Source organism: Ovis canadensis, chromosome 6 (genome assembly GCF_042477335.2).
Source record: "Ovis canadensis isolate MfBH-ARS-UI-01 breed Bighorn chromosome 6, ARS-UI_OviCan_v2, whole genome shotgun sequence".
NCBI lineage: Eukaryota > Metazoa > Chordata > Mammalia > Artiodactyla > Bovidae > Ovis > Ovis canadensis.
In genome coordinates, this window is record NC_091250.1 from 18105428 (window position 1) to 18177516 (window position 72089).

The 72089-nt window shown below is 39.0% G+C and overlaps 1 protein-coding gene across 1 annotated transcript; it reads left to right on the forward strand.

The window, feature by feature from the left end:
- The first annotated feature begins 13980 nt into the window (after positions 1-13980).
- On the forward strand, positions 13981-48317 carry NAF1 (nuclear assembly factor 1 ribonucleoprotein). Its single transcript, XM_069593351.1, has 8 exons — positions 13981-14375; positions 17174-17342; positions 25981-26074; positions 32215-32297; positions 36330-36490; positions 39277-39328; positions 40305-40407; positions 47468-48317. Exons 1-8 carry the CDS (start codon positions 14116-14118, stop codon positions 47920-47922), a joined length of 1377 nt encoding a protein of 458 aa, XP_069449452.1. The 5' UTR covers positions 13981-14115; the 3' UTR covers positions 47923-48317.
- The last annotated feature ends 23772 nt before the right edge of the window (positions 48318-72089 follow it).

Sequence of the window (72089 nt, forward strand, 5' to 3'; positions counted from 1 at the left end):
TGCAAGACCAGAAACTATAAAACTCCTAGAGGAAAACATAGGCAAAACACTGTCCGACATAAATCACAGCAGGATCCTCTATGACCCACCTCCCAGAGTAATGGAAATAAAAGCAAAAATAAACAAATGGGACCTAATTAAACCTAAAAGCTTTTTAGAACACAAAGTTTCAAGTAAAAGAAACAGATCAAATAAGGAGTCAGATTTGTTCTTCCCTACTTGTAAATCAGGAAGAGAAAAAGAAATCTATTAACACATGAACAGCATGTACAGATGAACCTATTTGCAGGAATAGAGATGCAGACATAGGAAATGGATGTGTGGACTGGGGGTATGGTAGAGGGGAGGATAAATTAGGAGATATGTGCACTGCCGTGTGTGAAATAGATAGCTACTGGGAATCTGCTGTATTACACAGGGAACCCAGCTTAGTCCTAGAGGGGTAGGATGGGGGTTGGGAGGGAGGCTCAAGAAGGAGGGGATATATGTATACATACAGTTGATTCACTTCATTTCAAAACATGGTAAAACAACTAGACTCCAATAAAATTTTTTGCATTAAAAAAAGAAAAACAGTGAGCTATAGAGTGACTGATAGTCTGAGGTCTCAGACTGGGTGGTCTGGAATGTCCTATCTAGGGTAGAAGGTTTGAGCAGAGATGTGAGAAAAATGAGGATATGAACACGAGGAGAGGACAACAAAGTGAAAACGCCATATGAAAAATGTGTTGGAGGGAGACCAAAGATACCAGTGAGATGGATGGCACAGGGAAGGAACAATGCAGGACGTGGACACTGGAGAGAAAAGTAGCAGTTGGATCACACAAAGCTTTAAGGAGCAAAGCAGGGTGTTTAGATTTTGTCCTAAGCATGATTGCAAATATTTAGGGTGTTAAGCAGTAGTTTACAGAATCTTATTTATTTTCTCTGTAAAAAACTAATAAACCATAATTAAGTAGAGTTGAGAGGCTAGAAAATGAAGCTCTCTGAGTCTTGTGTGGATGGAGGAGCCAGACAGTAAGGAAAGGTCTCCCCTTCTTTCCTGATAATGATTCAGCCAGTGAAAAGCCATGGACACTGTTTACAACAGTCCCCTACTTTACATCTGGAATTCTCCTATTCACGTGTGCTGGGGACTTGCAAGTGGCTTGCCAGAGTTGCAGATCCCAAATTGCAATTCTCTGCCAAACCCAAAGAAACCCATCTTTGTTGGAGAAATATCTGGAAACACATTTGTTTTTGGTCGACATTTTGGGGCTCACATGAAAATGAGAGAAGACGCCCAGTTGCTCTGAGTCTGGCTGGCTTACGGGTGTGGCCCATGCTGAGCCCATTGTGCTCCCTGATTTCTCAACAACTCAGGAGCTTGAAGGTATGTCCTCCTGCATTCAAGCTCATGACCGCTTGCTTTCTTTCTGTTTGGACCTCCCCGAGATTTACTCAGGACCTATTGAAAGGCAATATTTTTCTAGCGCTCATTTGGCACTTTGATCTGATCTGAGATCAGATTCTTTCATGGAAACTGGCTGAAATGGTCTTTGGCACATCCCCTTTGGAACAAGGGCTGTTTCTCTGAAACAGCTGTTTTTTCTCTCATCAAACTTTCTTTTCCCCCTTAAATTCTCCCATTCTCTTTCCTTCTGAACTTGCCAAACGCATCCCTTTAAAATGAAGCTTTCTGAGGATCCAGGGGCTAAAGTCTAAATTTCTTATGCTCCATGGACTAAAGCTGAACTGTGAGCCATACTCAAAGATTTTTTTTTTTCCGAATAACCCCCCATTCTCCCAGATTTTGTGAGGAATTTAATATAGTTATTCAAATGTATCAACATGGTTGATCTGACTTACATCAGCTAGTTTACATACTTTTTGGTGAAGGCCAGGTCCAGCATTCAATGAAACCACTAATTGGAAAAGTCCAGAGAGGACTCTATAATTACACCTGGTAGAAAAGTTGCTAGCTTATATGAGCAGGCTTAGGCAACTGCTAGGTGAGTTCATCACAACATTTTTCAAAGTTTGTTAATTTATGACTATTACAATCAACCTCAAATTATTTTTAAAGAAAATTCTGGTCTTCCTTCAGATGTTGGTTCCACCCAAGTGGGTTTTACCTCTATGTTTATTTGGGGGCTGAGCTGAGACCTTTCATTTCTTGTAAAAAGAATGAGAACACAATAGGAAATTATGTCCTCTCCAGATTTAGTTAATCCAGCAAACCAACTCTCTCATAAATTAGATGTGTTACCTCAGAGGAAGACCACCATAAGTGTTAATCTTCAAATCCAGCAGAGGAAAGCTCCTGAATGAAACCAAAACTCTAATTTTTGCTATTTCTGCCAAGAGGTAGGACATGGGAAAATCGACAGATACAACTGTAAGATGCCTTCAGCCCCTAGAGTTTCCAGCATCCTCCCAATTCTGAGGCTGCTAAGGAATGAGGCTCTGCAGGGGCTCATCTCAATCCTTCCTCTTAACTGGTTTGGAGGAACATTTCTCCAGATTGGGGATGAATCTCTTTCAGTCCTAGCTGACGTGAGAGCCACACTACTGGTGCTCAACTCCATCACTGTAAAGCAGCCCCAGCCTCAGAGGACTAGAACAGTTCCAGTAGTGGGGATTTCTAATGAACCTAAAGAGGATCCTGTCTCTGAACCTATTCCCTTTTGTTTAGGCTCTTTAAGAGAAATATTCCCCTTACTCCTTAGTTACTCTGCCCCTATCTATTTATTAGGCTAATTGGAACACTATCATGCTGGAATTTCCTTCTCTCAAAAGGAGGAAGTATTCCAGAAATTGACAATAGTCATCAAAGCAACCAATCAAGTGAATTAAATGATCCTTTGACACCTTTTATCTGCTCCATCTCTGAGGTGACCCAGTGGTAAAGAATCTCCCTGACAATGCAGAAGATGCCACAGATGTGGGTTCAATCCCTGGTCCTGAAGATCCACTGGAAGAGGAAATGGCAACCCACTCCAGTATTCTTGCCTGGAAAATCCCATGAACAGAGTAGCATGGTGGACTATAGTTCATAGGGTCACAAAGACTCAGACATGACTGAGCAACTGAGCACACAATCATTGATCATTTGTCTTCATTGAGTCAGCTACCATGATCCTTATGGGCAAAATCTCCAACTGATATTAGCAAAATGTACAGCACACTCCCCATCGTAATTCAGTTTGTTGTTGTTTACTCACCAAGTCATGTCCAACTCCCTGTGTTTCCATGGACTGCAGCACACCAGGCCTCCCTGTTCCTCAGCATCATCTGGAGTTTGCCCAAGTTTACGTCCATTGAATCAGTGATGCCATCCAACTGTCTCACCCTCTATTGCTCTCTTCTTCTTCTGCCTTCCGTGTTTCTCAGCATGAGGGTCTTTTCCAATGAGTCGGCTCTTCCCATCAGATGGCCAAAGTATTAGAATTTCTTCCAGTGAATATTTAGGGTTGATTTCCTTAGATCCCTCAAAATCTCATCCCAGAATTAATTAATATCCTATAGGATAAAGAGCCCTTTAAGGCATAAACTATCCTTTAAGGCAAAAACTAGTTGCTGAACAACAACTGACAGGAGGATGTTGGAACCCACCAAATAAAGATACCTCATGTCCAAGGACAAAGGAGAAGCTACAACAAGATGGTAGGACAGGTGAAATCAATTTTAAAGCTAAGCCTAATACCTGCCAGAGACTCTTGGAGGGCACAAACAAAGCCATGTGCACACCAGGACCCAGGGAATGCAACAATGACCCCCACAAGAGACTGAGCCAGATCTTCCTGGGTGTTTGAGGGTCCCCTGCAGAGGTATGAGTCAGCAGTGGCCTGCTGTGAGGACAGGGCCACTGGCAGCAGCATTCCTGGGAGGCAGAGTATGTGGCATAAATCTCAGGAAGGTCTCCATATGTCCCACCATAGAGCCACCAAGCAGACAATCCACAAGCTGGAGAACAGTTAACCAAATAAGTTCTTGCTGTAGGCCCTACAACAAACTTCCCAACCTGGGACCTGGCAAAGGGACTAGGATTTCTCAGTGAATCTAACTTTAAAAGTCAGTGGGATTTGATGACAGAATTTCCACAGGACTGGGGAAACAGACTCTTGGAGGGCACAAGCAAAATCTTTTGTGCACCCAGGACCCAGGAGAAGGGAGCAGTAACACCACAAGAGACTGAGCCAGACTTGCCTGTAAGTGTTCAAAAGTCTCCAGTGGACAAGTGGGTTGATAGTGGCCTGCCACAGGGTAAGGGGCACTGCAGCAGCAGTCCTGGAAGGTGCAGGATGTTGGCACAAGTCCTCTTGGAAGAAGTCCCCATTAGGTCTAACAAGGACCATAGCCATTCCATAGAGACTACAAGACTCTAGGGGCCTCTCAGGCCAATTTACAGGGAAGGAGCACAGCCCCACCCAGAAGCAGATAACTGGATTAAAGATTTACTGAGCATGGCCCTTCACACCAGAGCAAGATCTAGTTTTCCTCACAGCCAGTCCCTTCCATCAGGAAGCTTGCACAAGCCTCTTACTACATCCATCAGAAGGCAGGCCAAATAAAAACCACAAGTACAGAAAACTAACCAAAATTATCACATGGATCACAGATTTGTATAACTCAATGAAACTATAAGCCATGCCATGTAGGACCACACAAGATGGATGGGTCTTGGTGGAGAGTTCTGACAAAATATAGTTCACTGGAGAGGGGAATGGCAAACCACTTCAGCATTCTTGCCTTGAGAACCCCATGAAAAAGACAAAAAAATAGAACACTGAAAGATGAAAGCCCCTAGGTTGGTAGGTGTCTAATATATCTAGAGAAGAGCAGAGAAATACCTCCAGAAAACATGAAGAGGCTGAACCAAAACAAGAAGGACACCCAGTTATGGATGTGTCCGATGGTGAAAGTAAAGTCAAATGCTGTAAAGAACAATATTGCACAGGAACTTGGAATGTTAGGTCCATGAATCAAGTTGACAAACAGATGGCAAGAGTGAACACCACCATTTTAGAAATCAGTGAACTAAAATGGACCAGAATGGGCATATTTAATTTTGATGACTACTATCTATTACTGTGGGAAAGATTCCCTTTGAAGAAATGAAGTAGCCCTCATAGTCAACAAGAGTCCAAAATGCAGTACTTGTGTGCAATCTCAAAAAAGACAGAATTATCTGGGTTTGTTTTGAAGGCAAACCATTCAACAACACAGTAATCCAAGTCTATGTCCAACCACTAATGCTGAAGATCAAGTTGAAGGGCTCCGTGAAGACTTATAAGACCTTCTAGAACTAACATCAAAAAAAGGTGTCCTTTTCATTATAAAAGGCTGGAATGCAAAAGATGGAGGTCAAAAGATACCTGGAGTAACAGGCAAAATGGTCTTAGAGTACAAAATTTTAAACAGGGAAAAGGCTAATAGAATTTTGCCAAGAAAATGCACTGGTCATAAGCAAACACCCTCTTCAAACAACACAAGAGACGAATTACACATGGACATCACCAGATGGTCAATACTGAAATGAGACTGATTACATTCTTAGAGGACAAAGATGAAGAAGCTCTATACAGTCAGCAAAAACAAAGCTGAGAGCTCCTTATTACAAAATTCAGACTTAAATTGAAGAAAGTAGGGAAAACCACTAGGTATGACCTAAATCAAATCCCTTATGATTATACAGTGGAAGTGACAAATAGATTCAAAGAATTAAATATGATAAAGTGCCTGAAGAACTATGGACAGAGATTTTAACACTATATACTAGGCAATGACCAAAACCATCCCAAAGAAAAAGAAATGCAACATGGCAAAATGGTTATCTGAGGAAACCTTACAAATAGCTGACAAAGAGAAGCAAAAAGCAAAGGAGAAAGAGAAAGATAAATCCCTTTTAAAGCAGAGTTCCAAAGAAGAGCAAGGAGAGATAAGAAAGCCTTCCTGAATGAACAATACAGAGAAATAGAGGAAAACAATAGAATGGGAAAGACTAGAGATCACTTCAAGAAAATTCAAGATACCAAGGGAATATTTCATGCAAAGTGAAAGTGAAAGTTGCTTAGTCCTGTCAGACTCTTTGCAACCTCATGGACTATAACGTCCATGGAATTCTCCAAGCCAGAATACTGAAGTGGGTAGCCTATCCCTTCTCCAGCAGATCTTCCCAACCCAGGAATCGAACTGGGGTCTCCTGCATTGCAGGCACATTCTTTACCAACTGAGCTATCAGAAAATTCCGATTTTATGAAAGTATGGGCACAATAAAGGACAGAAACAATGTGGACTTAACAGAAGCAGAAGATATTAAGAAGAGGTGGCAAGAATACACAGAAGAGTTATACAAAAAAAGGTCTTAATGACCTGGGCAACCACTATGCTATTCTCACTCACCTAGGGACATCCTGGAGTGTAAAGTCAAGTGGGCCTTTTTACTGAGAACAAAGCTAGTGGAGGTGGGGAAATTCTAGCTGAGCTACTTAAAATCCTAAAAGATGATGCTATTAAAGTATTGCATTCAAAATTCTAGCAAATTTAGGAAACTCAGCAGTGGCCACAGGACTGGAAAAGCTCAATTTTCATTCCAATCCCAAAGAAAGGCAATGCTAAAGAATGTCCAAACTACTGCACAATTGCACTCATTTCACGTGATAGCAAGGTAATGTTCAAAATCCTTCAAGCTAGGCTTCACAATACGTTGACTGAGAACTTTTAAGGGACAAACTAGATTTAGAAAAGGCAGAGGAATGAGAGATCAAATTGGCAATATTAATTGGACCACAGAAAAAGCAAATAAATTCCAGGAAAATATTTGCTTCATTGACTACATTAAAGCCTTTGACTGTGTGGATCACAACAAACTGTGGAAAATTCTTAAAAAGATGGAAATACCAGACCACATTACCTGCTTCCTGTGAAACCTATACGCAGGTCAAGAAGCAACAGTTAGAGCCAGACATGGAACAATGGCCTGGTTTAAAATTGGGAAAGGTGTACCTCAAGGCTGTATATTGTCACCCTGCTTATTTAACCTATATGCAGAGTATATCAGGCAAAATGCCAGGATAGATAAAGCACAAGCTGCAATCAAGATTGCTGGGAGAAATGTCAATAACCTCAGATATGCAGATGACACCATCCTTATGGCAGAAAATAAGGAGAAACTAAAAAGCCTCTTGATGAAAGTGAAAGCGGAGAGTGAAAAAGTTGGCTTAAAGCTCAACATTGAGAAAACGAAGGTCATGGCATCTGGTCCTATCACTTCATGGGAAATAGATGAGGAAACAGTGGAAACAGTGTCAGACTTTAATTTTTTGGGCTTCAAAATCACTGCAGATGGTAACTGCAGCCATGAAATTAAAAGACGCTTACTCCTTGAAAGAAAAGTTATGACCAACCTAGATAGCATATTGAAAAGCAGAAACATTACTTTGCCAACAAAGGTCCATCTAGTCAAGACTATGGTTTTTCCAGTGGTCATGTATGAATGTGAGAGTTGGACTGTGAAGAAAGCTGAGTGCCGAAGAATTGATGCTTTTGAACTATGGTGTTGGGGAAGACTCCTGAGAGTCCATTGTACTGCAAGGAGGTCCAACCAGTCCATTCTGAAGGAGATCAACCCTGGGTGTTCTTTGGAAGGAATGATGCTAAAGCTGAAACTCCAGTACTTTGGCCACCTCATGCAAAGAGTAGACTCAATGGAAAAGACTCTGATGCTGGGAGGGATTGGGGGCAGGAGGAGAAGGGGATGACAGAGGATGAGATGGCTGGATGGCATCACCAACTCGATGGACGTGAGTTTGAGTGAACTCCGGGAGATTGTGATGGACAGGGAGGCCTGGCGTGCTGCAATTCATGGGGTCGTAAAGACTCAGACACGACTAAGTGACTGAAGTGAACTGAACTGAACAGAGATGATACCACCTTAATGGCAGAAAGCAAAGAGAAACTAAAAGCCTCTTGAGGAAGGTGAAAGAGGAGAGTGAAAAAAGCTTAAAACTCAACATTCGAAAAGCTAAGATCATAGCATCCAGTTCTACCACTTCATAGCAAATAGATGGGGAAAAAATGGAAACAATGACAGATTTTATTTTCTTGAGCTCCAAAATCACTGTGAATGGTGACTGAAACTACGAAATTAAAAGACGCTTGTTCCTTAGAAGAAAAGCTGTGAGGAGCCTCTGCACCCTATTAAAAAGCAGAAGCATCACTTTGCCCACAAAGGTCCATATAGTCAAAACTATGGTTTTCTCAGTAGTCATGTACAGATGTGAGAGTTGGACCATAAAGAAGGCTGAGCACAGAACTGATGCTTTAGAATGATGGTGCTGGAGAAGACTCTTCAGAGTCCATTGGACAGCAAGGAGATCAAACCTGTCAATCCTGAATGAAATCAAGATTGAATACCATTGGAAGGACTGATGCTGAAGCTGAAACTCCAGGACTTTGGCCACCTGATGGGATGAGCAGACTCATTGGAAAAAACGCTGATGCTGGGAAAGTTTGAAGGAGGGAGGAGAAGGGGACAGCAGAGGATGAGATGGTTGGGTAGCATCACTGACTCAATGGACATGAGTTTGAGCCAACTCCAGGAGATGGTGAACTACAGGGAAATCTGGCGTGCTGCAGTCTGAGTCGCAAAGAGTCAGACATGGCTGAATGACCAAACAATAACAAAGGCATAAAATTAACAGTAGATTACAGGTCTCAAGGCCTCTTATCACTTGTACCAACTCTATAACTTTTCTATTTTACCAGTGAGAAAACTTTCACTTCAGTTCCGTTCAGTCACTCAGTCGTGTCCGACTCTTTGCGACCCCATGAATCGCAGCACACCAGGCCTCCCTGTCCATCACCAACTCCCGGAGTTCACTCAGACTCACCTCCATCGAGTTCGTGTTGCCATCCAGCCATCTCATCCTCTGTTGTCCCCTTCTCTTCCTGCCCCCAATCCTTTTGAGAAATGTCTCAAAATTGGTTTGAATTCTGGTTCAACTCATCCCCCTGGTTCACAATTCTCATATCCTCCTTGGTGGGGCCCCTGATTATCTTGTTACTGCTACTCACCCTCAGGCCATGCTTACTAAACTAACTAGTGGCCTTCATTAAAAATTGCATCAACACGGTGCAGCTCATGGTACTCAGATCCCAATATGCGGCCCTGCCAATGGTCCCCTTAGCAGGAGACAATATAGAGCTGACCTCAGACCCATGATTGGGTCTGTCCTGGATCCTAGAGAAGGGGGGAATGAAGAATCAAAGCTACTCCATTTTGTAAGTTTCTGGGAAAAGAGCCTTTGGAAATCCCCTGACCTCACCCCACCACCTGCGAACCAATCAGAACCCTTGGCCAGCCCGGGAAATTAGAGTCAAGCCTGGGAAAGGAGAACCAATCAGAACTCAACACCTAACCCTTCACCAGAAGGTAACCAATCAGACCCGGAGACTCCCGTTTTTTGAATTTTTCGCGCGATAATACCCTATATAAGCAATGTAACCCAGAGCTCAGGGCCCCTCCCTATAGCTGCTGCATCGGTATCAGTGGGAGCCCCAGCTCGAGCTTGGTAATAAAAACTCTCTTGCTTTTGCATCGGATATTGGCTCCCTGGTGGTCATTGAGAGATTTTGCGACTTGGGCATAACACTCACTTCCACTGTATAATCATAAGGGATTTGATTTAGGTCGTACCTGAATGGTCTAGCAGTTTTCCCTGCTTTCTTCAATTTAAGTCTGAATTTGGTAATAGGGAGTTCATGATCTGAGCCACAGTCAGCTCCTGGTCTTGTTTTTGTTGATTGTATAGAGCTTCTCCACCTTTTGCTGCAAAGAATATAATCATTCAGATTTCAGTGTTGACCATCTGATGATGCCCATGTGTAGAGTCTTCTCTTGTGTTGTTGGAAAAGGGTGTTTGCTATGACCAGTGCATTTTCTTGGCAAAACTCTATTAGTCTTTGTCCTGCTTCATTCCTCATTCCAAGGCCAAATTTGCCTGTTACTCCAGGTGCTTCTTCACTTCCTACATCACAAACTCATTATCTTGTTCCATGTCCTTCATGTTTATTAGTAATGCCAACTTCTTGCCAGTTTACTCAGTTAGACAGTTTAGAGTACTTGATTCTTCTGATGCTCGGGATTTCCTTTACTCTATTTCACTGACTGTGTCATTCATTAAGACTTTCAACACTCACTTCCTGGAAAAATTCAAGACTTTTTTGGCTAACTGGAGGATCCCTCTGACCCAAATTTGTTCTCTGCTTAAAATTATACTGCATAGATCTGCAAGATCATTGTCACTGAAGCATCATTTTATTCATATCCATGTATTCTATTTTCCATGGGATTTTGTGCACTAAACATGTATATGACACATGCTATTCTTTTGTATAAAACCTTAATTAAAAATATTCATATGAACTAAATGAGATACTTGAGTCTTGACTGTGTGGATTGAAAGGTTGTTGTTGAATCATGATGCCGGGATTCTTGGCCCCTGGAGGAGAAGAATTCAATCCGGGGCCAGAGACAAGGCTTGATCATTCAGAGCTTTTGTGTAATAAAGTTTTATTACAGTATAAAGGAGATAGAGAAAGCTTCTGACACAGGCATCAGAAGGGGGCAGAAAGAGTACCCCCCTGCTAGTCTTCAGCTGGATGTTATATAGTCACTAGCAGTCTGTCAATCAAAGAAAGGAATGTCTTAAAACTCAGAATGGCACCAGGCCCCTCACCCATAAGATGCATTTTGTGATAATCTTGGCACGAAATCGTTCATCTTGGGCCGTAAAATGATTAACTTGAATCTTGAAGAAGGACAGATCACCATACAAATAATTTCATTTACATAGATTAGAGGAAAAATGTCTGAGTATAACATACTGGTTTGTCAAGCAGGTTCTGAGCCAAAAGGCGAACAACTTGAAGACAGAGTTTGGGGTAAATGCATAGTACATTAGCATAGCTTAAGATAAACATTTCCATAAGAAAAAGGCATTGGTTAACTTCAGGTGAAACCAGGTGTCACTATGGCAACACAGAATTTTTAGAGAAACCTCTTTTTAAATTTGTATAGAGAAGGAAAAAAATATCGCTAGTTTGTTTCCTCCTGCAGCTTGAGAGAGAGAAAAATGTCTGACACTTGCAGGCTATTTCCTCAGTTTGCAGACCCCTGGCCTTCCTGCCTGTTACCTTCTCAGGATCACAATAAACTGTGTAAAATTCTTAGAGATGGGAGTACCAGACCACATTACTTGCCTCATGGGAAACCAGCATGCAGCTCAAGAAGCATCAGTTAGAACCAGACATGGAACAACAGCCTGGTTCAAAATTGGGAAAGGAGAACTTCAAGACTGTATTATTTAACTATTATTTAATTATTCACCCTGCTTATTTAACTGATATGCAGAGTACATCATGCAAAATGCCTGGCTGGATGAATCACAAGCTGGAATCAAGATTGCCAGGAGAAATATCAATAACCTCAGATATGCAGATGACACCACCCTAAATGGCAGAAAGCAAAGAGGAACTAAAGAGCCTCTTGATGAAGGTGAAAGAGGAGAATGAAAAAGCTGGCTTAAGAGTCAGCATTCAAAAATCTAAGATCTTGGCATCCAGTTCTATCACTTCATAGGAAATAAATGGGGAAAAGTTGGAAACAGCAACGGATTTTATTTTATTGGGCTCCAAAATCACTGCAGATGGTGACTGCAGCCATGAAATTAAAAGATGCTTGTTCCTTGGAAGACAAGCTATGAGGAAACTTGACAGCATATTAAAAAGCAGAGACATCAATCACTCTGCCCACAAAGGTCCATATAGTCAAAGCTATGGTTTTTCCAGTAGTCATGAATGGATGTGAGAGTTGGACAATAACAGAAGGCTGAGAGGGGAAGAATTGATTGTTTTTGAACTCTGGTGCTGGAGAAGACTCTTGAGACTCTCTAGGACTGCAAGGAGATCAAACCAATCAATCCTAAAGGAAATCAACCCAGAATTTTCATTGGAAGGACTGATGCTGAAGCTGAAGCTTCAATACTCTGGCCACCTGATATGAAGAGCTGACTCATTGGAAAAGACCCTGATGCTGGCAAAGACTGAGTGCAGAGGAGAAAGGGGAGATAGTGATGAGATGGTTGGATGGTATCACTGACTCAATGGACATGAGTTTGAGCAAACTCCAGGAGACAGTGAAGGGCAGGGAAGCCTGGCCTGCTGGAGTCTATGTGGTTGCAAAGAGCTTAGGCACGACTGAGCAACTGAACAACAAAATTGAGATAGTGTTTTTACCTCCATTTTAAGGAGGATAAGGAAAATGAAATTTAGTTATGTCAGGCTTTCTTTCCCAAATCAGTTACACCAGCATGGCAATGGTAGAGCTAAGATTCAAACACAGGTCAATTCAGCTGGACATATTGAGATTAATTTGTGCTTAATCACTGTATTAGCAAGTAGTACCTCGACTTTAAATTCCTGCTTCTACTTGGAAGACTTCTATGATGCATCATGTCAGTCTTTAACTTTCTATTACTGCTGAACTAGCAAATTCTATTCCACATTTCAAATATCTCTATCTCCTGTGCATGGACCTTTTTATTTCAATTAAATGGTAAACGCCTTAAAACTAGCGGCAATGTATTATTCTTGTCATAATTTCTATGAAGGTCTGGCACTGTGGAGGTCACATAATGAGGCTGTGTAAATACTGATAGTTTCTTAGGCATAGTCCTTGACACATATGCATGCTTATTAAATGGTCACAATGATTACTATTTATTATTATCTGAGGGGCTAATGCCTCAAATTGAAGTTCTAACAGGAAATCAAGAAAAATTTTACCTCTTCTTCAATCCTAAGAACTTCTTGCTTGCCTTCCTTAAGACCTAGAGTCATGGTTTCTCAAGCCATTAGTCATTTCAGTCCCATTCCACCCTTTCCACAAAAGTGTCAACTAAAACACTAACAGGCAGCAACATGTTTCCCTCATGATTCAGTTCAGTTCAGTTCAGTTGCTCAGTCGTGTCCGACTCTTTGGGACCCCATGAATTGCAGCACGAACTGAATTGCAGCACGCCAGGCCTCCCTATCCATCACCAACTCCCGGAGTTCACTCAGACTCACGTCTATTGAGTCAGTGATGACATCCAGCCATCTCATCCTCTGTTGTCCCCTTCTCCCCAATCCCTCCCAGCATCAGGGTCTTTTCCAATGAGTCAACTTTTCACAGGAGGTGGCCAAAGTACTGGAGCTTCAGCTTTAGCATCATTCCTTCCAAAGAAATCCAAGACCTGATCTCCTTCAGAATGGACTGGTTGGATCTCCTTGCAGTCCAGGGGACGCTGAAGAGTCTTCTCCAACACCACAGTTCAAACGCATCAATTCTTCGGTGCTCAGCCTTCTTCACAGTCCAGCTCTCATATCCATACATGACCACTGGAAAAACCATAGCCTTGACTAGATGGACCTTTGTTGGCAAAGTAATGTCTCTGCTTTTGAATATGTTATCTAGGTTGGTCATAACTTTTCTTCCAAGGAGTAAGCGTCTTTTAATTTCATGGCCCCCACGATTAGTGCTCTTTAAATTGGGAGCGTTTCGGAGAAAACAAACAAAAATATGAGTTGTAATTTTGAGGATGGATGGTCATTGTGTTTGTTGCCTATCCACTGCTGTAACTCCATTTAACTTTATAAAAGTTTCCTGTAAGTGTTGGTTCAAGGCTTCCTGACTCAAGTTTCCAATGTGCAGGGCCTCGCTCCATCAGGCGTCTTCCCAGTCTTGCCATCCCTCCTTCCCATCCCTCCTTCCCATCTCATCCTCCGTGTAACTGCCCCAGATCTAGCAGCAAGAAAGTCTCTCCATCTGGCCTCTCACAGTGAGCTTCCGAGGATGCAAGGAAAGCACCGGCTTTAGGACCGCTCGGCTCCGCGTGCAGACGCCTTCGGACCGCCCCGCCCCAGGGATCGCCGTTGCGTCCCGTTACGTCACACGCTGCCCGGAAGTGCCGCTGCGTCTGCTGCGGGGGCGTGTCTCCGGACGGCCCCGCGCGTGGTTATCCGAGCGGCGTGTGAAGCGGGCCCGTGCTTCGTTTCCGCGGCCGCTGTCGGCCAGCGTCCAAAGTTTGCGCCATGGAGGTGGTGGAGGCCGCCGCCGCTCAGCTGCAGACGCTGAAATTCGGGGGCGCCGGCGTCGGAATTAGCCAGGAGGTGGCCTCTCCGGCCCCGGCCCCCGCTCCGGTCGCAGCGCCGCCAGCGGACCAGGGGGCCCCGGAGTCTGCGGGCGAACCGTCGCCTCAGCACCTGCCGCCGTCGCTCCCGGGGCCGCCTGCGGGAGGGAGCGGCCTGGAGACGTCGGACTCGGACTCCGACTCAGATTCGGACTCGGACAGGTCGTGCCCCGGCGATCGGGCGCGCGGGGGAGGCTCTGGTAGCGGGAGGCCTGGGCCGAGGAGGCAGGAGGGCCCGGGAGCCGGGGCGCGTCCCTTGCCGCGTCTGCAGTGTCCCCGGGAGGGAGCGAGGCCGTCGGGGCCCCTCCTCTAACGCTGAGGGTCCGAGAGCCCTCTATGGACAGTTTGTCGTTTTCAGTTAGAACGTAGAAAACCTGAGACTGGGGGCTTATCCCGTGACCGCTCGACGTGGTATGGCCTTGGGGGTTATAATTTAGTTTGTGGCAAATCTTTTTCTCAAGTTTAGTGTGTACTCTTACTGGTTGAACCAGATAAATGGGGCATCAGATAAAGGATTTTGTCTCTTTTCAGATTGACTCCTGACAGTTTTGTTAGTTCGTAGAATTTCTCTGGTGATGAGTTTTTCATGAAATTAGAGGAAAGTGATTCAACTGTTACTGCATGCTTTGCGTAGCTTTTTTCAGGCTTCTCCAGCCGTACCTCCTGTCTTTTATATAGGAAAGTTCTGTGGTGGGAGGCGAGTTCATTGAACCATGCTGAACCTTGTCTGCAAGTGTTTGAGTGTGTTTTATGCCATGCTGTGTCGGTGAACAATATACACACGGTCCTTGCTTCACATTCTGGTGAGAGGGACGAAAAATGAAGTAAAAAAAAAAAGTGAGTTGTTGAAAATTACAAGGAAGGAACAAGCAAGGCACTTGTAGTAGAACCCAAACAGGTGGGACCCTCTGGCCACGTTAGTGTTCATTCTAACAGCTAGAGAAATTTGAAGAATTTTAAGCAGGTGATTTTCATGCTCAAGTTAGCATTTTAATGGTTTACTCTGTGGAGAAGGAACTGAACTGTGTTCAAGAGTGAAAGCAGAGTGGTTGCCTTAGTGTGGACGCAATGGGAAAGATGTATTAGTCCACCGTGTGACGGTGTTTGGATTGAATATTTTGAAACTTCCCCCATTTGGATCACTAATAGATGTGGTAGTGGCCTATGAAGAGGGGCATCAACTGAGTGCATGGCGGTGCTGTTTACTGAGATGGGGAGAAAACTTTCTGGGATAGGGACTGTAAACCAATAAGAATGTTAAATTTAGACAGTTAATTTGAGATTTCACTGTCAACAAATTGGAGATGTCAGGGAAGCAGTAGGACGACAATTCTGGTATGGAAATATAAATTTGGCCATCAGATTACAGGTAAAACTTAATTTTTTTTAATATGTGTTTGTAAATTTATTTACTTATAATTGAAGGACAGTTGCTTTATTTACAATGTTGTGTTGGCTGGTTTCCGCGGTAAATTGACATGAATCAGACATAGGTATACATTTGTCCCCTCCCTCTTGAACCTCCTTCCCACCCTATCCCACCGTCTGTACTTCAAACTTTTTATTGTGGACATTTTCAGACTCAGAGTAATATAATCACTGTACACATAGCCATCACCAAGTTTCACAGTTTCCATTATTTCCTAGCTTTATTTAGTTATTTTTGGCTGTGTTGTGCAGGCATGGCTTTCCTCTAGTTAGGCTAGGTTGGGGGGCCGCTGCTCTTGATTGTGGTAGATGGGCTTCTCATTGTGGTGGCCTCCCTGTGGAGCGTAGACTCTAGGTGTGCAAGCTAAGTAGTTGTACACTGGGCTTAGTTGCTCCACAGCATGTGGAATCCTCCTGGACAGGGGATTAAACTCATGTCCCCTTCATTGGCAGGTGGATTCCCAATCACTGGAGCACCAGGGAAGTCCCCTTAACTTTGTTTTACCTAGCATTTCTAACTTTTAACTAGATAGTTTTAAAACCAGTCTCAGATCGCATGCCACCTTCCCTGTAAATTCTTTACTGTGCATTTCTGATAAAATATTTTTTACATAACAACCATGTCATTATCAGCTGTAGTAGAATGAACCCTAATTCCTTAACATCAGCTAATAGCACTCTGTATTTAGATTTTTCTAGTGGAATAGGAGTCATGTTTACCAGTTTCATCATTGACTGAGCATGCAATACTTTGATACAGTTCCAAGGTTTCTACCTCTAGTGACTGGATTCAGGACTAAACAGTGAAATACAAGAGAAACTGAAAGAAACAGAATTAGTAGGGAGAATGCACTGTTTTTAACTTGTGAGTGTATAGGTCATTAATTTGGCAGTTGTTATTAAGAGTTTAGGGATATCAAGACTGAAGATTTAGCAGTTATCTGCACATTGGTAATGGTTGAGCTCATTGGAGGTTATACATGGAAAGAGTACCAGAGAGAAGAGGAGTATGGGACTTGTAGAAACAGCACATAAAAGGAGCTGAAGTGGGTACCTGCGAACAGTTCAAGCTAAGAGGATAGTTTTTGGCTCTGAGAATTGTTGCGGAAGTCAAGGGCTAAAGGGGTTTTCAGAGAGTGAAGTGTTCAGCATGGATGGTAACTTGGAAAAGTTTCCAAATTGAAGACTGAGAAGAAAGTCTCTTTGCTTAATGGATCTGGTCCTTGTTGGTGACTAATAAGACAGGTGCCTGGCCCAGAATTCTCTTCGGTCAGTGATTTGTCACATGCTTCAGACTGATGTATCACATAAGAGACAGTTGTAAAAAGAGGGTTTGGGTTGGAGGAGGGGTTTTGTGATCAGTTGATAAGAGTGCTTTCCAAACACCATAGTCAATTTCAAAATGCTAGCCTTTGAATTATACCAGCAATCATAAACATCTAGTAAAGCAGATATTTTCTAGTTGAATAATCATATTTTAATACCATTGTAATAATGCTTTTGTATTGTTTCCAACTTTTTCTTCTCTATAGTGAAACAGATTCCGATAGTTCAAGCTCCTCCTCTTCCTCATCATCATCCTCATCGTCTTCCTCTCGAATGTCCCTTCCTCCAGTTCTGTCAGATGGAGAAGATGACTTACTAGTTGAGAAGGAAAATAAGAATTTTCCTCTTAAAACAAAAGATGAGTTACTTCTTAGTGTAAGTACTTAGATTTCTTACTAAACTTAATTTATATGTTCTAAAATATTTTATGATACTGATGTGATTTCATTTGGCCTGTATCTGCTCCATGAATTTGAAGACCACTCTCAACTTTTATTGGTCATACTTTTGCCATGCCTTGGCTTTCTTAAGTGAAAAAAAGAATTGATTCTCAATAATTTCTCAGGTTGCTTCTAATGCTAACATTTGATAATGTGCTGGGCATCTAGTTTGGCTTGCTGCCTTTCATTCTTGTCTTCCCTAAAGATTGTAAGATGTACAATTCTTTTTTTGGGAAGGGGTCCAGAACTCAGAGAAACTTTAGTTCAGTAGCAGTTGAAACTGTTTTTTTAATCAATTGCATTTGGAGAAATAGAAAGTAAAATTAGATCAGTTACACTTTTGAGGATTTCTGTTTACTGGAAGTTTTTGGAGTGTTTTCATTATTACAGTTGGAGAAAACTTGTTTATTGTGGATAGATATTTATTAGCATTTGAACGCATGGTTATTTCCTCTTAGACTGTATGCTCTTCCTAGGAGGTTAATGATAATGTTGTTGAAGCCTTGTGGTATAAGAGGAAAGTCTTCTCAGACTTTCACAGTATGGGCTGTATTGCCATATGGTTTTTTTTTTTTTCCCAACTCCCATGTGTACTTTTAGTTATTGTTAATGTTTTTGAGAAATTTAATGGTCCTTAATTATAGTTATAAAATGCTTAAACCAGTGAAGTAGTAAAGCAAGATTTGAGATAAATTTTTAAAGTCTAGAGACATTGTGTTTTTTTTTTACACAGAGGCTCTCCCAACTTATGATTATTTTCTGAAGTTATTGGCAGATTTGTTTGGTCTTATCCCTGTAATAGGTATTTAATAATTTCTTTTGCTAAATGGAATAAGTCTTAACAGGGAGAGCACTGACTTAGGACTCATACTGTGTCTATTACTTAGGACTTGAATTATGTCAGGTTATCTATAACACGTTTCTTCTCTGTGCTTCAGTTTTCATCTCCTTAAAATGAATATAATATCTTCTTTTAGACTTATTTAGAAGGTTAAATGGAGGAGGAAATGGCACAGTTGAGTTCAGTTGCTAAGTCGTGTCCGACTCTTTGTGACCCCATGAATCGCAGCATGCCAGGCCTCCCTGTCCATCACCAACTTCCAGAGTTTACTCAAACTTATGTCCATTGAGTCGGTGATGCCATCCAGCCATCTCATCCTCTGTCGTCCCCTTCTCCTCCTGCCCCCAATCCCTCCCAGCACCAGGGTCTTTTCCAATGAGTCAACTCTTCGCATGAGGTGGCCAAAGTACTAGAGTTTCAGCTTTAGCATCATTCCTTCCAAAGAAATCCCAGACCTGATCTCCTTCAGAATGGACTGGTTGGATCTCCTTGCAGTCCAAGGGACTCTCAGGAGTCTTCTCCAACACCACAGTTCAAAAGCATCAATTCTTCGGCGCTCAGCCTTCTTCACAGTCCAACTCTCACATCCATACATAACCACTGGGAAAGCCATAGCCTTGACTAGATGGACCTTTGTTGGAAAAGTAATGTCTCTGCTTTTGAATATGTTATCTAGGTTGGTCATAACTTTCCTTCCAAGAAGTAAGCATCTTTTAATTTCATGGCTGTAGTCACCATCTGCAGTGATTTTGGAGCCCAAAAAAATAAAGTCTGACACTGTTTCCCTGTCTATCTCCCATGAAGTGATGGGACCGGATGCCATGATCTTAGTTTTCTGAATGTTGAGCTTTAAGCCAACTTTTTCACTCTCCACTTTCACTTTCATGAAGAGGCTTTTTAGTTCCTCTTCACTTTCTGCGTTACGGGTGATGTCATCTGCGTATCTGAGGTTACTGATATTTCTCCCAGCAATCTTGATTCCAGTTTGTGCTGCTTCCAGCCCGTTTCTCATGATGTACTCTGCATAGAAGTTAAATAAGCAGGGTGGCAATATACAGCCTTGATGCACTCCTTTTCCTATTTGGAACCAGTCTGTTGTTCCATGTCCAGTTCTAACTGTTGCTTCCTGACCTGCGTACAGGTTTCTCAAGAAGCAGGTCAGGTGGTCTGGTATTCCCATCTCTCTCAGAATTTTCCGCAGTTTCTTGTGATCCACACGGTCAAAGGCTTTGGCATAGTCAATAAAGCAGAAATACACCACTCCAGTATTCTTGCCTAGAGAATCCCAGGGACAGAAGAACCTGGTGGGCTTCTGTCCATAGGGTCGCACAGAGTTGGACACGACTGAAGTGACTTAGCATGCATGCATGCGTTGGAGAAGGAAATGGCAACCCACTCCAGTATTCTTGCCTGGAGAATCCCAGGGACAGAGGAGCCTGGTGGGCTGCTGTCTGTGGGGTCGCATAGAGTCGGACACAACTGAAGTGACTTAGCAGCAGCATCCCTGTATCTTAACCACTTTTCTACTTAAATCTCTCTTAGAATATAAGAATCAATAAATAAAGGATCATATTATTTTGGTGTGTACATTTGTTTCATTTTATTATTTATCCTACTATATTTGAAATTCTTCCCTTGGGAATTCCTTGAAATTTAATGCAAAATCTTAGTCAATTTATTTAGGTATTTTTCTGGATAGAGTGCCCATATTTTCATCAGAAAGTCAAAAAGAGTCTGTGTCCACATTTTTGAGGACTGGTTCATAGCTGATCTTCATGGCTCATGTAGTGCCCAACAGAGTGCTTTTCAGATATCTGGCTGTCAGTCAAGAGTAATATGTGACTTGTGGAATGGTAGAGTGAGTGGGCATCTGACATTCACTCACGTTTAAACTATTACAACATGTCTGCCATGTGCCAGGTGCTGGAAACGACCCATCTGGTTTCTAGTCTAAATACACCTACTGGAGAGGCAGACAGTAAATGATGGGAAGAAGTGCTGAAAGTGCTATTGAATTGTGTGAATGTATGCTTAGCTCATATCAAAATTCCTTTTTTGCTGGGAAAATATATTAGTTTTTAAAACTTGAAATAGTGAGAGGGTCTCTTCCTTTTTGTGCTAGTTCTGAAGGATCCTTGGGAAGGATAGAAGGGGCAATTGTAGTCTTTTTTTTTTTCTCTTTTAAATTTTGGATTCTTAACTAGCTCCTCACACTATTTTATATTCTTAGGTTTAGAAAGCAAATGTACTAGAAGTTCCTACTCCTACATATGGTACTGGAGATATGTAGAGGAATGATTTCTCTGGTCTGCTGTAAATCTTTTAGGGCTCTAGAAGGGTATATGAGGACTCCTTTGGGACTTGCGCTCTCAAGGTCAAGGGAAGAGAATGACTTGGCCCTGAATCTCAAGAATGGTGTGGCTACAAGTACTCGTTGTCTTTAGGATCTACTCTTTGTTGTTCAGGAGATGTTTCTGCACATGGCTGGTGGCTTGGCCCCTGATATTCCTGAATGAACGTCATGGACAGAACTTGGAATGGTGTACTGGGAGCCTGATTTATGGGTCTGAACAAATAATTGAAGCTAGTGAGATGGGTATTCTGATGGGTATTCTGATTGCCTGGACATGAGTTGCACGGTCACTCCTATACTCTCGTGTGGAGAGTGTGTAGGAAAGTGTAAATGAGAGCAAGCAAATGGGCGAGTGTGAGGGTCGGAGTCTGTGATAAGTGACAGAAAGGGAGTGTGAAAGTGTGTGAATTTTGAAGAGTATGGGTAGTTTCAACCCCATACAAACCACAAGGGGTGCGTTCATGGGAAGGGGAGGCTTAGAACATGGCAGCTGTTGTTCAGTCAGTAATAATATTTATCTTCTGTGAAGGGAAAGAGGGAAATACGTGGAAGCAGTTAATCACATATGACATAGGTTGGACTCTTGGAGCTGCAACAGAGACCAGATTACATCAGAAGGGGGATTTACTGTAAACTTACTTGGCTGGGAAAGCCATTGGGAACCAAGGTAGCTATTGAGGATGGCTGTGCTGTTTCTTTTATGTGCTTCTTGACATTCTCATAGCTCTGAGTGTCATTTTATTTTCTGACTCACTTTTGTTTGCCTGTAGATTCAATCATTTTACCTCTAGTTTGCATTTGGGTTTCTTGTTCCTGGCTCTGTAGAAAATTTGATATGTTCTACTTTCACTTTCTCCATGAACTGGCTATTCATGCCATATTCTTTGCTGACTTTTGAGACAGCCCTATTACTTAGCTTTGAATTTGTCTGTTTTCAGATGACAGTTCATGCTTCCTGGGAAGCATCCCCTCCTTTGTTACATAAAGTAGCTCTACTGCTGCTGCTAAGTTGCTTTAGTCGTGTCCAACTCTGTGCGACCCCATAGATGGCAGCCCACCAGGCTCCCTCATCCCTGGGATTCTCCAGGCAAGAACACTGGAGTGGGTTGCCATTTCCTTCTCCAATGCATGAAAGTGAAAAGTAGCTCTAGCTGGTATTGAATGTGCCTTTGTTCAGGTCTACTGTTGTGTTTCTTCCAAGGCAGCAGGGCTGTGCAGTGGAACTGTTGGCTGTGTGTAGTCTACTAATTTCCTAATGAAATTCTGAGGAAGACCAGTGAAATATCCTGTGTTGTCTTTGCAAAAAGGTGTACATAAATTCAAATGGGTCAAATATTTAGTACCAGTTTCAGAGTTTGTGATGCATCTATGAGATCTTTAGAACAAAGACCAGCTTTACTGGTTTTATGGCCTAACTCTTCATAAAGTTTCTCATATTCTGGACTGTTTCCTTTTGTTGAGGCATTTGTTGTCGTTCAGATGCTAAGTCACATCCCACTCTTTGTGACCCCATGGACTGTAGCATGCTAGGCTTCCTTGTCCTTCTCTATCTCCTAGAGTTTGCTCAAATTCATGTCCATTGAGTCGGTGATGCTATCTAACCATCTCATCCTCTTTTGCCCACGTTCCTCCTGACCTCAGTCTTTCCCAGCATCAGGGTCTTTTTCAGTGAGTCAGCTCTTCTCATCAGGTGGCCAAAGTATTGGAGCTTCAGCTTCAGCATCAGTCCTTCTAGTGAATATTCAGGGTTGATTTTCTTTAGGATTCACTGTTTTCATCTCCTTGGCGTCTTAAGAGACTTTGAAGAGTCTGCTCCAGCACCACAATTCGAAAGCATCAAATAATTCTTTGCCACTCAGTCTTCCTTATGGTCCAACTCTCACATCCATGCATGACTACTGGAAAAACCATAGCTTTGACTACATGGACCTTTGTCAGTGAAGTGATGTCTTTGCTTTTTAATATGCTGTGGAGGTTCCTCATAGTTTTTCTTCCAAGGAACAAGCGTCGTTTAACTTCATGGCTGCACTCACCATTTGCAGTGATTTTGGAGCCCTGCAAGATAAAATTTGTCATTGTTTCCAGTTTTTCCCTATTTGCCATGAAGTGAGCGGATCGGATGCTGTGATCTTTGTTTTTTGAATACTAAGATTTAAGCCAGCTTTTTCTCTCTCCTTTTTCAGTCATCAAGAGGCTTTTTAGTTCCTCTTTGCTTTCTGCCATTAAAGTGGTATCACCTGCATATCTGAGGTTGTTAATATTTCTCCAGGCAATCTTGATTCCAGCTTGTGATTCATCTAGCCTGATACTTCACATAATGTAAGTAGGGTGACACCATACAACCTTGACATACTACTTTCCCAATGTTGAACCAGTCTGTTGTTCCATGTTGAGTTCTAACTGTTGTTTCTTGATCTACATACAGTTTTCTCAGGAGACAGTTAAAGTTGGTCTGGTATTCCTGTCTCTTAAGAATTTTCCAGTTTGTTGTGATCCACACAGTCCAAGGCTTTAGCATAGTCAGTGAAGCAGAAATAGGTTTTTTTCTCATATTCTGTTGCTTTTACCATGATCCAAGGAATGTTGGCAATTTGGTCTTTGATTCCTCTGCCTTTTCTAAATCCACGTTGTACATCTGAAAGTTCTCAAGTACTGTTGAAGCCTAGCTTGAAGGATTTTGAGCATTAACTTACTAGCATGTGAAATGGGCACAACTGTATGGTACTTTGAATGTTCTTTGGCATTGCCTTTCTTTGAAATTGAAATGGAAACTGACCATTTCCAGTCCTGGGGTCACTGCTAAGTTTTTGAAATTTGTCGACATACTGAATGTAGCACTTTAACAGCATCATCTTTTAGGATTTTAAATAGCTCAATTGGGATTCCATAACCTTCAGTAGCTTTGTAGTGATGCTTCCTCAGGCCCACTTGACTTCATACTCCAAGTGTCTGGCTCTAGGTGATTGACCACAGCATTGTGGTTATCCAGGTCATTAAGACTTTTTTGTATAGTTCTTCTATGTATTTTTGCCATGTCTTTTTAATATCTTCTGCTTCTCTTAGGTCTGTATTGTTTCTGTCCTTGATTGTGCTCATGTTTGCATGAAATCAAGATGGCCAGGAAAAATATCAATAACCTCAGATATGCAGATGACACCACCCTTATGGCAGAAAGTGAAGAGGAACTAAAAAGCCTCTTGATGAAAGTGAAAGTGGAGAGTGAAAAAGTTGGCTTAAAGCTCAACATTCAGAAAACTAAGATCATGGCATCCGGTCCCATCACTTCATGGGAAATAGATAGGGAAACAGTGGAAACAGTGTCAGACTTTATTTTCGGGGGCTCCAAAATCACTGCAGATGGTGATTGCAGCCATGAATTTAAAAGACGCTTACTCCTTGGAAGAAAAGTTATGACCAACCTAGACAGCATATTCAAAAGCAGAGACATTAGTTTGCCGACTAAGGTCCGTCTAGGCAAGGCTATGGTTTTTCCTGTGGTCAGGTATGGATGTGAGAGTTGGACTGTGAAGAAGGCTGAGCACCGAAGAATTGATGCTTTTGAACTGTGGTGTTGGAGAAGACTCTTGAGAGTCCCTTGGACTGCAAGGAGATCCAACCAGTCCATTCTGAAGGAGATCAGCCTTGGGTGTTCTTTGGAAGGAATGATGCTAAAGCTGAAACTCTAGTACTTTGGCCACCTCATGTGAAGAGTTGACTCATTGGAAGACTCTGATGCTGGGAGGGATTGGGGGCAGGAGGAGAAGGGGACGACAGAGGATGAGATGGCTGGATGGCATCACTGACTCGATGGACGTGAGTCTGAGTGAATTCCGGGAGTTGGTGATGGACAGGGAGGCCTGGCGTGCTGCGATTCATGGGGTCACAAAGAGTCGGACACGACTGAGCGACTGAACTGAACTTGCATGAAATGTTCTCTTTTTATCTCCAAATTTCTTGAAGAGATCGCTAGTCTTTCCCATTCTGTTGTTTTCTTCTTTGTTTTCATTGTTCATTTAAGAAGACTCTCTTATCTCTCCTTACTGTGCTCTGGACTCTACTCAGTGGGGTATATCTTTCCTCATCTCACATCTCTTCTTTTCTCAGCTATTTGTAAGGCCTCCCCAGACAGCCATTTTGCTTTTTTGCATTTCTTTTCCATGGGGATGGTCTTGATCCCTGTCTCCTGTACAGTGTCACAAACCTCCATCCATAGTTCATCAGGCACTCTGTCTATCAGATCTAGTCACTTAAATCTATTTCTCACTTCCACTGTATAATCATAAGGGATTTGATTTAGGTCATACCTGAATGGTCTAGTGGTTTTCTCCACTTTCTTCAATGTAAGTCTGAATTTGGCAATAAGGACTTCATGATCTGAGCCACAGTCAGCTCCCGGTCTTGTTTTTGCTAAAAACCTCAACTGGAGATTCTGTAGAGGAAAATGAGTACCTGAGATAAACTCATCTAAAATGCTCTGTATGATTTAGGTTTTCCTGTCTTTTTTAACAGTTCTCCAAAAGTCATTTTTTCTCTCCCAGACTTAACCTTAATACACCATTAATAGAATCTTTGTACTTTCCTTAATCCCTTCTTAGGGAAAAACTTTTCTTGGGAGAGTCACTTGTGATCATTTGACAAAGGTGAACAGAAAACTCTGTTTATTTAATTTAAAACCTAAGGTCTGCTTTCTCAGGTTTTTCTTCAAACATCCTCTCCACTTCAATACCCAGTTTCTGTAGCAACTGGCAAACAGTTAGCACCTGGGTCAGAATGTAAAGAAATTTGGTTTTAACCTAGACAGATAAGAAGATAATCAGGTAACAGCTTCACAGCTTCTTGAGCTGGAACTTACTACCTCATTTCAAGGAATTATGCATTTTGTCTTGAAGAGACCAGAAATTTTTCTTCCTTTCACACAACCTCAGATAAGTTAGCTGTTCCTCTGTTAAACTGTTTAATCATAGTCAAATTAATTAACTAACCACATTAAGACAGATCAGAGAACTCTTCTGTGGAGAAATCAGAGCCAGTAGAATTAATTCTCTTCAAGTGGAATGTCTCTGGGAGTTATTTTATGTTGTCTCTTTTAGGATGATCTCTTGTTCAAGTTGATTGGAAAAATTTAGAGTGGTATTTAGGTCTGTGTTATGGGTTAGGGTGTAGATACTAGATCTCTTGAATCACTTAGGTGGGGAGATGTTGGATAGGAGAGAAATGTTCAGACACTAGAAAGGACGACATCCAAGAGATGAAAAATAATTAATGTTACATCTCAGAAACAGATACAGCATACTACATAGAAACCATCCTTTTTTAAAACAACAAAAAAAAGTTAAGTCCTTGAAGCTGGAGAAAGATTACTGCTTTTTTGTATTACAGGAACTACCTTCTGTTGAAGAACTCACTATTGTTCTGCCTGAAGATATTGAATTAAAGCCTCTTGGGATGGTTTCAAGTATTATTGAACAATTAGGTATGTATGTATTTTTATTAATAATTATAATTTATATCCAAGTATATACTAATAATCAAAGACTTATGGTTAGGGAATTTTCTCCAAAATATGTAATAATACTTCATTTTATAGCTGTTAGGTTTGAACAGATAAATTCAGTTTTTACTTACACAAAGTGAAAGTGAAGTCGCTCAGTTGTGTCCTACTCTTTGCGACCCCATAGACTGTAGCCTACCAGGCTTCTCTGTCCATGGGATTTTCCAGGCAATAGTACTGAAGTGGATTGCCTTTTCCTTCTCCAGGGGATCTTCCCAACCCAGGGCTCGAACCCGGGTCTCCTGCATTGTAGACAGACGCTTTATCATCTGAGCCACCAGGGAAGTAGTACATAAATACAATGTTTTTTTAAAAATTTAAAGTGCTTTTACTGACATAGAAATTTCTCCAAAATTTATTTGAATGATACATCTGTTTTCTGTTGCTGTTAAGTTACTACATATTTGATGGTTTAAAACAACACATTTATTACTTTACAGTCCTGTGGGCCAGAAGTGTGATGGGTCCCACTGGGTAAAATCAAGGGGTCCTTCAGAGCCAAGTTGCTCTCTGGAGGCTCTGAGGGAGAATGCATTTCTTGATCTTTTCCAGTATTTGGAGATCTCTCTCATTCCTTTGCTCATGGCCCCCTACCTTCATTTTCAAAATCCATAATGTAGCTTCTCTCTGACCTTATCTATCATCATATCCCCCTCTGATGGATCAGCACAGACTGGGAAGATTCTCTGCTTCTAAGGACTCCTTAGATTGGGTGTACCCACTGTTAACTGGGGTAATTTTGTACTGTAAGGTGCTTAGCCTTATTCTTATCCTCAAAGTCTCTCTTTTTAATATAAAATATCATTTACAGGTTCAGGGATTTGGGTGTGTGGATATCTTTTTTTGTGGGTAGAGAGCTGTTACTCTGCCTGCTGCCTTTGATTTTATCTTACAAACAAGTAAATTAGAAAGTTCTAGAATTTAACACTGACATTAATGCCATGAAATATGAACCCATTGGAGTATATGGGAACTAAATTTTACAGATTTCTTTTAGCCCCAAGATATGATGTCAGTACAGGAGAGACTTTGAAATTAATGTTGCTACTATTAACTCTAGTAAGTGACACCAAAAAAATAGGACTGCAAGTTGACAAAGTCATAGGATTTTTGAACTGAGAAAAAGGCCTAAATGGTCCACCAGTCCTTAGTTTATGACTTAAGGGACATAGAAGAATTTGAGTTACTTGCTCCTGTGATCTGTTGTATAATCAGTCAGTGGTAGAAATGAAAATTTATCTTTTGATCTTTTTATTTATTTATTTTTAACACCAAAAACATTTTGTACTGAGGTATAGCCAGTTAACAGATGAACAGGGAAGGGACTCAGCCATTCATATACCTGTATCCATTCTCCCCCAAACCCCACTCCCACCCAGGCTGCCACATAACATTGAGCAGAGTTCCATGTGCTCTACAGTAGATCTTTGTTATCCATTTTAAATATAGCAGTATGTTCATGACCTTCCCAAAGTCCCTAACTATCCCTTCTCCCCAGGCAATCAGAAGTTTGTTTTCTAAGTCTGTAAGTCTCTTTCTGTTTTATAAGTAAGTTCATTTGTATGATTTATTTTTAAATTCCTCATCTAAGGGATGCCATAGGATATTTCTCCTTCTCTGACTTCACTCAGTATGACACTCTCTAGGTCCATCCAAGTTGCTGCAAATGACATTATTTCATTCTTTTTAATGGTTGAGTAATATTCCATTAAACAGCCTTATCTATTTCTCTGTGAATGAACATTTAGGTTGCTTCCATGTCTTGGCTTTTGTAAACAGTGCTTCAGTGAACATTGGGATGCATGCATCTTTTTGGGCCATGGTTGTCTCTGAATATATGGCCAGGAGTGGAATTGCAGGGTCATTGAAACCATAATTAAAAACCTCCCAACAAACAAAAGTCCAGGACATGACAGCTTCACAGGTGAATTTTATCAAACATTGAGAGAAGAGTTAAAACACCTATCCTTCTGAAACTGTTCTTTTCATCTTTTTTTAAATTGTCTTATCACTATTTTAAAAAATAAGTCTTACTTACAATTTGGGAGATTATTAATGAAAATTCCAATTAAATGAAACTTTTTTATAAAGATCATAATTACTAAAACTCTACATGATTCTTGAGTCATTACACTTACTATCTTATGGTATTTAATAATATGCAAAAATAAATCAGAAAGGTAATTTCTTGATTACATAGTATGAATCAACTGTTTATTGGACTTGATGTGTGTAGAAAAAGTTTAGGTCATAATGTTCATTCTCAAGGGAAAGAAAAGTAAATTATGTGATACATATGAAATAATGCTTTTTAAAGATACTATTTTGACTAACACATCCTAATAGACTAACAAAATTTTCCCCCTGGTGGGAATAAAGATTAATGAGTCAAACAGAGCATGTGCTGCTATTGAATATGCTTGTTACATACTCCGTTTTGAAAACTTGAAATGTAACATTATTTGGACCTTTTACAAGAAAGAAAATAACATTAAATATCAGTCAGCTAGGTTGTCGTGATAGTTCTGTGTGGGTTTCACCATATGATCATGTTAAAATCTCTCATGTACTCTTTTCTTCAGTTCACAGTCTCTCAGTCGTGTCCGACTCTTTGTGACCCCATGGACTGCAGCACGCCAGGCTTCCCTGTCCATCACCAATTGCTGGAGCTTACTCAAACTCATGGCCATTGAGTTGGTGATCCCATCCAAGCATCTCATCCTCTGTTGTCTCCTCCTCCTGCACTCAGTCTTTCCCAGCATCAGGGTCTTTTCCAGTAAGTCAGTTCTTTGCATCAGGTGGCCAAAGTATCAGAGTTTCAGCTTCAACATCAGTCCTTCCAATGAACACCCAGGACTCATCTCCTTTAAGATGGACTGGTTGGATCTCCTTGCAGTTCAAGGGACTCTCAAGAGTCTTCTCCAACAACACAATTAGAAGCATCGATTCTTTAGCACTCAGCTTTCTTTATAGTCCAACTCTCATATCCATACAGTTTAGTTCATTTCAGTTGCTCAGTCATGTCCAACTCTTTGCGACCCCATGAATCATAGCATGCCAGGCCTCCCTGTCCATCACCAACTCCTGGAGTTTACCCAGACTCACGTGCGTCAAGTTGGTGATGCCATCCAGCATCTCATCCTCTGTTGTCCCCTTCTCCTTCTGCCCCTAATCCCTCCCAGCATCAGAGTCTTTTCCAATGAGTCAACTCTTCACATGACGTGGCCAAAGTACTGGAGCTTCAGCTTTAGCATCATTCCTTCCAATGAACACCCAGGACTGATCTCCTTTAGAATGGACTGGTTATACCTCCTTGCAGTCTAAGGGACTCTCAGGAGTCTTCTCCAACACCACAGTTCAAAAGCATCAATTCTTCAGTGCTCAGGTTTCTTCACAGTCCAACTCAAATCCATACATGACCACAGGAAAAACCGTAGCCTTGACTAGACGGACCTTTGTTGGCAAAGTAATGTCTCTGCTTTTGAATATGCTATCTAGGTTGGTCATAACTTTTCTTCCAAGGAGTAAGTGTCTTCTAATTTCACGGCTGTAATCACCATCTGCAGTGATTTTGGAGCCCCCCAAAATAAAGTCTGTCACTGTTCCATTGTTTCCCCATCTATGTGCCATGAAGTGATGGGACCAGATGCCATGATCTTCATTTTCTGAATGTTGAGCTTTAAGTCAACTTTTTCACTCTCCTATTACTTTCATCAAGAGGGCCTTCTTCACTTTCTGCCGTAAGTGTGATGTCATCTGCCTATCCAAGGTTATTGATATTTCTCCTGGCAATCTTGCTTCCAGCTTGTGCTTCATCCAGCACAGTGTTTCTCATGATGTACTCTGCGTGTAAGTAAAATAGGCAGGGTCGCAATATACAGTCTTGATATACTCCTTTTCTGATTTGGAACCCGTCTGTTGTTCATGTCCAGTTCTAACTGTTGCTCCTTGACCTGCATACAGATTTCTCAGAAGACAGGTCAGGTAGTCTGGTATTCCCATCTCTTTAAGAATTTTCCACAGTTTGTTCTGATCCACACAGTCAAAGGCTTTTATGTAGTCAATAAAGCAGAAGATGTTTTTCTGTAATTCTCTTTCTTTTTCGATCATCCAGCAGATGTTGCCAATTTGATCTCTGATTCCTCTGCCTTTTCTAAATCCTCCTCAAACATCTGGAAGTTCATGGTTCATGTACTGTTGAAGCCTGGCTTCAGGACTTTTGAGCATTACTTTGCTAGCCTGTGAGATGAGTGCAATTGTGTGGCATTGCCTTTCTTTGGGATTGGAATGAAAACTGACCTTTTCCAGTCCTGTGGCCACTGCTGAGTTTTCCAAACTTGCTGGCATATTGAGTGCAGCACTTTCGCAGCATCATCTTTTAAGATGTGAAATAGCTCAACTATTGAGATCACCTCCACTAGCTGTGTTCGTAGTGATGCTTCCTAAGGCCCACTTAACTTCACTTTCCAGGATGTCTGGCTCTAGGTGAGTTCACACCATAATGGTTATCTGGGTCATGAAGAACTTTTTATAGAATTCTTCTGTGTATTCTTGGCCACCTCTTCTTTATATCTTCTGCTTCTGTTAGGTCCATGCCATTTCTGTCCTTTATTGTGCCCATCTTTGCATGAAATGTTTGCTTGGTATCTCCAGTTTTCTTCAAGCGATCTCTAGCCTTTCCCATTTTATTTTTTTCCTCTATTTCTTTGCATTGATCACTGAGAAAGGCTTTCTTACCTCTCCTTGCTCTTCTTTGGAACTCTGCGTTCAGATGGGTATATCTTTCCTTTTCTCCTTTGCCTTTTGCATCTTTTATTTTCTCAGCTATTTGTAAGTCCTCCTGGGACAACCATTTTGCCTTTTTGCATTTCTTTTTTTGGGGTTGGTCTTGATCACTGTGTCCTGTGCAATGTCACGAACCTCTGTCCATAGTTCTTCAGGCACTTTTACCTTTCTGTCAAATGTGAGGGTTTTGAATTAGGTAGTTTTTAATTTTCATGTAATTTGACTCTGGGAAATTCTGTCATTATTCAGTATCAGTCTTTGTCATCTTTATTCCAAAAGCAGATCTAGCTCAAAAATTGTTGCCCATTCCTTAGTGCATGTTCCAACTTAGAAGTAGTAAATCTTGAAATTAATTGGGATGCAATTGAAAATCTTGAATGGATTTTAATAATCAACAATATTTCATTTTCCAAGTGGAGATGGCATTATCTGTGTAATGTGATGGAGTATTTTTTTGTAGGTTTAATTTTCTAAGAATCGAGTGTGTTTGTGTGTCTGTGTGAATGTATATGTGTGTTTGTTTTCATTTTGCTGTTGTAGATTGTTAGTTTGACACTTGTGGCACTTAACAAGAACAGGAGAATGTGGTAGAATGGGGGGATACTGCTTTTTGTCTTTTTATTTATTTATTTTAATTGGAAGGTAATTGCAATGTTGTAGTGGTTTTTGCCATGCATCTACATGAATCAGCCATGGGTGTACATGTGTCCCCTGTCCTGAATCCCCTTCCCGCCTCCCTCCCCATCCCATCCCTCAGGGTCATCCCAGTGCACCTGGGAGCCACATTACTGGGAGCTCTATCATTCTCTTTATCTGTTCAGAGGAAAATATTTTTGTGAAGTCTTTAACTTTTTCATATATCGGTATGTAATCAGTACTTTTCAGAAAAGGATTTCTAGGGAGAGAAAGAAGACTAATTTCTTCTAAAACAGGAGTTATGTGACTAAATGTGATTATTATTTTTTGGATAAAAATCGCTTGAGAAAATGTACACAGCTTGACTTTGTTGACTTTTGACTAATGGGTAATTCCATCTTTCTGTGAGATTTTGTACTTTAATCTTTTTTCCTAGAATTGTAGCTTTCGTATAAAAGAAAATAATGTAGAATATATTTCCTTACGCTACTTGTTTATCTAGGAGGAATGGTTACCAACGTATATTATCCCACCTTAAATTTCATTGTAAATTATGTGGAGATTAAAGCCTAAATTCTGATTTGAATTCTGCATTATCTTCTGATTAAATCTTGAAATAATCTATTTTGTTTTATTTTCAGTAATAATTGAATCTATGACTAACGTACCTCCAGTTAATGAGGAGACTGTAATTTTTAAAACTGATCGACAGGCAGCAGGAAAGGTTTGTAAAACAATACTCAAATCCCACTAATTACCCTTTTTCTTTGTTGATTGGATTTTCTGACTTTAGTATCTTAAGTGTATTAGTTTTAGTATGTGAGCAATCTAGAGCTCTCAAATTTTAGTACATTCCTGATTTTCTTCAGTAATTTGTGTCTGTCTGTAAATTGGTTTAATTTGTTGTATAGAATTTTTTCCCTGACATTTGTCAGGTTCTTTGCCAGTCAGATTCTTTGCCAGGCAGTGGGTCTGTATTTTGAATAAGACACAGTTCTTCCAGGTACTCAGTTGGGTGCAGGAGACTTTCCAGTGCATAATAGTTCATAAACCTTTTTGCTTTTTGTGGCCTTTTGAATAGTGGCTCTAGAAACTTTTTAAACTTTGTCTTCCTCACTTGGAAGCTGAGAGTGGAATCTTTCAAATGGAAAAAGTTTTTGGTGACACCAGTAAAGTGTCACTATAAGCACTTTCTGGAGAATTGTGAATATGTACTTAATCATAAGATTAAGTCCCTTTTAACATCCTTACATGCAGGGGAAAACCCTGCATGCTGCATGTCTGCATTTTACCCAACAGATACATAATTCTGAGTGGCCATTGGAGGACAGAAAATCTTCCAAGATGAAGAGTATAAATATCAACCAAGTATTCTCTTTCTGGCAGCAGGGGCAGAGTTTTATTCACCTTGGGATATTCCACTGTGTATCCTTAGAGTCCTTTGTAGATTATATGGGCTAAGTAAATAAATATTGAGTTGATAACAATTGAGAAACCAGATGTTGTCTCTGGAGAACTTTTTGGGGTTTAGTTTTTCCTATTCCTAGATAAGCAACAGTTGACATCTTTTTTATTTTAAGAAATAGAATTAACTTGTGTTTAGTCAGAAAAAAGCATTTATTTTGAATTATATTATTAGAGCAACTCACATAATTTTCCCTTTTCTGTGCCTTTTCCTGCTGTTCCGTTCTGACAGATTAGGAAGGGATCCGGCTTTTATGAGGGCCCTGCCACCCTGCACTGCCTACTTTTTAGGTTGACAGACTAACTTACCAAAATAAATGAGTCTCTTAGAACTGGAAAGCAATCAATGACAGAATTAATTGGAGTCCAGAGCTAATGCTTTTTGGCAATTTTTGAAAAAGTGGAAGAAAGACTTTAATACCTGAAGGGTGGTGTTGACTTTTCTCCCTTTCAAATTCCTAGGCTTAATACTTTTGTTTCAAGTATGGGTCTCAGTATTTTTGGTTCAGAGGAAGTACTGAAATACAGAATAAACTCTATTTACTGCTGATACCTTTGTAAGGGGCTAGGGAGAGTCTAGGGGCTTAGCCTGGGAAGCTGCTGAGAGAGAGGAGTGGAGGTGAGTGGAGATGGCTGGGGAGGGGAGCTCTTGAGCACAGGGATGCTGTTTTACCTCTTGGGGAGACCAGGGAGAAGAGGCTAGGGAAATGTACTTCCTGCTTTTCTGACTGAATTAAAACTGATTATTTCCATGATTCCTTTTATTTATGACATCCTTCCTTTTCCCTCTCCTTTTCAGTAACAGTAATAATCAGCTACAGTGTCAGATACCTTCTATGTCTTTTTAAATTCACTGAAACTGTAAGGAAATAGAATTATCTTCATTTATTCAGAAATCACAATAGCTAACAAGGAGCAAAATGCAATGTATAACACAGGTGATCTGATTTTTTTTTTGCCTCCCTCCCATCTCCTTCCTTGTTTCCCACTGATTTAAAGGAGGGCAACTTCAGATTTCAAATTCTGCCTTTTTCACTTTAATCCTGGAAATGATTGGTTCCTGTTGATAATTAATGAGTGAATTCCATTTTTAATGTTGAATTCTTATATTAGGGAATTTTTAAAACATTAACAACTTATGCCACCTATAAGTTGGATTTCTTGATCATTGTCTCTACGTTTAGTTTTGAGCATTTGTTTGAGCATTTGTTTTATTGTTTTTTTGTTTTACTTTTTAACAAATGAGGACTTTTCAGTCAATCAGCAACTGAGGATATAATAAAATAGGTACTTTCATTGCAGTTGATTTAAATTATTTGGACATTTTTTAGTAATTTGCATCAAGAGTTTTAGTAGTAATCATACTTTTGGCTTTGATAGTTCCATCCCTTATGAACTAGTTTTCAGGAATTCTGAAGTACAGAGATTTGCAGATAAAGATGTCCATTATGGCATCATTTCTGAACAAATTGGGAGCTTGTCTCAGTATTCTACAATATAAGATATGTTAAATTCTGCTAGATCTATAAAGGAGTGTTTAATAGCCACAGAAATTGTGTATTATGAAAAATATATTTAACATGAAAAAAATTAAAACTTTAGGCTTTAAAGGGAGCAGTAGATCAGTGGAACAGGATAGAAAGCTGGAAAGTAAGCTCATGTACTTATGGTCAGTTAATTTACAATGAAAGAGGCAAGAATAGGCGATGAAGAAAAGACAGTCTCTTTAGTAAGTGGAAAATCTGGACAGCTATATGTAAAGATTGAAATTAGAACATTCTCTAACACCATTTTGCTAAAGTAAAGTCAGAATGGATTGAAGACCTAAATAAAATACAAGCCAAGATATGATGAAACTTTTAAAGGAAAACATGGGCAGAACCCTCTTTGACATAAATTACAGCAGTGTTTTTTTTAGCTCTGTCTCCTAGAGTAATGGAAGGAAAGACAAAAATAAACAAAAGGGACTTGATTAAACCTAAAAGCTTTTACACATTAAAGAAAACTATATATAAAACAAAAAGCCTATAGACTGGAAGAAAATATTTGCAATTTATGCTACCAATGGGATTAATTTCCAAAATACACAAATAGCTCATACAAGTCAATATCAAACAACCCAATCAAAAGTGAGCAGAAGACCTAAATAGACATTTTTCTAAAGACATACAGATGGCTAAGAGGCACATGAAAAGATGCTCAATATCTCTAATTATTGGAGAAATTCAGGTCAACATATACACAATGGAATATTACTCAGCTATTAAAAAGAACGCATTTGAATCAGTTTTAATGAGGTGGATGAAATGAGCCTATTATACAGAGTGAAATAAGTCAGAAAAACACCAATACAGTATATTAACACATATATATGGGATTTAGAAAGATGGTAATGATGATCCTATATACGAAACAGCAAAAGAGTTACAGATGTAAAGAACAGACTTTTGGACTCTGGGAGAAGGCAAGGGTGGGATGATTTGAGAGGGTAGCATTGAAACATGTATATTATCATATGTGAAACAGATCGCCAGCCCAGGTTCAATGCATGAGACAGGGTGCTCAGGGCTGGTGCACTGGGATGACCCTGAGGGATGGGATAGGGAGGGAGATGGGAGGGGGGTTCAGGATGGGGAACACATGTACACCTGTGGCTGATTCACGTGACTGTATGGCAAAAACTTCCACAATATTGTAAAATAAGTAGCCTCCAATTAAAATAATTTAAAAAAAAATGTAGTGAGGTATTACCTCATAGCAGTCAGAATGGCCATCACTAGAAAGTCTATAGATAATAAACCCTGGTGAGGGTGTGGAGTAAAAAGAAGTGTCTTTTACTGTTGGTGGGAATGTAAATTGGTGCAGCCACTATGGACAGTGGTATGGAGGTTCCTTAGAAATCTGTAGAGTTAGTGTATGATCCGGCAGTCTTATTTCTGAGTGTATATCCAGAGAAAACTATAATTTGCAAAGGTACATGTACACCAGAGTTCATAGCAGCGCTATTTATAGTGGCCAAAACATGGAAGCCACGTACATGTCCATTGATAGATAACTGGAATCTGAAAAATCACACACACACACACAGTATTGCTTCTGTTTTATGTTTTGTTTTTTTTTTGGTCAGGAGGCTTGTGGGATCTTAACTTCCCAAACAGGGATTCAACCTGCACCCTCTGCATTGGAAGGTGAAGGTTTAACCACTGGACTGTCAAGGAAGTCCAATAGTATGAACTTTTGAAGTCCTTATTTTATGGTCAAAGGAGAACTTGATGTTTCTTCCCTTTTACAGATATTTGAGATATTTGGACCTGTTGCACATCCATTTTATGTATTACGGTTTAATTCTTCAGAGCATATTGAAAATAAAGGCATTAAAATAAAGGACACTATGTATTTTGCTCCATCAATGAAAGACTTCACCCAGTATATATTCACAGAGAAGCTTAAACAGTAAGTACTTTATTGGCATGTTACTTTGCTTATCTAGTGTTTGTGTTTTAGGAGTAATTCTTAGTGATGTAGTTTCTTGCAGTTAAGATGATATCTGTCTTCCCAAGAGCTCATTTGTCTTCCTGGTAACATCTCTGAAAGCTACAGTTGTTATCAGGTTTTACAAGGTAGAGATCATTTGTATTTTTTGACCAAAATGACATGATCAACTGGCAAGAGCACATTTGGGCCATATACATTCTCTGAATTTTAATTCATTATCTTTTCCATTATATACTTTCCTGTATATATGTGCTAAACTTTTCCATTGTAAAGAAAGATTTATTTGGATTGCATTCATAAGCTTCATTATTTAATGCAACTTAATAATTCTTAAAAAGAAAAAAGAAAATGAGTAAATTTTAGGTTGTTTATAAATTGTACATTTATAGAAGAACATATTTATGTGTTGTGTATCAAGCTGCAATTAACAGAGTTGACTTAATCAGCAAACCAGTGGTCTCCATCCTATCTGTAAATGTATGATATCCTGTGGTGTGTATCTGGTGATATTTCTTGTTTCCACTGATGAACTGTATATTTGTCAGGTAAAAATTTGTTGCCAGATGTTAGCTGTAGAGCTATTTTTATTAGATTTGTTATAATTACATAATTTTTGCACAAACCAGTGGCATATGAATTAAAATAGAATAACTTTTTCTGTAAATATAAATTGAATGCTTTGGAAAGATGTAATAAATATGAACCAATAAAATGTTGCCCAGTTAGGAGTGGAGAAAAATACTGCAAAGGATTGGGGAAGAGACCTTAAATCTGAAAAGATTTTGTACTCAGTTTGACACAAAAGTCCCTTTGAATAGTTGGAAACTTGAAATACAGGTGAAGCATTAGGAATTTGGTTTTTGCAGAAGATATCGTGAGTAGTAACTTCGGTGCTTGTCAAGCCACGGTACCAGTCCCAGCTGGGAGAAGGCCTCTTTACCACTTACATACTAAATCCTGTCTGAGTTTTAATATTTGGAAATCTCTGAAATGAGATGAATATTTTGTTCCTGATAATTTGTTAAACTCATGTTTAAGAAAACACAGAAGTACCTACAGGAACTGAAGTTGTTCTTCAGGCTATGTAAGATTAATTTTTCTAAATAACCATTAACATGAAAGGTGAATTAAATATAGCAAAGTTATAAAATTTTAATGTGCTTTAAAATCAATCCTTAAATAATTAGCATTTTGTTCTGTTTGAATATTAAGTTGTTGCTTTGGATATTCCATATATTAGCTTTTAAGGGGTAAAATATTTTAGCTTAAAATAGATAGGTTGATGAGATTTTTCTGAAGGTGTTTTTAGATAGATATAGTAGCAGTCTTTGTTCTGATTTGCAAGAACAAGAATTTTTGTCTTTTTTTGCAAAGAAAGAATAAGAAACTAAAGAATCGGGACATTGAGCCCACTCTGCAGAAGCTCCGCCTGAAAAAAGTCCATTCTGTTCTAGACTATTTTTTCTGTTGGTCAAGGGAACTCCTTTCCTTTGAGGTGGAGAAGCTGAACTTATCTCCAGCTTACCTGCTTTTAGTTGGGTTATTTTAATCTTAGCTTCCCATGAACTTACTCTTGTTAAAGGTGCTGTTGGAAATGTTACTTGTTCTTTTGTTCAGTAGTTTTTTATTTTCTGTGGTAATGCCCCAGGTAGGGAACTTTTCCCATTTCTGTCTTTAGAAGATTTCATTCTTAGCTCACTGCAGGCCTTGAGATGGTATCCATGCAAAAAGGAGCCCTGGAGCTATGATAGATGCATGGGTAGAAGATAATAATTAGAAATGGAAAAAGTCATTGATAAGGCCTTATGTATAACAACAGAATTCCAAATGAAAACAGTAGAGTAGACTCAGAAAAAAAGATTTCATGTTGTGCGAGCTCACAGACATCTGTAAATTGATTTTAATGGATTAATGGATTAATTCATTCTTGGGAGTTTCATTTATTTTTGAGATTTGGTGTCAAGCATTGAGGACATCTACTCCTAATACCTTGTAATATTTTAATGTAATTGAATAACAAATATTGTCAAACTGTGAAATCGGGATCAAACAGACACAATTAAAAGTGAGCTGTCAGAAATTATAGTAGATCTATATGCTTTTGTTGGTCATAGAGTATAAAACTTTTCACCAGAAAAAGTTAGTGTCCTATCTTTACAGCTCCTCCTCCCCAAACTCTAGATGCCTTTGTCTCACCCTCTGCTCTGAGAGTCACTCTCGGAGCAAACCTTGCTTACTCATGGAGGATCATTGATAATTCTCAGGTGAATCGAGGAAGAAGCATTTCATGTTGTGATCTCTGTTGAACCTGTAAAGTCTTACACAAGGAAATACCCCGTATTCCCTTTTTGTGTCCTTGGCACCTCGAACGTCTGATTGTGGTCTTGGATAGGTATTTACTTAAGGAGGTTTATGAGCTGAGCTCAGATATTACGAGGGTATCAGTCAGAGTCAGAGCACCTGGAGCTGCTGAAGAATTGCAGAACCACTTTGCCCTGCACAGTGTGGTGTCGGCTTCTCATTCTGATTCTCCACTCGTAATATATGTGTGTGCTCTTCCCACATCTTCTTAAATAAAGAACAGAGAAATTAGCCTTTATTCTTTTCTCTTATTGTCTTATATATTGCAAATTAAGATTGAGCTTAGGTCTTTTGCTTTTTTACTTTCCATGCTATTAGGTTATAAGCACTTAACAGAATCTTAATAAGTGTTTTGACGCTTTGACCTTTGTTTGTTCCCCTAGGGATAGGGGATCAGATGCATCATGGAAGAATGATCAAGAACCACCACCAGAGGTAAGTGTCTTTTCACACAGTATTTGAGAAAGGAACAGGACTCAGTCTTATATATTCCTCATTCCTGACCTGAAGGATGTCCTCGAAACTGCTCACTAGTCACACTGCCTTCAGCCAGCCGGTGTGCTCTCCCCTCCCTCTGATGCCTTTTATGCCTCGAAATTAATGTTTATGGTCATTTCAGAAAAAAATATTTTCAATCACATTTTAATTACTATCAGATTATCATTTTCCTTATAATGTCCTGTTTTTATCAATTTTGTTGATACCTGGTAAAGGCAAAATTATCATTATTTAAAACAATTTTTTTTAGTTTAGTAAATTCACCACATGGGACGTGAAGATGTTTATTGATGGTACTTTTAATAAGCTACTTTTCTTTTGGAGGTAGAAAATAATTACAGTCTACCTACTTCTCCATTTTTTACAGTATACTCACCTTCCTAAAAAGAGTGTTCTTTTTCTTATCAGCAATAATATTTTACATTTTAAAGTAGCTTGATATATATGGTCTTTATTAAAACATGAAAATTACAGCAATGAGTATATATATTCTTAAAAATAGCATGAATTTATACTTTTGCATTTTTATTTCATAAAACAAAAATATAAGAGAATTTGTTATGCACTCAGAAGTTCTGATGAAGTTTCTCAGTTTTGTAAATTCTCGATATTTATAGATTTAACTTTAGTCATTGTAAATTCTCAAGCAGTGCTAAAGGTTCATGATCTGTATTAATTTGTGATTTTGCTGAAGCTGTGTGAGTCAGTGAATGCCCACTTAGAGGATTACTTAATCAGAAGCAGTCCTGTTTTAGCATCCTCATTGCCATGGTGTTATGCCTTCTGATTTGTGTCATGTGTACATGTATTAACTTTCAGGGTCACTTAAATAAGTGCTTTATTCTCTTTACCTCTGATAATGTACCATTGAATTGGTAAATGCATATGATATAAATCTGTTTTTTCATGTAAGGCCTTGGATTTCAGTGATGATGAAAAGGAAAAAGAAGCCAAACAGAGGAAAAAATCTCAGATTCAAGGTCGGAAAAAATTCAGATCTGAATTTAATGAACCTGGTGAGTTAAATGTAGAAAATGTACATACATGTTAAGTCTCATCTGTTGTGTCCGACTTTTGTGACCCCAGGGACTGGAATCTGTTAGACTCCTCTGTCCATGGGATTCTCCAGGAAAGAATACTAGAGTGGGTTGCCATGCCCTCCTCAACGTTCAGTCCTCTGTTGTCCCCTTCTCTTCTTGCCTTCAATCTTTCCCAGCCTTAGGGTCTTTTCCAATGGGTCAGTTTTTTACATCAGGTGGCCAAAGTATTGGAGTTTCAGCATCAGCTTCAGTCCTTCCAATGAATATTCAGGACTGATCTCCTTTAGGATGGACTGGTTGGATCTCCTTGCTGTCCAAGGGACTCTCAAGGGTCTTCTCCAACACCACAGCTCAAAAGCATCAATTCTTCAGTGCTCACCGTTCTTTATAGTCCAACTCTCATATCCATACGTGACTACTGGAAAAACCATAGCCTTGACTAGACGGACCTTTGTTGGCAAAGGGATGTCTCTGCTTTTTAATATGCTGTCATAGCTTTTCTTCCAAGGAGCAAGCATCTTTTAATTTCATAGCTGCAGTCACCATCGGCAGTGATTTTGGAGCCCCCAAAAATAAAGTGTCACTGTTTCCACTGTTTTCCCATCTGTTTGCCATGAAGTGATGGTACCAGATGCCATGATCTTAGTTTTCTTAATGTTGAGCTTTAAGCCAGCTTTTTCACTCTCCTCTTTCACTTTCATCAAGAGGCTCTTCAATTCTTTTCTTTCTACCATAAGGGTGGTGTCATCTGTATACTCCCAGCAGTCTTGATTACAGCTTGTGCTTCATCCAGTCCAGCATTTTTCACGATGTACTCTGCATATAAGTTAAATAAGCATGGTGACAGTATACAACCTTGATGTACGCCTTTCCCTATTTGGAACCAGTCTGTTGTTCCATGTCCAGTTCTAACTGTTGCTTCTTGACAGGTTAGGTGGTCTGGTAATCTCATCTCTTAAAGAATTTTCCACAGTTTTTTGTGATCCACACAGTCAAAGGCTTTGGCATAGTCAATAAAGCAGAAGTGTATATTTTTCTGGAACTCTTGCTTTTTCGATGATCCACCGGATGTTGGCAATTTGATCTCTGTTTCCTCTGCCTTTTCTAAATCCAGCTTGAACATCTGGAAGTTCACAGTTCACGTACTGTTGAAGCCTGGCTTGGAGAATTATGAGCATTACTTTACTAGCATGTGAAATGAGTGCAGTTCTGTGGTAGTTTGAGCAATCTTTGGCACTCCTCAATGTAGTATATAGTATTTTTCATCTTCATTTACATCTGTATAAATTGCTCAGTAATAAAACTGAGGGAGCTATCTAGGAGTTTTCTTGTACTTTCTGGCATCTGCCAGCATTGGAGGCATCACATAGCATGGGATGGGGTGTGGTAGGAGAGGCACAAGGGACACTTGGGTGGTTTTCAAGCTTGAGGGTGTAAAAAATGGTCCCTTGGGGTAAAAAGTAGAAGAATCATTTGTGCTTATCAGTCCTTTTTTTTTTTTTTTCCAAGAAACCTGTTTGCTTCCATTTTTAGAATTAAATGATACGGTACTTAAGGTAAAATCAAGGTGTTTTGTTAGCTGTTGACACCAATGCAATCACAGAAGAAGGTCCTCATGTTGCCTTGTTATATCCACACCCACTTCCTTTCTTCTTCCGTTTCCTCAGCTCCTGACAGCCACTCATCTGTGTGCCATTTCTGTGATATATTTTGTCTTGTCAAGAATGGTTTATATAAATTATCAGTTGGGTTTTGTTACTGAGCATATTTTTCTGGAGATCATCTAGATTGTTGTATGTATTAAGTTTGTTTGTTTTCATTCCAGGGTGGTGTTCTGTGGTATGAATATACCGCAGGTGTTTTAACCATTCATCCATTTAAGGACATTTTTGTTGTTTCCAGTTTTGGGTTTTATGAATAAAGCTGCTTTATACATTTGTGCACAGATTTTTATGTAAACACAAATTTTCACATTTCTCTGGGATAAATGTCCAAGAGTACAGTTGGATTATATAATACAGTTGACAAGTGAGCAACTTTGGGGTAAGGGGCACTGACATCTCCCTCCCTTCCATGCAGTTGAAAATCTGAATGACTTAAAGTTGGCCCTCTGTACCCATCATTATACATCCGTAGATTCAGCCAACCATGGATTATATAGTATGTTTTTATTGAGAAAAATCTGCTTAAAGGTGGACCTATACAGTTCAAATCTGTGTTATTTAAGGGCCCACTGTAGTTCCATGTTTAGTTTCTTGAGAGCCTGTCATATTGGTATTTTTTTGTGTGTGGCTTTACCACTTTACATTCTTATCCCTAGTTGCCCAGTTTATCTGCATTCTCACAAGCATTTGTCATTGTCATCATTTTTTATTTTAGCCATTCTAATAAGTATGTAGGGCTTCCCTGGTGGCTCAGAGGTTAAAGCGTCTGCCTCTAATACAGGAGACCTGGGTTCGATCCCTGGGTTGGGAAGATCCCCTGGAGAAGGAAATGGCAACCCACTCCAGTATTCTTGCCTGGAGAATCCCATGGACGGAGGAGCCTGGTGGGCTACAGTCCACAGGGTTGCAAAGAGTCGGACACGACTGAGCGACTTAACTTAATAAGTGTGTAATGATACGTAGTTGTGATTTTAACTTGCATTTTCCTAATGGCTAGTGATATTGACCAGCTTTCTATGTGCTCATTTGCTGTCTATATCCCTTCAATGCTTTTTTGTTCATATTGTGCCCACTTTCTAATTGTATTTCTGCTTTACTCTTGAGTTAATGAGAGTTTATATTTAATTGCTAATATTTCTTTAGCTTGAGTTTTCATCTTTATAAAGGAGCTTTGCAGAATGAAATTTTTTGTTTTGATGAAGCCCAATTTATCTGCTTTTCTTTGATGGAGTCTGAGAATTCCTTTCCTAGACTTACATTCCAAAGATTTTATCTTTTTTATTTCCTAAAAGTTTTCATAATTATTTTTAGCCATTTTAATTCCTTTGTCTTTCCATATGACTTTTGAAATCAACTTCCCTATATTGACAGAAAGTCTTGCTTAGATTTTGATAGAAATTGGATTGAACCTGTGTATTGGTTTGGAGAGAACTGATGTCTTAACTGGATTGAGTCTTCCATTCCACAAACATGGTATACATCTCCATTAATTTAGGTTTTTTAAAAATTTCTTCACCAGCATTATGTAGTTTTCAGAATGCAAGTTCTGTACATCTTTTTGTTAGATATATACCTGAGTATTTCAGTTTGGGGGAAATCATTGTAACTGCTTTTGCATTTTTAATTTGTGTTCATGTGTTCATTTCTAGAATACAGAAATAATTACTGTTTGTATGTTTAGCTTGTATCTTGTGACTTTGTTGAACTCATTAGTTCTAGTTTTTCTCCTGAGATTTCAGTGTAGACAGTTATGTCAGTGGCAAATAGAAATAGTGTTTGTCTTTTCCCTCCCAATCTGTATGGTTTTTTAGCTCTCTTTCGTTTCCGAACTGGCTGTAACATCTGGCACTATATTCAGTAAATATGTTGTATTCCTGATCATAGAAGGAAACATTCAGTATTTTACCATTAAGTATAATATTAGGTATAGGGTTACTGTAGGTGTTCTTTATCAAGTTGAGGAAGTTTCTGTCTAGTCTTCTGTCTAGTCTTCCTAAACGTTTTTTAAGAAATCATGAATAATAATTTTGACAATTGTTTTTCTGCATTGATTGATAATATCACATGACCCCTTCATTAACTTGTTCATAAAGTAGATTACATTGGTTTTAGAATATTGAATGAGCATCACTGGAATAAACCAGTTAGCCATGGTATGTAATTCTTTGTAAATATTGCTGAATTTTGCTTATATTTTAATAAGGATTTTTATTCATGAGAGGTATTGGTCTAGTTTTCTTTCAGACTATTTTAAACTGGTTTTATTGTCAGCAGAGTAGCTTCATAAAAATGAATTGAGATTTTCTTTTTTGGTATACTTGGAAACATTATGTAGACTTGCTGTTAATTTTTTTATATTTAGTAAAAAAATCTCCAGTGAACCACTTCAGACTGGAGATAGCTTTTTGGAGAAACTTAATTACAAATTCAGTTTACTTACTTTTCCATGTTGGATAGGTTATAGTAGCTTTTATTTTTCAAGGAGTTGGTCCATTTCAGCTAATTTGTCAAATTATGTATGTAGAGTTGGTTTGCAAGATTGTCTTCATTTTGATGTCTTTGATATTGAGCATTTGTGGCTCGTATTTTTTCAGTTTTGCTTAGAAGATAGCAAATTATATTGATTTTTCACAGAGCCAGTTGTTATTGATTTTTATTTATTATTTTTCTATTAACATTTGCATTCTTTTAACTCTTTATCATTAACTTTCTGCTGCTTGCTTTGAGTTTATTTTGTTTTGGTTTTTATAGGTTCTTAAGATGAGAGTTTATGTTATTAAAGACTTTACTCCTTGAATCTGTTCCATGGATATGCATACATTTTATTTATTGTGATTTAGCTTAATGTTTCTTTGTTTATATTCCTCTTGACACAGTCTCTTGGGCCAATGGATTATTTAGAAGAGTACTATTTAGTATTTTCTCTATCCTTAATGATTTTCTGTCTAGTTATCTTGTCAGTTGTTGAGAGAGAGCATGTGGTTGGTGCATGCACATTTAAGATGGCTAAATCTTCTTGGTAGGTGACCCCTTTATCATAAAATGCCCCTATTCTGAAGCTTATTTTATCTGATATTAATATAATTAGTTATATTGCATATTGTAGCTTGTTCCATTTTCTTACATTCAATGTGACTATCACTTGAAATAAGCTTTTTACAGACTATAGTTGTTTTCTAATCCACTCTGCCAACTACTGTGTTTTGATTGGTATATTTAGACCATTTATATTTAATGTAATTATTGATATGTTTGGGCTTAAATCTGCCCTTTTCTGTATTCTTTCTAATTTTTATTTCTCTGTTGTCTTTCTTCTGCCTTCCTGTGGTTGTAAATTGTTTTAGAATTCTCTTTGCATTTGTCTACAGTGTTGATTGTATGAATATAGCTTTTTCAGTGGTTGGTTTAGGTCTTTAATTATCACAATCTACTGTTGTTGTTTTACCAGCTAGAATGCAATCTATGACCATGAATTTTAAATCATAACTAGGCTCAAACACAACTTTATTAGTCAAAATTGCAACTGTTAAAATGAACACATTTTTCCAACTAGAAGAAACAAGTTTGTTTATTCCTGTAACATGAAAATCTGTCCTTTGGGATTCAACAAACTCTTGGAAAGCATTTTCTGCCTTGTGCTATGGAAGCATTTTCCATGCAAAAAGTTGTTGAGCTACTTGAAGAAGTGGTCCTCAGTTGGCGAGAGGTTTTGTGAATATGGTAGATGAGGCAAAACTTCATAGCCCAGTTCATTCAACTTTTGAAGCATTGGTTGTGTGACATGTGGTTGGACATTGTCATGGATAAAAATTGGGCCCTTTCTGTTGACCAGTCCTGGCTGCTAATGTTGCGGTTTTCAGTGCATCAGTTAGATTTGCTGAGCATACTTCTCAGATGTAATGATTTCACTGAGATTCAGTAAGTTGTAGTGGATCAGACCGACAGCTGACCACCAAACAGTGACCATGACCTTTTTTTGGTGCAGGTTTGGCTTTGGGAAGTGCTTTGGAGCTTCTTGGTCCAGCCACTGAGCTGATCATTGCTAGCTATTGTGTAAAATCCACTTTTCATCGCATGTCACAATCTGACTGAGAAATGGTTTGTTGTTGTTGCATAGAATTAAAGAAGATAACACTTCAAAACACTGATTTTTTTGATTTTCAGTCAACTCGTGAGGCAGCCACTTACTGAGCTTTTTCAACTTTCCAATTTGCTCCAGATGGCAAATGACCATGGAATGGTTGATACTGAGTTCTTTGGCAACTTCTTATACAGTTGTTAAGAGGATCAGCTTTGATGAGCCTCGGTCATTGTCAGCTTCCAATAGCCAGCCACTACACTTTTCATCTTCAAACCTCCTTTGCAAAACTCCTTGAACCACCACTGCACTGTCCATTAGTAGTTGTTGGGCCAAATGCATTGCTGATGTTGCGAGTTGTCTCCACTGCTTTATGACCCATTTTGATCTCGAATAATAAAATTGCTTGTATTTGCTTTTTGTCAAACATTTCTCCAGTCTAAAATAAATATAAAATAAACAGCAAATAATAAGTCATTAGGGAAAAAAACATAAAGTGAGAAATATGCATTTAATGATATATAACATAATCACATTTATTTAAGAATGTATTCCAATGTGAAATGGCAAAAGTTCAACAGTCCAAACCACAGTCACCTTTGCACCCACCTAATACGTTGTTTTGTTCTTTCGGGGAAAGGAAGGAGGTTGCATTATTACTCTTTACGTCCAGGTGAGTATAAGAGTTAAGCTTTTCTTTTTAGCTTCAGTTGACATCTGAGCCTGGGGCTGTCTCATTACTGCTGGGCACAGGCAGGCCTCCTCTTGTGTCTGCTGAATTGTAAGAGTGCCTCATTACTGCTCCTGACACTATTGGGGCTGGCCTTGTTATGCTGGGCAGTGATGAATGTCCTCACTCTCCTGGGTTTTCTCTGACTCCACCGCAAATGCAAGAAGTAGAGGAAGGCTTTTAGGGAGTTATTGCCAGTAGAGACAAAAGTCTATGTTCCCTATGTGATCTGCCTTGTCATTGAGGGGACGTACTGACTGGCTCCCTGCTCAGCCTCTTTGACCACCTTTGAGCGTGTGAGTGGAAGTGGTGTCCAGTTTTCTCTGTGGTGTTAGGCTGAAATCAAGTGGTTATTGTCTAAAAGTTTTGTCTTGATAAACTTTCCCTCTCCTGATCCTCTGACCTTTAGGATTCATTTAAAGTTGATCATTTTAAAGCCTTACAAAATTATAACTACTGTAAGATATACTGGAAGTTAAATAAGGCATTCTTGAAATTTTAAACACTGTTTCTTGATGTATGAAAATTAATTTTAATTTTGTCTTTATGCTCTTTCCTTCAAAGGTGAAGATTTTGCAGAAGTACATCACAATTGGAATGTTCATAGCTCTGTTTCAGAGCATTCCAAAGGATATCACAACAGAGAATTCACAAGAGGATTTTCCCAGGGTAGATATCCTCGATCTTGCCCTGGCAGGCCCCCCCCTTCACAGTTTTATAACACAGAACACATGGTCCCTCAGGACACTTCAGGATTTGCGCCACAGATACAGGATAGCCCCATGATGCCACAGTATCCCTTCCCTCCTCCAGGGTTTGACATGCATAACTTCTCCCTCCCTCCTCCTCCACCCCCGCCACCTGCCTCTGCAAACATGGGCTGGGCTGCCCCTGCTGTAGCCCCTCACCCGATAATCCCCCTGCCCTACTCCCTAGCCCCACCTCCGCCCCCCCCACCCCTGCCTCCACCCTCCTCTTCTGGAGATGGTAATTCTGCTCATTTTGGATCTTACTATTAGGTTGATGTATGCATTCCTGAGAAATGTGGACTTTTATATACATACATGCATATATATGTGAAAGCATTTTTTAAAAAGAGATTATAGAGCTAGATTTTTAAAGCATTGTAAATTAAAAATTAGTTCCTTCAGTTGTAGGTTGTTATATATTGTAACCTTTATGAAAATTTAATGTTAAACTTGTGGCGGGGAATCCAATTATGTAATATTTAATTAATACTTTGAACCTTGCCTAATTAAATAGTATGCCTCAATCTAATAATCTGGGGCACCTTTCATCATGGATTAAAATATATTGACCATACTGATTATATTCTTGGTATATCTGAAAATAAAATGTTAAGTCCTATTGAGAGCCTTTAAAATAAACTATTTTTATAAATATATTTCAAAAATTGACTCTGGTTGTAAATGCAGTTTACCAATTAATTAAAATGTACTTTTTTTTTCTTAAAGCAGGTAAAAGGTACAGAGAAGGAAAGCGTTATATCTTGGCAGAAGTCGTGTGTGTAATTAAAGTTAATATTTATTTTGCATTGACAGGCTTTCCATTATCTGTGCAGATTTCCATTCAGGCATGATCCAGTAAACTTTACTGTTTAACTGCTTAAAGAGACACAGAGTATTCACAGTAAAATGCATTATTCATTCACAGTAATGTGCATTTACCAACAGCAAGGAGACTTGTGTGTCCATATGGATTTCCCAGATTCTTAGATGCCTGGCACAGATTAAGTGCTTAATAAAAAAATAAAATCTATTAAATGGAGACTTTTAATTAAATAACCAGTGAATGTTATTTCACATGATTATGTACTCATGAAACATAAGTGTAAGGAAATCTTAGAATTTTAGTGATAGACGAGGCTTTAGAAGTAGCCTAGAAGAGTCCTAATTTAATAACCTTGGAGCAGCCTAAGGACTCCAGAGACATCAAGTCACTAAGGTTGCCAGTGAGGCAGCAAGAAGATAAACTGAATTCTGATCTTCAGACCTGTACTTTATATTAAATTGGTGTTTTCCAATCTTTCTTTCCTTGGCAGTCTTAGAAAAATAATACTTGTTTGCTGGTTAGGGTGATCTGGTAATTTATCACAAGCATGTGGATTCTAGTTGCAGGTCCCCATTTTCTTCCCCCTCCCCGCCTCTGCCGCCTCCGAGGGCTGAGGAGACTCTCTTCAGGGTTCTTGGGTTGTGAGATGAGAGGTTCCTGCTTTGGTGGTAACACTGGCTTAAACATGTGTTGTATTTCATGTTTCTTTTTTGAAATGTTATTGCAGCTTCTGTTTAGGAGTTGCCTTTATAGAACAGGCACAGTATTGCAGCATAGTAAAGACAGTCTTCTTTTGGTTGATGAAATATTTTGAGAATTACGTGAGGCTATATCTAAAAGCGCCGAGGAAACCCCATAATGGAAAGAGTGAGATGTTGCCATCCAGTTACAACAAGTTAGTGAGCTGTTATAATCATCAAGGCATGTAAAAAATCTTTAGACTTCTGTTCAAAAGTAGACTGTAGATATTGACAATATCTCTTTAATACCTGAAGAAACTTAGAGCTGAGTGATACCATTTGATTTCTGCTTTCAATTAAGCTGCTACCTTAAGCGCTTAGGTCCAACTTGCCTTCCTCCCTATACTTATTTCAAGGCCTTTGAATTTCAGAAATGACCTAAGCTTTGAATGATTTATTAAAAGTACACATTCTTGGGTTTTATCCCAAGATTCAAATTCAGTAGATCTGAGATAAGATCTAGGAAACCACTTTTAACAGGTACCGCCAGGTGTTGAATTTCAGGATTTATCCTTAGTCTGTGTGGATTTCAGGGGACATGTCGATTACAACTTCTACGCCCTTCACTCTGGGATTGAAGGGAATTCTGTTTAGGGTGGTAGTGAGGGTGTGGGGGGAGTTGGGGAAGAAGAGAGAAATAAAACTGGCTGCTTGTTAATTGTTCATGACACCTCACTCACTTCGTTCTCAGTTATATATATATATATTTTTAGCTGTACACATTTTTGGAGTTTAAGAGAAGGAACCCAAGTTTGGAAAAAAATATTACAGTTTTCATTGTCTTAATCTTAGGGTGCTGCTTTAAAAATCATATGGTTCTAAATCCTTAAATTACTAGCCAATATAAATACTTAGAATATTCTTCACATGCCATTTGTCATCTGAAATAGGCTGTTCTTTTTCTACAATGAAATAGATTGTCATTCACATGATAGCATGCAGATAATGCTTTTGCATGTCTGTGTGTGTTGGTTGCTCAGTCTTGTCTGACTCTGCAACACATGGGCAGTAGCCCACCAGGCTCCTCTGTCTGTGGGATTCTCCAGGCAAGAATACTGGAGTGGGTTGCCATTTCCTTCTCCAGGGGATTTCCCTGACCCAGGATTGAACCCGAATCTCCTGCATTGTAGGCAGATTCTTTACCATCTGAGCCATCAGGGAAGCCTTTTGCATGTCTAGTTATAAATAATGATAAAATGAAACTAAAATTATAGTCTAAGCTAATGTGTTTATTTTATTAGATGAGTAACTGTCTTTCTCCTCCTTTCTTTAATGGAAAAGATAGTGAAGTCCTTGGTAACTGGATGACTTGTTCTCATGTTAGAAATAAAGACTGAAAGAACTGGGTTGAGACTCTAGTGTAGACCTAGAGGTACTGTACAGAACTTTGCAAAACACATTTCTCAGAAGCCTTATGGTTAAGTCATAAAGTTAAGTTCTAAAATGCCCCCATCCTGCTGTGTAACTGAATGATTAGTAGGCCCTAGTTGTCATACCAGTTGGATACACTGGCAGAGCCTGTGTACAGGGGTCTCAGCTTTGCGAACGTTGAAAACTGTGGGGTGCTTGCTCTTCCCTCTTTCCCTTCCCCTCTTCCCACCCGTTCGTTCTGACTTGTTACTCCCCGCCCTCCACCCCTGCCTCGTTTTGTGCTACTCTTCTTTCTCCTTGCTTGTTTAGAGTTGGTGAAAGTCAAGTACGTTAACATTTCAAGACATAGGAAAAGAGCAGAGGGACTTCCCTGGAGGTCCAGTCGTTAAGACTGCCTCCCAGTGCTGGGGGTGTGGGTTCAGTCCCTGTTCAGAGAGCTGAAATCCCACATACCCGCAGCCAAAAAGCTAAGAATATAACACAGTGATGTAACAAATTCAATAAACTTAAGTAAATAATGAGTAGAATCTTGAGTTCCAATCTATAATTTAATACTATTTGATTAAAAATAAGAAATGGTATTTAAAATCTGCATATGCTAAAAATCTTAGTGTTTCTTAAGAACAAGTTTTCTTAAGGATTTGGGGAGGGAGAAAATCTTGGACATAATGTATCATTTAGGGATATTCTATTTCAGCAGTAATTGGCATTTGCTTTCAATACTATGAATTTAAACATTTTAAGACATATGATAAACTGGTTTAATGATCCTGTTGTTGAGATATGATTCTTTTTCCATCTGTGCTACCAGGGAAACTCAAGGGAAAATAAGTATGTTGTTAAACACTAGGTCTTTTTAAGAAAGGAATTAAAAACTAGATGAATGTTCTGTAGAGTCAGTTTGTATATCGTGACAGTATGTGTTCATAAAATCTTTCTGACATTGCCTATTTGATTCCAATGAATAAACTCTCAGGTCTATAAAAAAAATAGACAATAGAATGAATGCAAGCTGGAAAATAAAATGATTATGAGAAATTGTCCAGTTATGTTGCAGGTACTCTGATTTAATACAGTCTCTATTTATGACAATACATTCAGGGTAAAAGCAACAGCAGTACACATTTGTGTCCTTTTCTGCAGATAAATTGCCCTTATTCCAAAAGCCTTACTCATCAATCTGACCCAGCCAGATCCTAAATTTATGTAGCGATTATGTTCCAGAAAACCATGGAAACATTTACTATACTGTTCTGAAATTAAAGTTGAGAAATACCTTTTTAATACCACCTATAGGCCAAAGTACTTGTTTTGAGCTACTAGTAGTGATAAAATTATCTCTCATCTTTGACTCTGCACTCTAGACATGTACAATTACTTAGTGTTCTGGAAATGAGGTACACAGTTGTCTATCAAATGGTAAAATAGTGAAAATAGCCAATGAAAAGTTTCTTCTGCACGTTCAATACTTATGTGTGTACTTGCAAATACATACATTTGAAAGTTAGTGTAAAAGCCTGATTATTATGCATATATTAGTACCTTTTATTTCTACTCATAAGGTTGATGAAATGGGAATAAATGTTACATTGACTTATTTTGTAGTTAGTTGCACTGTAACATCCCCCAGAAAGAGCAACTGTCGTGATACGGTAAAAGCCTATTATTTGCATTGAACATACAAGGGCTAAACATTGTTTCTAACACAAAATATGGCCCGAATAGTGGGACAGATACAAAGGAATGAAACTTTTTAGCAGAGAATCCCTATTAAAATGTGATATATAGATGGTGGTGGTCTGTAATGTTTGGATGGTAGCAGTGAACTAATATGTTCTCAGTATCTATAGCCACTGGCAGAACCATTGCTGCAGCTCTTGGAACCTGTCACGTGTGCTCCTGTGACACATGGGAGGGGTGCTCTTCCCCATCGCACCACTCTCCAAATGTCTGCTTGACCATGCATCATGCAGTGCTTCATGTCAGGACATGGCAGTGTCAGCCCCTGGTGTGCCAGCTGTCTTAGTGGCTGATTCATTCAAAGCAAATGATTAATTTTCTTTAATAGCAGTTTGGTTTTTGATGAACTGTAATTCCTGGTGGTTGTTCAGTCACTAAGTCGTGTCCAACTCTGCAACCCCAGGGTCTGCAGCACACCAGGCTTCCCTGTCCATTATCTCCCAAAGTTTGCTCAAACTCATGTTCGTTAAGTTGGTGGTGCTATCGAACCATCTTATCCTCTGTTCACCGCTTCTGCCCTCAATCTTTCACAGGATCAGGGTCTTTTCCAGTGAGTTGGCTTTTTGCATCAGGTGACCAGAACATTGGAGCATCAGTCCTTCCAATGAGTATTCAGGGTTGATTTCCTTTATGATTGATTGATTTGATCTCCTTGCTGTCTAAGGAACTCTCAAGGGTCTTTTGCAGCGCCATAGTTCAAAAGCATCAATTCTTTGGCACTCAGTCTTTATGGTTCGACTCTCACATTCATACATGACTACTGGAAAAACCATAGCTTTGACTGTACAGACCTTTGTCAGCAAAGTGATGTCTCTGCTTTTTAATAATTCCTGGTCCTATATATTTATTGCCAGTATCATAATTTCAAAATAAATTCTGTCCAGCAAAATTAGGGGTTTACAATACAAGGGCAGAAGAAAATAATCTATAGGCATTAACGCATTCAGATACTGTTTGAAATCTATGAAATTGCCTACAAAATTCATTTGGTTCAATCTAATGTATGGACTCTAGAATGTGTTACTTCCCACATTTATTTTTCTCCAGTGAGCATCTCCCTGTCCCATATCCTACAGGACACATTTTAGAAACACTGTCACAGATGTTCACTGGGGAAGCTCATGATGGAGCACATTTCTCAGATATACCTGGTCTTGGTAAGACGATTTATTGAAGTTACAGCTGATCCTGGAGTCTGGCAGTAATGTTAAATACTTTGTATTAGGCTAGGAAATCACTATTTAATATAGACTCTTTGGTTCTTAACCTGTTCACACCCCCTGTCCCCTACAGTGTACTGCTGCTGCTAAGTCACTTCAGTCGTGTCCAACTCTGTGCGACCCCATAGACAGCAGCCCACCAGGCTCCCCCGTCCCTGGGATTCTCCAGGCAAGAACACTGGAGTGGGTTGCCATTTCCTTCAGTGCATGAAAGTGAAAGTGAAGTTGCTCAATCGTGTCCGACTCTTAGCAACCCCATGGACTGCAGCCCACCAGGCTCCTCCATCCATAGGATTTTCCAGGCAAGAATACTGGAGTGGGGTGCCATTGCCTTTTCCACCACAGTGTAGAACAGGTCAAAAATTACTGACCAGTCACGGTTGGTTACTATGTAGCTATACAAAAGGGGGGGAAAAAAAGAAGACGAACTTAGGATCTAAAGTACCTTTCTACTTTTACATATAAAGATTTTTAAACTTTCAAAAAAGAAAACCAAAACAGATGAAAAGCTCCGTATGTACTAATATAAAAAGATCAAGATACATTAAGTGAAAATAGCAATTTAATGGTCAAGTTAGTGTGTAGAATACTGTCACATATGTATATGGGAAGAACAGGAAGACTGGATATATGTGTATGTCTGTACATACACACACGCACACTTATTTGCCTGCATATGCACAGAATCTCTTAAGGAGAAAAAAGCATTGGTTCCCTCTAAAGAGAGGAATGAGATAGCCAAGTCAGAGATGAGAGAATTTTCACTAAGCTATTGTTGTATTTATGAATATTGTATTATATACATATACATTAACTTTTCAAAAATAAAATTTATATTTATATATTAAAAAAAGAGCAGGGTACCAGCAGAGTTTTTGACACCAGAAAACAGAGGCATTGAGTCCTCAGTAAGGCAGATTCTCAAGTCTGCAGGATCAGCATTTATGTAAATAAAGTCAGATGTGTTAGTACCGATAAAGACTGGGACATTTACATTTTTCTAGAAGAGAAGCTTTCCTCTCTTTTTAAATTAATTTTTTTGTTGAAGGATAATTGCCCTACAGAATTTTGTTGTTTTCTGTCAAACCTCAACATATATCCCCTCCCTTTTGAAACCCCCTCCCTTGTCCCTTCCTATCCCACCCCACTGGATTGATACAGAGCCCCTGTTTGAGTTTCCTGAGCCATGCAGCAAATTCCCCTTGGCTATCTATTTTACATATGGTAATATAAGTTTTCATGTTACTTTTTTAATACATCTCACCCTCTCCCCATGTCTATCACCCTCTCCCCATGTCTATAAGTCTATTCTCTATGTCTTTCTCCATTGCTGCCTTGTTAATAAATTCATCAATACAGTTTTTCTAGATTTTGTGTATATGTGTTAGAATATGGTATTTATTTTTCTCTTTCTGACTCACTTCACTCTGTATAATAGGTTCTAGGTTCATCCACCTCATTAGAAATGCCTCAAAGGCATTCCTTTTTATGGTTGAGTATTTGTCCATTGTGTATAGGTACCACAAATTCTTTATCGTTTCATCTGTTGATGGGCATCTAGGTTGCTTCCATGTTCTGGCTATTGCAAATGGTGCTGTAATGAACAATGGGATACATGAGTCTTTTTCAATTTTGATTTCCTCAGAGTATATGCCTAGGAGTAGTATTGCTGGGTAATATGGTGGTTTTATTCCTAGTTTTTTAAGGAATATCCATACCATTTTCCATAGTAGCTTTATTAATTTACATTCCCACCAACAGTGCAAGATCATTTCCTTTTCTCCACACCCTCTCTAGCATCTATTGTTTGTAGACTTTCTGATGATGGCTATTCTGACTGGTGTGATGTGATATCGCATTGTACTTTTGATTTGCATTTCTCTAATAATGATGAATGTTGAGCATCTTTTCGTGTGTTAGCCACCTGTATGTCTTCTTTGGAGAAATGTCTGTTTAGGTCTTTTTCCCCAGTTTTTGATTGGGTTGTTTGTTTTTCTGGTAGTGAGTTGTATGAGGTGCTTATATATTTTGTAAATTAATCCTTTGTCAGTTGTTTCATTTGCTGTTATTTTCTCCCATTCTGAGGGTTGTCTTTTCACCTCACTTGTAGTTTGCTTTGCTGTGCAGAAGCTTTTAAGCTTAATCAGACCCTACTTGTTTACTTTTGTTTTTATTTCTGTTACTCTAGTAGGTGAGTCATAGAAGATCTTGTTTTGATTTATATCATCAAGTGTTCTGCCTGTGTTCTCCTCTAGGAGTTTTATAGTTTCTGGTCTTACATTTAGGTCTTTAATCTATTTTGAGTTTATCTTTGTGTATGGTGTTAGGAAATGTTCTAATTTCATTCCTTTACATGGAGCTGTCCATTTTTCCCAGCACCATTTATTGAAGAGGCTGTCTTTGCCCCATTGTGTATTCTTACTTCCTTTGTCAAAAATAAGGTACCCATAGATGCATGGGTTTATTTCTGGGTTTTCTATCTTGTTCCATTGGTCCATATTTCAGTTTTTGTGCCAGTACCATACTATCTTGATGACTGTAGTTTTGTAGTATAATCTGAAGTCAAGAAGGTTGATTCCTCTAGCTTAATTCTTTTTTCTCAAGACTGCTTTGGCTATACAGGATCTTTTGTGTTTCCATATGAATTGTGGAATTTTTGGTTCTAGTTCTGTGAAAAATGTCATTGTTAATTTGATAGGGATCTCATTGACTCTATAGATTGCATTTGGTAGTATAGTCATTTTCACAATATTGATTCTTCCTCCCCAGGAACATGGAATATCTCTGCATCTGTTTATATCATCTTTGATTTCTTTCATTAGTGTCTTATAATTTTCTGTGTACAGTTATTTTGTCTCCTTAGGTAAGTTTATTCCTAGATATTCTTTTTTGTTGCAATGGTGAATGAAACTGATTCCTTAATTTCTCTTTCTGATTTTTCATTGTTAGTATATAGAAATGCAAGTGATTTCTGTGTATTGATTTTGTATCCTGCGACTTTGTTAAATTCATTGATTAGCTCTAGTAATTTTCTGATACTATCTTTATGGTTTTCTATGTATAGTATCATGTCATCTGCAAACAGTGAGAGCTTTACTTCTTCTTTTCCAACCTGGATTCCTTTTATTTCTTTTTCTTCTCTGATTGCTGTAGCTAGGACTTCCAGAACTATATTGAATAATAGTGGTGAAAGTGGACACTCTTGTCTTGTTCCCGATCTTAGGGGGAATGCTTTCAGTTTTTCACCATTGAATATAATGTTTGCTATAGGCTTATAGATGGCCTTTAGTATGTTGAGATAGGTTCCTTCTATGCCCATTTTTTGAAGCGTTTTAATCATAAATGGGTGCTGAATTTTGTGAAAGGCTTTTCTGCATTTATTGAGATTATCATATGGTTTTTATCTTTCAGTTTGTTAATAAGGTGTATCACATTGATTGATTTGCATTTATTGAAGAATCCTTGCACCCCTGGAATAAATCCAACTTGATCATGGTGTATGAACTTTTTGATGTGTTGCTGAATTCTGTTAGCTAAATTTGTTTGTTGAAGATTTTTGCATCTATGTTCATTAGTGATATTGGCCTATAGTTTTCTTTTTGTGTGTTGTCTTTGTTTGATTTTGGTATCAGGGTGCTGGTGGCCTCATAGAATGAGTTTGGAAGTGTTCCTTCCTCTGCAAATTTTTGAAAGAGTTTGAGAAAGATAGGCATTAGCTCTTCTCTAAATGTTCATCTGGTCCTGGACTTTTGTTTTATGGAAGATTTTTGATCACAGCTTCAATTTCACTGCTTATAATTGGGTTGTCCATAATTTCTATATCTTCCTGGTTCAGTCTTGGAAGACTGGACTTTTCTAAGAATCTGTCCATTTATTCCAGGTTATCCATTTTATTGCCATACAGTTGTTCTTAATATTCTCTTATAAACCTTTGTATTTCTGCATTGTCTGTTGTAAGCTCTCCTTTTTCATTTTTAATTTTGCTGATTTGAGTCTTTTTTTTTCTTGATGAGTCAGGCTAAAGGTTTGTCAATTTTGTTTATCTTCTCAAAGAACCAGCTTTTAGTTTTACTAATCTTTACTATTGTTTCTTTCATTTCTTTTTCATTTACTTCTGCTGGGACCTTTATGACTTCTTTCCCTCTACTAACTTTGGGGTTTTTTCCTTCCTTTTCCAGTTATTTTAGATGTAAAGCTAGGCTATCTATTCTATGTTTTTCTTGTTTCTTGAAGTAAGATTATATTGCTATAAACTACCCTCTTAGAACTGCTTTTGCTGCATCCCATAGGTTTTGTGTTGTCGTGTTTTCACTGTCATTTGTTTCTAGAAATTTCTAAATTTCCCTTTGATTTCTTCAGTAACCTGTTGATTATTTAGAAAAGTATTGTTTAATCTCCATGTGTTTGTGTTTCTTACAGTTTTTTTTTCTTGTAATTGATATCTAGTCTCATAGTGTTGTGATTGGAGAAGATGCTTGTTACGATTCAGTTTTCTTAAATGTACTGAGGTTTGATTTGTGACTCAAGATGTGGGCTCTCCTGGAGAATGTTCCATGTGCACTTGAGAAAAAGGTGTATTCTTCTGCATTTGGATGGAATGTCCTGAAGATATCAATGAGATCTCATCTAATGTATCATTTAAGACTTGTGTTTCCTTATTAATTTTCTGTTTTGATGATCTGTCCATTGGTGTGAGTGGCGTGTTAAAGTCTCCTACTATTATTGTGTTACTGTCAATTTCTCCTTTTATGTCTGTTAGTGTTTGTCTTTGGAGAAGGCAATGGCAACCCACTCCAGTAAATCCCATGGATGGAGGAGCCTCGTAGGCTGCAGTTCATGGGATCGCTAAGAGTTGGACACGACTGAGCGACTTCACTTTGACTTTTCACTTTCATGCATTGGAGAAGGAAATGGCAACCCACTCCAGTGTTCTTGCCTGGAGAATCCCAGGGATAGGGGAGCCTGGTTGGCTGCTGTCTAAGGGGTCGCACAAAGTCGGATACAACTGAAGGGACTTAGCAGCAGCAGTATTTCTTATGTATTAAGGTGCTCCTATGTTGGGTGCATAGATATTTACAATTGTTATGTCTTCCTCTTGGATTTATCCCTAGATTATATGACGTAGTGTCCTTCCTTATCTGTTGTAATATTCTTTAAGGTCTATTTTGTCTGATAATGAGAATTGCTACTCCCAGCATTCTTTTGCTTCCAATTTGCATGGAATATATTTTTCCATCCTCTCACCTTCAGCCTATATGTGTCTGTAGATCTTTTTTCTTCTCTTGTATTTCTTGACTATATAAGTCCCTTTAACATTTGTTGTAATACTAGTTTGGTTGTACTGAGTTCTCTTTTGCTTGTCTGAAAAGCTTTTGATTTCTTTATCAATTTTGAATGAGATTCTTGCTGGGGAAAGTTATCTTGGTTTTAGATTTTTCCCTTTCAGTACTTTAAATATATCCTGCCATTCCCTTCTGGCCTGCAGAGTTTCTGCTGAAAGATCAGAACGTTTCTGTTAAACGTATGGGGTTTCCCTTGTATGTTACTTGTTGTTTTTCCCTTGCTGCTTTTAATATTCTTTCTTTGTGTTTAGTCTTTGTTAGTTTGATTAGTATGTGTCTTGGTGTGTTTTTCCTTGGGTTTATCTTGTATGGGACTCTGCACCTCTTGGACTTGATTAACTATTTACGTTTCCATGTTGGGGATATTTTCAACAACTATAATCTCTTCAAAAGTTTTTTCATACCCTTTCTTTTTCTCTTCTTCTGGGACCCCTATAATTCGAATGTTGGTATGTTTGACATTGTCCCAGAGGTCTTTGAGACTCTCCTCAGTTCTTTTCACTCTTTTTACTTTTTTCTGCTCTTCAGAAGTTATTTCCACCATTTTATCTTCCAGCTCACTGATTTGTTCTTCTGCTTCAGATATTCTGCTACTGATTCCTTCCAGAGTAGTTTTTAATTTCAGTAATTGTATTGTTTGCCTCTGTATGTTTATTCTTTAATTCTTCTAGGTCTTTGTTAATTGATTCTTGCATTTTCTCCATTTTTTTTAAGGTTTTTGATCATCTTTACTATCATTATTCTGAATTCTTTTTTAGGTAGTTTGCCTAGATCCTTTTCTTCTTCTTCTTTTTTTTTTTTTTTTTTTTTTACTTCTGTGTTTCTAAATTGTTCCTTCATTTGTGTAATATTTCTCTGCCTTTTCATTATTATTATGTTTTGTTTTGTTTTTAAACTTACTGTGTTTGAGGTCACCTTTTCCCAGGCTTCAAGGTTGAATTCTTTCTTCCTTTTAGTTTCTGCCCTCTGAAAGTTGGTCCAGTGGTTTGTGTAAGCATTATATAGGATGAGATTTGTGTTGAGTTTTTTTGTTTGTTTGCTTGTTTTTCATCTAAAGGGCAAGGCTGAGTGAGGTGCTAATCCTGTCTGCTGATGATTGGGTTTGTATTTTTGTTTTGTTTGTTGTTTAGATGAGACGTCCTGCATAGGATGCTACCGGTGGTTGGGTGATGCTGGGTCTTATTTTCAAGTGGTTTCCTTAATGTGAGTCCTCACTATTTGATACTAAGTTCTCTGGTAGTCTAGGGTCTTGGAGTCAGTGCTCCCACTCCAGAGGCTTGGGGCTTGATCTCTGATCAGGAACGAAGATTCCACAAGTGGTTTGTTATGGCATTAAGTGAGATTAAAACAAATATCCAAAAATGAGAAACCAAAGATGAGCCTCAGACAAATGGCAGTTACAAAATCAGGCAAATAATAATTAAAACAATAGAATATACATATACACCCATAAGCAAAGTCAAAACACTCTAACAAAGTACAATAGATTGACCTTATAAACAAAGGAAACCAAAGATTATATCTACCAGTTAAGAACGAAACTAAAGGTGCCAACTGGGGAATAAAGCAATGAAAATAAAACCAACAAATATGTTGAGAGAAAAGAAGAGAACGAAAAGAAAGGAAAATATGCAAATTTAAATAGAGGTAGATAAAGATTTATATACATTGAAGATTAACTGCAAGGGGAAAAGAACAGTAGGAAAAGCAAACTAATAAATGTAGAAAAGATAATAATAGGTTTTAAAAATTTAAAAAAGAGAGAGAGAAAAAAAAAAAACCCACAGAACTGCAAAAGCCCGAAGTAGAGGCAGAGGTTTATAACAACAATGAAAAATGTGACTCAGAAAAAAAGAAAAAGCTCAAAAGCTTAATAGATTTCGTAGTGCCAATAAAATCAACCACAACAGAGGAGGGAAAGAAAAGAAAAAAATCCACGAGAATGTACAGAACAAGTGAAAACATAAGAATAATAGATGTTTTTCTTGAGTCACTGCTGTCAGAATCCTTTCCCTTGCTGGGAGTCATAGTCCCCCTCACCTCCCTAGGATGCCCCCCAACACTGTGCTGATCTGTGGACCGGCTGTGGGGGCAGCTCAGATTCTAATCTGGTCCTACTCCTGTGTGTTCTTGCCTCCAGTGTCCACAGCTCTCAGAACTAGTGCCTTTTCTTTTGTGGGAGCCCTCAATGTCCTTTTATATATTCCATAGACACAGAGCCTGCCTACTTGATCGTGTGGATTTAATCTGCAGCTTGTACAGCTGGTGGGAAGGTTTTGGGTCTTATTCCTTAGCCACACTGCCCCTGGGTTTCCATTGTTTTATTTCCACCTCTGCATGTGGGTCATCCACTGGGGTTTGGTCCTGAGGCTGCCCTGGAAGACTTGGGTTTGCCTCTGTTCAGGCCAGGTATGGAGGTGGTGCAGCTGCTTGGGTTGCAGGGGTTCTGGCAGCACCAGGTATTCAGGTGAGTTGGTGGCTAGGGCAGCAGGAAATATAGTGCTCTAGAAGCGTATGGCAACCAGTATTGGCCAATATGCTCCAGTATTCTTAACTAGACAATCCCCCTTACAGAGAAGCCTGGCAGGGCCATAGTCTACAGGGTCACAAAGAGTTGGACACGACCAAAGTGACCTTGCGTGTATAGACACAAGACGTTTTTGTGCCTGTGGCAGCTCTGCCCCAGCAAGAGTTGAGCGTGAAGGTGACGCAGCTGCTTAGCTTGCAGGGACCCTGACAATGCCAAGTGTGCAGTGACGTGGCCTGCCTCCACTGCAGGAGTTATGGCCCTATCTGAGTCTTTTCTCGAGCCTCTTGTAGCTGGCAATCAGAAGGCCTCTTTGGCCAGCCTTTCTCCATAGCTCTGCCTGTTCAGACAGTTCTTTCCTTTTGTTTTTAAAGAGAGAAGGGACTGCAGAGAGTTTCAAGTTTTTCTCCGTTTACAGCAAGTATATATAACAAATGATTTTCAGATTTGATAGTTCACAAATCCTTTAAAAAAAAAATTTATGAACTCCCAAAGCTGTACTCACAGTTTACATTGGGAGACATTGAATTATGAAGCTAAAATCTCTTTCTACAAAAATGCTTCTGGTTTCTTAATAGAATTTTTATATCCACAAAACTCTATCTGTGGATATATTCAAATTTAAAAAAAAAAAAACGTTGGCCTCAACAATGTTGGATTTCAAATGGCTTTATAGGCAAAATTTCCAAATAATTGTAGCCAGGAAAAAAGGAAATATTTAATGGTCTTACACATCTAGATAATGTCTTCCCAATGTTTCTGCCCAATGGTGAATTTATAATTTAGACTGAACAGGAAGTCATCCTTACACTAAAAGAAAGGAGAATTACCATACTGTGATGAGGAGTGATATTTGGGTGTTTACAAAATCTAAGAACATTCTACAAAGACAAAAAATGCCTGTGCACAAGAACAACAAAACAATAGTTCATGTGGTAACTAAACAGCTGGTGTCTAGATAAGACAAAGTTTTAATTGATCAAGTAGCTGCTGGCAGAAAACATTACCATGGAAGTAAAGATTAAAGACTTTGCATTAGGCAATTATTGTAAATTGACTGGAGAGTGTGCAGGAAAAAAGAGATGAACTCAGGGCTTTAAATTCTAGTCTTTCAACCTGAGTAAGGACCAAGAAAATTATTCTTATCCTGGTTTAAACAAAGACAAAGCCAACTCCCTTCACAAAGCTATCTCCTGATAACTGAAGTGCTGGGATTTCTGGAAACCAAACCTAGGACTGATCCTGTGGTTGCCTGAATTTAAAAATACAACACTGTGAGTGAACCTCAGAAACATATGGTAGGGACTTTTCTGATGGTCCAGTGGTTAAGACTTTGCTTCTAATGCAGGGCATGTAGATTTGATTCCTGGTCAAGGAGCTAAGATCCTGCATGCCTTGAGGCCAAAAAACCAAAACATAAAACAGAAACGGTATTGTAACAAATTCAGTAAAGACTTTAGAAAACATTGGCCCACATCTAAAGAATTAAAAAGAAAAACAGTAAAACAAAACTGCCATATGCAAAAAGAGTAAAAGTGCGTTGATTCCACTTAAGATGAAAAAGACAAAGTTAAAACCATCTAATCTAATCTTTAGACTTTGGAGATACAAGCTTTGGTAGCATAGCTATTAAAAATGAAAAAAAAAAATAGCAAGGAAATAATTATGAATGTTAGGAAAGTAAATGTCATTTACAGTGAGGAAGGGAATAACTGTTGGGGAAGGGCAAGGGGGGGCCCTCCTATGGTGCTGGCTATGCCTTGTTTATTCCTCCAGCTAGAGTTATGTGGGTGATTGCTCTGTGATAATTTATTTGGCTGTACATTTATGTTCTGTGAAATTCCAGATGTGTGTATTATTCTTCAAAGTTAAAAGAATTAAACAACCCTGCATGGCTTCACATCCCATTCGGAGAAAAAAGACAAGGTCCTGAAATGACCTGCATGTCCCTAATGGTCTGGCCCCCCTCTTAAATTGTTTCTCAGTTCTTCCTTTTTTCTCATTCTGTTCCTGAAGCTGCACATGAATGTGACTGGAGAAAACCAAACTATCATGCTGAAATTCCTCACTTGAAATTTCTCACTACTACCCCTAAAATGCACCCTTAGAGCTGCCTGGAAATGCACCATATTTCCCAAGACCATTCACCAGTCCTATCTAGGTGGCAGTTTTACAACACTCAGTCTCCAAGCCCTCCACTTCCCTCACCCCGTATTTCACTGTCCTTCTGGATACCTATTTTGAATGCCTCTGTATTGAGAAAATGGAAAAAATTCTTTGTGGTGGACATACAGATGTATTATCCACATCACCCCTTCAAGAAGAGTCATTGAGAATTCCCCAATGGTCCAGCCACTTAAGATGCCACGCTCCCAATATTGAAAGCCCAGTTTTGATAACTGGTCAAGAAACTAGATCCCACATGCTGCAACTAAGAGTTTGCAACTAAAGATCTCATGTGAAGATCAAGGATCCCATGTGGCACAACTAGGACCTGACACAGAAAGGGAAGGAAGAGAGGGAGGGAGGGAGGGAGGGAAGAGGGAAGAAAGAGAAACGTTTTGGGGGAAGTGGGTAGCAGCAATGTAAAGACAGTTCAGTTCAGTCGCTCAGTCATGTCCAACTTTTTGAAATCCCATGGACAGCAGCATGCCAGGCCTCCCTGTCCATCACGAACTCCCAGAGCTTACTCAAACTCATGTCCATCGAGTCGGTGATACCATCCAACCATCTCATCCTCTGTCATCCCCTTCTCCTCCCACCTTCAATCTTTCCCAGCATCAGGGTCTTTACCAATGAGTCAGCTCTTCGCATCAGGTGGCCAAAGAATTGGAGTTTCAGCTTCAACATCAGTCCTTCTCCAAGGGACAAATCCAAAATTGTCTTTGGAATTGATGCAGCTTTGCCAGGGATGCACTGTACTTTGAATTTTCCTGTAAGCCAATCCTGTTCCCTCCCACTTCTCTCCATAACTGTTGATCCCTCTATTCAACACTCCAAACTCCAACTTAATTTTCTTCCTGAGGACTGTCTGTGCCACAGAGCATCCAGACTCCCATCACCATGTCCGTCTACTGCACTGCTTCTGTTGCAAAGTCCTATGACTATCTTCTTTAAGTAGGGCTCTTATTTAAAACAATCACATCATTTGTGCTCTGTTGCTTACTCAGAAATCACACCAGCAATTCTCTCCTCTCCCCTCTGACATCATCAATCTTTCCTTATTGAAAAAATTGCAATTATTTGTCCTATCCTATAATTTTTTAAAAAAAAATCATTCTTTTGGCCCACTTCATCAATTACTGCTCTATTTCTCTGCTCTCTTTTGTAAAAAAAAAAAAAAGAAAAAGATTTTAAACATGATTTATAGTCCCAGTCCCCAATTCTTCTCTCATCTCTCTTTAATTTATTCTAATCAGGATTTTGCTCCCACTGATACAATGCCAGCTACTGTGGTCTGGCCTCAGCCTTCATACTTCACTACTTTTCATGGTTGATAATTTTCTGCTTTTTGAAACTTATTCCAGTGGCTTCTAGGATGTCAGGTTCTCTTGTTTACGCTACCTCATTGGCCACTGTCTTTCTCGGATGGGGCACCTGTTCCACAATTTGCCTGGATGAAAGCACACGGTGTCCGGGAAATGTGCTCTGCTGTCAGTCTCTTTTCCTGGTTTGCTCTTTGCTCTGAGTCTTACAGGGCAGAGTGACAGAGCTCTGTGTTTGATGCATTTCTATTCTCCAGTTATACTTATCTCTCCCCAGACTTCCTCCATGTTGGAATTTCATAGAGTTCCTGACATTTCCACTTGGACGACTAATGAGCACCTTAAAGTGTCCATAACGCACCACTTCTGAGTTCTTTGTTCTCAGTTGCTCCACTAGAAGGGTCTGCTTTCTCAGTGGTGACAACTCTATCCTTCCAGTGAATCAGATACCTGATTCAAAACAAGACAAAGAGAAAATCAATACGGATTGCATGTTTTACTTTATGCTCAGAGATGGAGAGGGAATGATGGTTAAGGTAGAGAAGTAAGCTACTTTCCAATTTTCTAGGATAAATTATTTGGGTTTCAATACTTCAAATGGGTTGACAACTTGGCAAGACCAAAGTAATTAACTCTTCTACATCCCTTTCCACTGATAACCTTTCCTCCCTCCTTTGACTAAGGTGTTACCAAACTCGGGTCTGACTGCTTGACATTTGAAAAGCAGCATATGAGAGAGAGAAATGTTGGTAGAAAGTAAAGTTGCTTTTAATCAGAATGCTGGCATCTGGGGGATGGTGGACTCGGTGTTCCCCATAATCATCTCTGAAGATTCCATTCGGCCATGAAGGTTTATAAAAGGAAACAGGCAAGTGATCCCAGCTAATCATTGAGATGGAGGTCAGAGTCATCGTCATCCCCCACAGTGTGCTATCTTGTTCACACAAGATTACTGAAGGGGAAACTGCAGAAGACATTTGGTCATCTGTTAAATACTTATTCTTCAGTTCTACTTCTTTGATCTACAGAAAGAACCAACAAGATAGGCAAGGTATTGTGTGCTCCAAAGATTTGAAAGGTGCTTGGACTGGAGATGAGTAGAGCATGGGGTCCCTGGTTTAATGTTAGTGACAAAAGGGCTTCTTCAGAGAGCTACTTACAAGGATATTCATCTGTTTGTTCAGCATCAAATCAATTTTTCTGCTTTCTATCTAGAAGAATATATTCTACCTCTGTCATTGAAAAGTAAAATAAATAAAGGATAGGTGTCCAATAGAGTCCCATCCAGAAATCTACCCCAAAAGGAGAGATATTTGCAAAATCCACTTAGATAAGGAGTTTTCTGAAGAGCCTTTAAAGAGTTATTCCTAGCCTTAACTAGTCATTCTATTTATTGTAAAAGGGAGAAACACATTCAGGCAGCCTTTAATCCATTTTCTGAATACAAATAGTTCCTGGAGCTGCATGATCCCTGGGAATACAGATATAAATACCTTGTTATAAAGTGGTTAGAGCTTGACATTGGTGGGTTCAAAATATCTACACTAGAGTTTAACTTGATGGAAACCAAAAGAGGAAAACACATATATAGTGATACCATATGGTATTAGTCTCTCTTTCTGACTACTTCACTGCGAATGATAGTGTTTGGAATATGACACAGATGAACCTGTTTATAAACCAGAAACAGACTCACAGACACAGAGAACAGACTTGTAGTTGCCAAGGGGGCAGAGAGGGGGGAGAAGGAGTGGGAGTTTAGGCTTAGCAGATGTAAACTATGACACATAAGATGGATCAGCAGCAAGGTCCTACCATGTAGCACAGGGAACTATATTCAAGAGTATCCTGTGATAAACCATCATTGAAAAGAATACAAAGAAAAGTGTATATAAATGTATAACTGAGTCACTTTGCTATACAGCAGAAATTAATACACCATTGTAAATCAAATGTATTTCAATAAAATACATTTAAAAGAAGGGGAAAAAGCAAAAGTAAAACTAAAATTCAGCTTGAAATCTGTAGAAACGCATTGAAATACATTTGTACCACTTTTGCTTTATCTTGTTTCCAGAGCTGAAAAAAAGAGTCAAAAACCTTTCAAGTTCCTTTTAAAGTTAAGAGCCTCCCACTCTCAGAGGCTGGCAATGATCTTTAAACAAATGTTGAGTGTGAGTGATCCCAAGGGACACCTTTCTGTGTCAATTGATGTCAGGTTTCCGCTCCCCATGGAGAAGCTCTCTCCTTCCTACAGTGGATCCCGTTGTTGCCACAGAAACAAGTTGTGGCAGGTTTTTCTTAGTTCTATGAGGTCAGTCATTATGACTTTGTGCCCTCATAGTTATACCTGTGTTCTTCTCTAAGTCCGTAAATGTTATTTCCTTTATTAGGATAGGAAAATACATTAAATAAATATTAGACTCACAGTGAGGATTTTTTCTTCCTAGAAAAATAGAAATGCTATAGACAGTAGAAACAAAAGAATTTTAATGAATTCAGAGTGAATATTTCCAACTTCTTTTCCTCCTTCCACCAAATGAGTAAGTGTCAATTGTAGGCTAACATTTGACAGAGGAGCCTGGTGGGCTGCAGTCCGTGGGGTCGCTAAGAGTTGGACATGACTGAGGGACTTCACTTTGACTTTTCACTTTCATGCATTGGAGAAGGAAATGGCAACCCACTCCAGTGTTCTTGCCTGGAGAATCCCAGGGATGGGGGAGCCTGGTGGGCTGCCGTCTATGGGGTCGCACAGAGTTGGACACGACTGAAGCGACTTAGCAGCAGCAGCAGCAGTCAGGTTGTATAAGCTTTTTAAGTATGAAAATATTTTAAGCACTTCATTTTTGGCATACTTGTGACTTTTATATTGGGGTAGAGTATATGAGGGTAAGAGGTCATGGAGGGAGAAGAATGACATAGAAGCTATTGCCTCTAGTCATCTTCTCTCAGCCTTTTTGAGATCAAGTCTCTACTTGAGCAAAAGGAAGCTGGGAGAAAAGTATCAAAGCCTTGTCTGGTGGAGCTATTTTAATGAAGAGCTTGTTTCTGCTCCAAGCAGAAATGACTCAGAATGTGAAAGCATGGAGCTTTCTAAAGAAGTTATTGCCCACATACAGTGAAAATTTGGGGACAAAAAGGAGGGAATGAAGAACTATGTGCCCATGAGCCTAATTTCATTAAGGAGCTGTAACCCAAGAGAAAGCCCTCTGCTTGTGAGGCTCTCTCCTGAGAAGAGAGGGGCTCGACAGATGAGCAGGATGGTCACTCAGCTGCTTTAGCTGCGCTTGCTTCCTCCAGCACATGGTGTGCACAAAGAATGTTGAATACATGAAGGATTAATTCAAAGAGTATATTTTCACCTGCTACTTTAGTTCAGTGCATTTTAAGAACAATATCTCACTACACTTTAAAATTTAATACTCCTAATTGTCATAAGTGTGAATCACAATAAAGGAAAATATAAACAAAACACATTATTGTTGTCTTAATTATAAACATTTGTTGATGTATCAACTAACATGACGGAAGAAAACTTTGTAAGTTAAAGCATGCAGATTAGTGTTAAATTTTAGCAATTATTAAAGTATGATGACTTTCTCATATTGAATTCAGTGTTCAATATTTGAATATTATTTTCTTTTTAGGAAATGGTGGGGGATTTTATTAACTGATAAAGGGGAAATGAGAGATGCTTTCTAAGCACTAACCTGTTAAGTTAGAGTTTCAGAAAAGACAGGGTAAGCTATTAGATGATGAGCTTGAGTAAATTTGGAAAATAAAAAATGTGCTATTATCTAAGTATCTTCATCTACTTCTTCCCCTTTTTCCATACTCTTTCCCAGTCCTCCCCTTCCTGTCAGCAGTTACACTGAAAACAGAATAGAATGACTCAAGATCTCCAAGGGCAACTCCAAGGACTTCTTTAGCCTCTCAGAGAGCCCAGAGAGTTTATTTCTTCACTAACCTACCAAAGTATGCAAATATGTTGTATGCAGGAAAAAATAAATATTTTCTGTATCCTGACACTCAAATGAGCTATAATCTTTGAAATGTACACACTGCAACATACACAAAGTATCTAGAAAATGGTACCTATTTTTGATATTTCAGTTCCCATTTATTAGGAATTATCAAAGGGAGAAACATCACCCCCAACAGGATAAAACTTGATTCTTGGAAAGTGAAAAATTCTTACTCTTTTTATGTACTGAAAGGTTGTTGCTGAGCCGTGAAAGATGCTGGGATTCTTCACCTCCAGTGGAGAGGAGATTCAATCCGGGGCCAGTGATGAGGCTTGATCGTTCTGAGCTTTTGTGTAATAAAGTTTTATTAAAGCATAAAAGAGAGAAAACTCCTGACATAGACATCAGAAGGGGGCAGAAAGAGTGCCCCCCTGCTAGCCTTTAGCAGTATGTTATATATACCTATGAGCAAACTGTTTGTTAGAGAAAGGAGATGTCTTAAAACTCAGAGTGGCACCAGGCACCTCACCCACAACATGCATTTTGAGATAACTTTGGCACAAGATGAGTCATCCCAGGCCATAAAACAATTGACATGAGTCTTGAAGAAAGGCAGATTTCCAAGAAAATATATAGTTTTATTAACACAGATTAGGAGAACAATGTATGAGTAAAACATACTGGTTCCTTGAGCCATTATCAGTTCTGAGTCTTAAGCGGAACTGACTTGAAGAGAGTCTAGGGTAAATACATAGTTCATTAACATAGCTTAAGAAAAACATTTTCATAGGAAAAATGCCCTGGTTAGCTCGAGATTTGAGAAAAGTTACATTTAGGTGGAACCAGGTGTTGTCATAGCAACACAGAATTTTAAGAGAAACCTCCTTCTAATTTTGTATAGAGAAGGAAAAAAAAAGTCTGACATTTGTAGTTTGTTTCCTCCTGCTGTTTAAAAAAGAGATAAAAAAATGTCTGACACTTGCAGCCTATTTCCTCCGTTTGGAGACCCTTAGCCTTCCTGCCTGTTACCCTCTCAGTACAAAGCAGATATACCTACAGTAATTATGTATCAAATATATATAATTATAATTAGATACACAATATATCTGAGATATTAAAATTTCATGCTGGAAAGATTAGTTAAAAATGTCTAAAAAGCAGGAACGCCCTGGCAGTCCAGTGGTTAGGACTCACGCTTTCACTGCTGTGGCCCTGGTCAGGGAAGTAAGATCCAACAGTGTGCTCACTGAATTAAAAAAAAAAAAAAAAAGTCTAAAAAGGCTCCATCCAGGGGAACTATTTTAAAAAGTCTAAAAAATACCCCACTAAGGGAACTATGTGAAAGTCACTCAGTCATGTCCGATTGACTCTTTGTGACCCCATGAACGATGCAGTCCATGGAATTCTCCAGACCAGAATACTGGAGTGGGTAGCCTTTCCCTTCTCCAGGGCATCTTCCCAACCCAGGGATTGAACCCAGGTCTCCCACATTGCAGGCAGATTCTATAACAACTGAACTATCAGGGAAGCCCTAATGAAATGGGGATTGGGGAGGGGGAGTGAAGAAACACTCTTGTGCATCATACATTTTGTTAATTAAAGGTTATTATTGTCTCCCCAGTTGGCTAATGGAGCAAATGGTAGAGAAGTATGGAAAACAGTTTTTTAAATAGTTGAGCCAGTGCAGGGCTTTTAGGTAAAAGCTTATTTGTAAGATATGCCTGGGTCTGGGACTGATGTGAGGTCGCTCTTTTCTGAATTGGAGTCAGTTTATTCCTGCAAGATGGCCTAAACTTGAAAGAGAAAGAGACCTGGAGGGAAGATGCCCTGGGGAGAACACAACCCATCCCATCTTGTCTTACAGTGATGGAGCAGCGGGAGACTCCTACCCCAACACCATTGCTCCGAGCACACAGAAGCAGAGGGCTCTGTTGCAGGGCCCGTGGTTGCCACTAACAGCAAGGTGGCCCAGTGAGCACCAAGCCTGGCTGTTTCTCTCAAGAGAGTCTGGAGAAATAATTCTGAAGTGTGATATTCTTCACAATAATCGGAAAAGGATGGAGAATTTTCTCTAACATGAAGAACGAAAAAGCAAAGTGAGTTTTGCCTAATTCACCAAGGATGAATTAACAGATTTTTATTTGGGAATTGCTTGTTAACTAGATAATCACCTGACATACAGTGTTTAAAATATCCATTTCTATCTATATTGTTCTCTAAATTTCTCAGGAAATATTTTTACTTCAACTGGGTTTTCTAAATTAATTTTTTGTTTGAAATAAATTATTCCATTTTGAAACTGATATCATATTGGCTGATACTATATTGCAATGAGGAACACAGGCAGAAGAAATGGGAAAAAAGAAATTTAAAAAAGGAATGAAAAAGAGAAAGAAATGAATGTTTAGTCTTCACATTATTTCAGTAATTCTTCTTTAACCTTAGTTTTCATTACAATGGAAAATGGTAACTCAAGTCTAGTGCCACCCAGGACACCTTCTTATCATAATGGAAATGGGCTACATGGCACTGGAAGTATGGCTGGTGGCACCCCGGAATTCCATCTAAATGTATTTAATTTTAATTAATTTACATTTGAATTTATATACCTGCTTGGGGCTAGTGCTACCATATAGGTCAATGCCACCCCAGGAATATGAGGATGTTTAGTATATTTAATTTACACAGTTAAACTACTTACTTTGAAGCACTCTAATAAGGACACTGACAAATCACTGCAAGTTTTCCTCTCTACAGGCTAACACCTAGTTTTCTTCTAGGAGAACTGTCAGTAGTAAAGCCCTGGTTCACAGTCTGCAAGGAGAGGCTTCCCATGAGAGTAGTTGATAGGAAAGCATGGATTCATTGTGCATTTCTTAAATAAAAAATTGAAATTCTTTAAATGGTTAAGCTTAATATTAAAAACATTGCATTATATTGAAATGAAATATGCAATTAATTTAGAACAAAATGTTAACAAATACACATTTCATGCATAATGTGGCATCTTGTTCATTATAATTTTTCTTATTCTCAACCATTACTTAAGCTTATTTCTCAGTAGGAATGAAATGAAGACTCATTCAGTGACAGAACCTAGCAGGCAATGATTAAACACTGAAAAATATGCATGTACCCCACATCTACTAAAGGATTTTAAATACAAATCATATACAAATGTACATGTATTTTATTTATAAAATTAAATATACTAGTTTGGTCAA

Excerpts from the sequence above, each read along its gene's own strand:
- NAF1 (XM_069593351.1), top strand. The coding sequence starts at position 14,116 with ATGGAGGTGGTGGAGGCCGCCGCCGCTCAGCTGCAGACGCTGAAATTC. Across the intron at positions 17,343-25,980 it reads AAGATGAGTTACTTCTTAGT|GAACTACCTTCTGTTGAAGA; the intron begins GTAAGTACTTAG and ends TTTGTATTACAG. Across the intron at positions 40,408-47,467 it reads ATCTGAATTTAATGAACCTG|GTGAAGATTTTGCAGAAGTA; the intron begins GTGAGTTAAATG and ends TTTCCTTCAAAG.